The following is a 72,089-nucleotide window of genomic DNA, read 5'->3' as shown; positions in this document are numbered from 1 at the left end:
GTGGCAAGGCCCTGTCCCGACCTCTTTATGTCAGATACTCCAGTAGAGGCTTTTAGACAGTCATGGTTTAGCTAGATTTTGTATGGCCTCCTCGACCTATATTTTTGTTGTACTGTCATCTTTGGTAGCCTTGTGGGCTTGCTCAGTTTTGACCAATATAGTTGCATAGTGTGTATTCTTAGGCTCATCCTTTCTCAGTATATTTCTCATATGATTTAGTAAACTTTCATCTGGTGACCCCCGAGGTCCACTCATGATCATGATCATAATAAGAAAGTATGTTTAGCGGTGCTTGGCATGTAGGGCCCAAGTGCCCGGCATGGCCCCTTCAGTTTGGGTCGTGACACTATTTGTTTCATTCTGGAGCACCTGGGCATGACATTGAAGAATGTGAAGCCTTCAAGTTCGAGTTGGAGCATCTAGTTCATACTGGGGAAATTTGGGTAGTGCTTCCTCCTCGTTACTAAAAAGTAAGGCCATTGGCCAAATGTGTGGTTGTAAGGACGACAACCCGTAATGACTTCAGGGAGAGGTCATCTTTTCGGTAGATTTAGACGTCTCTTTTTCTTCAAATCAAAATGTTACCCCCCCCCCCCCCCATTTACATGTAAAAGAAACTACGTCCGACCTGATGTCCCAAGAAGGGATTCGTAGGAAGCCCTTGTCGGGCCTGGTCTGGGAACTCTTTTGGGTAGAACAAAATTAGGGGATATTTTATACATACCGAACTACGGAAGAGCCTAATTTCTTGTGGAGGGATACCTAAGCAGTCTATGTAAGACTCGGTCCCTATATTATATAAAGTATATATTCCCCACTCAAGAAGAGAGCATCAAGAGGGATCACTCAAGGGTCAATCCCGACGATATTACAAGAGCTAGTCAAACGTAGACTCTCAAATCGAAACCCACAAAATTCGAAATGCCCAAATACCAAAAAACCTTGGAATGGAGGATCAATCAAGTATTTGGGTCAAATATATGAATTTCTTTACTTTGTGTATTTATTTACAAATTATATGTGATATCTTGTATTGTTTATGTTACACCTCGAAAAAATTTTTGTTGACGCACAGTGGATAGACTAATGAAGAGCACGAAGTATACGATGTTTCAATAAGTAAGAAATAGCATTTTACGACCCTAATTGAGATTTCAAAGACATTTGAAGTAAGAGAAGAAAGTTTGCTAAGGAAGGAAAGGTCTACGTTATGTATCGGGAAAGATTTACGAGTAACACGTTAATGATGTCTTAGTGATGTTTTGTAGAAGGTTTATAACGTCCCTTAGATAGTTAATGAGGTGTTAAACAAGTGTTAAGAAGGTTCCATAAGGATTGGAGATCGAACGAAACGACGGAAACCATTTCAGGGAAGTGGAGTTATACGACCACTTATACGGTCCGTATAAGGGGTCCGTATAACTCCCTGCAGGGAGATGATTTTTCTGGTTGGTGAACCACAGCCACTTATACGGACCGTATAAGTGTCCATATAGTACCTGGCGGGCTGATTTTTAGTTTTTGTATAAATAGGTGCCTTGGGTTCTTTTACTTCATTTTTCATCTTCTACAAGTATTGAGAGCTCAAACCCCTTTTCTAAGCACATTCCACTCAAGTTCAAGAGAACACAAAGATCAAAAGATTAGAATCAAGTGTTTATGTGTTAGAAAGCTTCCAAGGGTTAGAGGACCACAAAAGATTCCATTGGAGGTAAACTAGGGTTTTGGTTCAAGTGAAGTATTTCCACTCAAGGTTCATTCCTATACCATCTAAGGTAAGTTTTATGGTATTTCCATGTTGTTTAAAGTATTGAGACATTGAAAGACATGGATTGTAGAAGAATATAGAAAATGGATCCTGAATGTGAGAATAGTGATATTTGTGAATAGTAGTTTGGATTGAGTTATGATTCTTGATATGTTGTGATTATGATTATTCCATAAATGACATTAAGAATATGGGATAAACGTTTCATATGAACGGGCGTAACAGTGTACTATGACCATGGATATGGATGACTTGAAGTGAATTGAGGAATATGGATAATGTAGGTGAATAAAGACTATTTTTATGACGTTATGAATGATATTATAGATGTTTGGGAGTTGATGTATGATATGGAGGAAGTTGTATAAACAAAGGAGATGCTGCCCAATTTTCTCTAGCTTTAGTCAAGTATGCTAAGCTATCGATTTTCTAATGTTAGTATAACTCTAATGAAGGTAGAAACGTGAGCACTGAAGGAGAACGTTCAAGCGATAGAATAGTTGAACGAAAAGGTATGTAAGGCTAACCCTTCTTTCATAAGGCATGGTTCTTTGGCCAAATATCTATTCTTCTATGACCCTATGATGTCCTCCAAATGATTCTATATTTAAAAGCTACTAAGCTCATGATTCTCGATATGTTTCGATTGTACTAAATTCCTTATATGGTGAGAAATCCTCTAAGGATAGATGTGATGAACAACGATAGTAATGATGCTAAAGATTCTTATGAGCTCTTTATATATATATATATGTTTATGTATGACTATTATGTAACCCCGAGCTTATAAGGCCGGGCATGATATGTATTGCGCGCGCACCACTGCAGTTGGGTACGGATAACCCTGAGCCGTAGTGGGGCCAGGTATGTATAATCACCGAGTTTGCCATGGCCGGGTATGTGAAACACCAAACCTTCACGGTTGGGTATGCTATGTATATGATATGAATATGAATACGAATATGCTATGAATATGATTATAGATATGAAATGTAAACGAGTAGGGATACGGATACGGATACGGATGTATGTACATAATCACGCATTAGAAATGGAAAGTCCCTATGAAAAGCAAGTAAGTGTTTATGACAATTATGCTTTCATAATGATGTCTTATGCTATTTCTCATGTTGTCTATTATGCTTTCATAATGATGTTGATCATGCTTTACATACTCAGTACATTCTTCGTACTGACGTTCTTTTATTTGTGGACGCTGCGTCATGCCCGCAGGTGGCCAGGGAGACAGGCTTGATCCATAGCTTTATTACTCAGGGACTACATAGCGGAGCTCCATTTCATTCGGAGCTACAGCTTTTGGTATTCATTCTTTTGTGTACATACTTATGGGCATGGGGGGTCCTGTCCCGCCTATATGATATGATATACTCTCCTTAGAGGCTCGTAGATATGTGTATATGGTTAGATGTATTTGGCCTTGTCGGCCTATATTTTGGGATATAATTTTGTTAGCCTCGTCGACTCATGTACATTGATATGGGCATTGTTATTGACGGTGATATATATATATATATATATATATATATACACAATACATACATACATATATATATATATATATATATATATATATATATATATATATATATATATATATATATATATATATATATATGTATGTATGTATGTATTGTTGCCCAATGGGATTAGTATGAATAATGGATGGAAAGTATGATTTAGCTATGTGGCTCACCTAGATGTAAATGTGAATGTATGATACGAGGTGCCCGGGTAGGTTAGCACCGGGTACCCGTCGCGGCCCTCCGGTTGGGTCGGGACAGTTTATTATTGCCTAACATACTAACATCATCTGTCTTTAAGTATTTCTCTTCTTATATAGGTGGTCGATCTATGTCGTGTCATGCTGGCATACTTCACCAGATCCAAAGCCGCGACAGCATCCCTTTCTGAAAAAGAGAAAGGCAAAGAAAAAATGACTAGTACATTGAAAATGAACGCGACAAGAATGAACTCGTCATAAGGGATGCAACATCCCCAGACCCGAAAGAGGCATTGCATTCTGAGGATGTGATCGCCATGTTGTTTCACAAAGTTTTTTTACCTTAAAAAAAAGGTAGCGAAAGCTGAATCGGCCAATGTGGCCAAGGAAACATCTGATGAGGCAAGGAGGCCTCCTCCGCCTTTTTTGAATCGGCTAATGTGGTCAATGTAAATGTTGCCTTCGAGATTATATATGTTCAGGTTGGGTATGATGATTAGTATAATGAGTGGTGCTCGGTAGTCAGCTCCGGGTACCCTTCATGGCCCTCTAGTCGGGTCGTGACAAATAGCCTCATGATCAGTGCTTGGTTAAGGAGGCCTCCTCTGCTACAAAAATGATATACAAAATATACACCGATATATCCATAAGACATCAACTACCTACGCATCCGTATCTACGAGCCTCTACTAAAGTACTGAGACATAGGGACGGGACAGGTCCCCTTCATACCGACATATATATATATATATATATATATATATATATATATATACAAAAGAATTTGACCATAAGTAGCACCTCCGGAGTAATGGAGTGCTCCTGTGAATCGGCTGATGAGCTCCTACAGGTCTGCATCGTCTCCTTGTCTACCTGTGGGCATGAACACAGCATGCAAAAGAAAAGGACGTCAGTACGAAAAGTGTACTGAGTATGTAAGGCATGAATAATACTAGCATAATAAAGAAATAATCAAATATAAGGCAAAGATATAACCTGCTTAACCTTTAAAAGAAAACACATGCTATGCTTATCAAATATACCATCATCGTTAACCCGCGTCCGGGTAATTATAGCACGTCGCCCACTAGTGGTGTCATGTCCAGCCATCTAGGCACGGTGTTATCGTAAGCCTCCCGCCTTAGCGGTGTCATGCCCGGCCATCTAGGCATGGTGTAATCATAAGCCACCGCCTTCGCGGTGTCATGCCCGGCCATCTAGGTACGGTGTAATCATAAGCCACCCGCCTTCGCGGTGTTATGCCCGGCCATCTAGGCACGGTGTTATCTCATCATTATATACTTATCATAAAACATGCATTAGAAATCAATTAGATACTATAATTCTATCGGGGTGACGTAAGGTCAAGAACCCCGGATTCCATTATGGAGTAGTCATCATTATCATGTCTCACCTTGAAGGAACTAGCATTTTAAGGTGAGTCTAATCCAGAATGAATAACATCAAGGAATCATTAGCTTCATAAGAATATCATATCATAAGCTTTGCGGGAATATCGTATCATGAGCTTTAGAATCTCTAGACTTAGGCTCCTCATCAACATCATCATATTAATAACATATCTCTTATCTTTATCTCATTAGTAACTCTTATTAATCATAGACTCTTAGTTTCGAAATATAAGATGGTCATGGAAAGATAAAGGAAGTCATGTTATAGGAATCATGCCTTAGAAAAAGAAGGGATTAGCCTCACATACCTGTACGTCTCTTCCACTTTATCAATTAAACGCTTTCCTCCCCTGTTCACGATTCTACATTCAAGAGAATTCGTACTAGAATTAGATAATCGATAATTTTTTTAAACTTAAGCTAAAGCTAACGAAAATTGGGTAGCATCTCCTTTGTTTCTACAACTTCCTCCATATCATATAACAACTCCCAAACGTCCATAACAACATTCATAATATCATAATCAATAACTTCTTCGAGTTCAACGTTATTAAATTCCTTACCAAAATGATTCATAACCATAACCATAATATAACCCCACATTAATCCTCGTATAATGTTTTTCCAATTTTCTTAATACCATTTATAACAAGATTATGCTCATATCATCTCAAAAAATATGATTTATGTCAAACTACTATTCAAGAATACCATTGTCACACCCTAATCTTACTAGGGTGTGATGGGCACCCGACCCTTACCTAGGGCCGAGCGAACCCGCTGACTCTTACTACACACATAACCGCTTTGGACTCTTTAAATCAAATAAGAATAAAATACATAATAAGGGCTTGCAGAATCATTTTTTCATCGTTCTCAAGGCAAGTAAATCTGTAATCATAAAGAATCTGTAACATAATACATAATGACACATCGGCTGGTGGAGCCGCTTACAAGACTGACATTCTATACCCACGACTCTGTCTGCAAAGTCTCTAACATCGACCAAGATACCATAGCATAAATACTCTGACTCGGTAACACTCCAGGAGCAAATGGAGCTTGCCAATTCCGCTGGAACATCTTCTATAATGGCTTCTACTCATCTGGGTGTACCTGCGCGGCATGAAACGCAGACCTCAGAGAAAGGGGGTCAGTACGGAATATGTACTGAGCATGTAAGGCATGATATACAGTAAAGAGGATCATAACTGATATAAGGAGTACAGAAACAAGTACAATGTTCAGAATACCAGAACTCTTGCCTTTAAAACATAAATTATGCATATCATTATCATATACCGTACCCGGCCCGTTATGGGACTCGGTGGATAAAATCATGTCATCACATTATCATATCATCATGCATGCATATATATAAATACATATATACCGTACCCGGCCCTCTAGTGAGGGACTCGGTGAATGAAGTCACACCGTACCCGGCCCATCTTGGGACTCGGTGCCACAATCATGTCATCACATACATAAACCGTACCCGTCCCATCATGGGACTCGGTGCCATAATCATATCATCATATACATATACCGTACCCGGCCCTCTAATGAGGGACTTGGTGAACAATGCAGTGGAATACGCACGATGACATATCCTGGCCCGGGACTCAGTGAAAGATGCATTGAGGCATGCACGAGCAGAGTAGTGAGAAACTATATGCACATAAATCAATTTTTAAGACTCGATGGATAAGTACACAAAACGACACTTGAAAGATCACAAACACGTTTCGGGTCAATCCGGGTTAGTATAAGAAAGTTATGAACATTTTAGAACAGAAACCTCTACGAACGTTTCAGAAGCTATCTTTGGAAAATCAAAGCAATAGTCATTTCAAGTACCATTCGAATATCGTTATGGATCAAATAAAAATAGAACTTTTGGAACCACACACATGTATCAAGACATAACAAAACAGTTTTCGGAAGTCAAGAACATTAGTCATCCTAGTGGCTCTAAGAATAGGAGTTTCTTTGAAATCATACATATACATTGTCTATTTGTTTCACAAGGATCATGCCAAAAGAAGGAAAGGGTAAGCCTTACATACCTGGAAGATGATTCTCGACTTTCAACTTACTTCCCGTCTTGCAACTCGCATAAGAATTATTCGTAGCCTCGTACTCTACATATGGAATCATTCATAATATCATTAGGATCATCGTCATACGTTCGTCTCGAAACTTTAATTAAAACCCCTTTAAATTCTGCCGAAATTGGGGCAGTATTTCCCCTGGTTATATGCCTAGCCCGAAATTCCAATTCAACAACCAACCACATCAACAACAATACCAATAGTATTAACATCATTTCCAATACCGACGTATGCCATAAAACAGCCCGCGCACTGTTTTCTAAATTTCTCAACCAACCAAATTTGCGATATAACTATTTAATAATTTTATTTCCGTAAAGAAGCTGAAATTAATACCAATCACATTAATAACAACATCCTCCACATTTTACAAGTTAAATACATTTATTACCATCCAAAAGTTTCTTCAAGTTTCATTCCATAATTCACAACACCAACAAACGAATTTATCAGGCTATTCTCTCCGTGCTAATCCGTCGAAACTCTAAATAAACTCGTTAACAATGAAGAGGAACCTTTTTCATACCTTAAGCATGCAGCCACCACGTTATCACTCTTCTCCTTGGTTTATTTTTAGCTCAAATTGAAGACAACGCAGCGTACAACACTTTTCCCTTCATGGGCTTTGGGATTCGGGGCTCAGATTTCAATCAAAATTGGTTTTTCTTCCCCAAGACTCTTTTTCTCTCTCTCTCCAGAATTTTCTGGGCGTTCCTGGTCTCAAAATGAGGAGGAAGGCCGAAATTTGCACTTATAAAGACATGGGTAATGGGCCTAACCCGGTTGGGCTCGGATTGGGCCTAGCCCACTGACCTTTCTGCCTTAAAACGTCCATATCTCCTTATGCCGACGTCACCTGTGGACCCACGACCTATGGTTGGAAAGCTAATTCAATTATCTACAACCTCTATTTCTTGGTAGGTTTCCAAATTCCAAACCTATAATACCGTGTTTGCCCCTCGAATTCAGATCACCCGAAAACGTTACTTAAAAATATTTGTTTGGAGGACTTCCACTTTGATTCGGCTCAAGGGTCCTTCTTGTGTTGTGTTAAACTTCACATATGTGCTTCATATAACTTGTCATGTCTCCTAAAAAAAACATCGACGCGTGGGCCCCACCTCAGCTTATGAATAATCTGACGTACAAAAGTACGGAATACAACATTATCAACGTGAGTTTAAATTATGTGGCAACAACATGATTGTCAATTTTGAGGAAGCGCGTGTCACGCTCATGCTCTGAAAATGCGGGGTATAACATCCTCCCCTCCTTTAAAAACATTCGTCCTCGAATGTTGAGGTAGAGTTCGCTCCGAGGTAGATATCGATGTTTTTACCTGTATTTGTCCGTATCTACTTTACTTACTTGCAGTCTTACTTGCTCGTTAAAACTGAACTTATCTGAATTATGCAATCTATTCTTCTTCCTTTGTGGCCAAAGTTTACGCCTGAACTCAAGGTCATCCCGTTTTCTTATTATTCGTTTGTCCACTAACTCTTTACACTTTATCGCTTTCATCGTCTCTTCAGTCTTCGTTGTTTACATTCTTGTATGCCCCTTTCATGCCGTGCTTACCACATACTTTTATCTAATTCGATCTCATTTTATTTTTGTTCAGAAATTCTTGTTCTCTTAGATCTCCACGTATCTTTCTTATGTTGCACAGATATCCCAAGCCTTTATCTCCTTGGAGTTTACTTATTCCTATTCTTACTTCCTTAAAGATAAATTCAAGACTGGTCATATCTAGCGTCCCCTACTTAACTAGTTTAACACTGAAATGTCCCGCTTAATTTCTCTTCCCTTCAATTAGACTCCCGGCACCTGGCTAGCTAACGGTAATTTTTGCACTTATGTCGAAAACATTTCAAACATCTTATTTATTGATTTATTTCCTTCAGTTTATTCTAAAAGTTTCTAATCCTTATTTTGGCTAATAACTTAGGGGTGAATTCAGAAGTTTGTCGAAAAATAACCAAGATTCTTGAATCATGCGGCGAATTCAGATCTTTTCATTCTTGCTTTTGTCTATATCCTCCATTTGTCCCTTTTCCAATAAGATCCATCATATTGCTTCTCCAGTGATACTTTATATTCATATCATTTCATCTTCTTTTTAATACTTTTGTTGTACTTCTTAATTCCTTACAATGTCATCATAATTCCGCCGATGGTAGCGCCCAGATGGCTTGCAATAGCACTTCCTTGCTAATGACGGATCATTCTCATTAACTACCTTACCTCAGGTTACTCATCCAATGCGTCGAAAATACCGTAGCTAAGGGATTTATAGTCAAATGAGACTCAATTCGACCCATACAACGATCCTCAACACCATTTCTTATACTCTTGTATATAATATTTTCTCATCATCATTGTTATCCCTCAGGACACAAGAGTATACTTACAACATACTATTCCACTATTCAAAATATTTTCAAATCCTTGTATGAATCTTTCCTCCAACCTCTTCTCCTCTGATCTGAACGTCATTACAAAATAACTCATAAGTAGGAGGCTAATAGAGATTTAACGAGATTCTGTTCTTCTTCAAATATTTATTGTCGTTTCCACACTATTTTACTAGTCATTTCGTCAGGACGATCATTTATGTGGTCCTATGACATATACTCCCACGATTTGATACATAAACGGTGACCTATGATTTCATGATGCAGGAGGTGTTTTCCAAATCTCAGGTTGTACTGTTGTCATGCTATCCATAGGCATATTGCCTTTTTTCCTTTTAACAAGCATTGAGATTCCTATAAATATTCCTCTTTTAAAACTTTCATTCCTTCCAACGTCGCGATTTTTCTTTAGTAATCCCGTCTGTCCTGATACTTATCCTTGGTTACTCGTAGGAGTTTCTCACTTCCTCTGTTACCTTTTTGGAGTATGCCTGCTATATATTTATTTGCAACAAAATTTCTCCGGTACAAGCGATTCGAATCATAGCCCGGGACACAACGTATTGCTTGACAAAACTTATTTCCTTGATTCTTCTAAACCTTTATTATCTTGTCATGCCTCCTTTCCCATGTCTGTTTCGTAATATTCCTGAATTTAGTCCAATTTCACTTCTTCTTTTTTTTGAGTTGACTTCTTCTTTCATCATGCTTGCTATCAGTCCTGACATTGCAAAACCTCTTAAGTCGTTTCCTTGCTGTACTTTACTTACTTTGTATTGTAGTTCTTGCTACGTTCTCATTATATCCCAATCATAATCAACTCTATAGAGTACCATTTCTTGATCTCATTCATAACACTGCTTATAAAACAGAATAAAGCTCGTGGAGTAAGCTTACTTAACCGGTAACTCTTTCTAATTGACCCTATTACACTTACCACATAAGTTGTCTTACCAAGTTATTCACATTAATTACAAACCTTAGTATTCTATGCCCCTGTCCCCGTCACGTTGTTACTTCGTTTTACTAATAGACTCGTCGCATTTCCCTTGTAGTTATCCATCCCAATCAATCCTTTATTTATCTTTTTGAAGCCACGGCCAAGTTTGTCTTCTCCTCCACGCACGTTTCTTACATTTCATTCTATTTCCTTTATAATCGAACCTCTCGGTCTTTACAGAAGTTCTTGCCTCATATCACTAATTTTCTAATCAATTGTGTCAACTCACCGTCCTAGTTCTTTCCTTGATGAGTAATCAGTCTCCTACCATCATTTAGTTAAAGTATCCTTCTTACTCCCATGGTTAGATATTTCCAGTTACTCCACTCCTAAATGCTCTCCTCTTTCTTCGACCAACCCATTAGTATACCTTTCCTACTTTCATCCTTAACCTTCCTTGGGTCTATTCCTCCTCGAGTACCTTTCTTCTCTTGTTATTTGTAACATCGGCTCTGAAGTTCGTGAAATATTCCTTTAGACGCGCAAATCCTTCCTATTCTTAAGTCATTCTTTCAGGAAAGCTCCTCCATGTCTGAGGCAACCACATTAATATAGCCGCACATTTATCCCTTTATATACCTTTCAAGGGCCGAAATCTCCTAACATCGACGCAAGGCTTAATCATTCCTTCTCTTACTTCATATTCCTCTTTTGTTCCATATTACCATACTCTATCCCCTTCATATGCCTACCTTCGAATTTTTACCCAAATAGTCTCGTGCTTTGCCCGTCGTTTCTTTTGGAGGCTTTGCTCAATCATGTTTCTTGCTTTTCACTTTTCCCGACATTTTGATCTCCTTGCCTTCTACTTACTCACTCTCTTTCTTTTCCAAATATCATTGTATTAGAACTTTCCAACCTTAACCTGTAGTGAAAATAGCATCAGCTTACCTTGTAACACTTGTACCGTTTATTTTTGTTGTCACTTGAACTTCGGTACCCTTACTTTATTGATGCCTTCCATACTGTAACACCGGTTGCTGGGATACACATGCCCATCGATACAGTCATAAATAGGATACCATATGCATACATATATATATATATATATATATATATATATATATATATATATATATATATATATATTTACTACCACCTCGCTTACAAAATATTTCCAAATGCTATTCAACCTCATCCTAGTTCTAGAGTCGTGGTGCACCTTCTTTCTCTTCACCGGTCTAGTCTACCTCGTCCTAAGCGACCTCTTAAGGTTTCCAGCCATTCCGTATACTCTGATTTCCCTTAGGCTACTCTAGCTTCTCATTTTTTTCTTTTATGTCTGCTTTTGCAGAACTTTTAGTGCACTTCCCAGGGGGTCACCCATCCTAAGATTTCTCTCACCCCAGCACGCTTAACCTTGAAACTCCGATGAAATCTGGTGCATTAGTGCTGATATAATCGCATCTACCTCTCCGCATGACCTTCATTACATGATTTGGAGCAAGTCGAAGGCTTACAGATTCCGAGACATTTTCATAACACGTCCTTCCCTTTACAATTACTATTTTACCCTTTTCAATCCTCAATATTCACCTTTCACTTATGTGTATAACTACCTTTCTTCCTAGATTCCTAGATTCCCGATGGTAGGGAACACACCTTCGTCGCCGTTACTTATAAGTACTCGGGTATCAGCCTATTCGGATTTCCACTCACCATTGTTATATAATAATCTACAGCAAAACTGATCGCCGACTTTCTCTAAATCCTCTAACAGACCTTGCTCCTACTAAACCTCGAATGTTGTCCATCTTAATCCTTCGACTGCTAATCGTCTTTCTTGCAATTATTCTTCATGCCATGCCAAATCCATAACTCCTCTAGAACAACGCACCTCACTTATTGTCTATTTACAATATTCCCTTTCCACGCTTCCTTCTGTTAGGTGTAGCTAACTAAATGACCTGATTTTGAACAATTCTGGCAGAATCTCCTTTACAATTCTTACTATTCAGAATCTGCACGCAGTAAATACCAACAATGCCTCACAGGGCATACATATGTATACGACACATTTCAGCCACCCAGAGCTCCCAATTTCAGGTAAAAGAATGAAAATATCAGAACTTACCCCTGTGACTTTCCATATCTTCATTCATCTTCTCCCGTCGATATTGTGCATTTTCTAAAATCAAGGGTTAGTGCCAGGAATCTCATTTCCTATGACTTGGCTATATCGCACGATCTAAGACAAAAAGAAGGTCAACAATCCCTAGATGCCCTGCAGCCTCCTGTTTATAAATGTGGCCGGCTTCACACCCATAAACAGGACTCTACTGGACACGACTTTGCAGACAACCCCTAGGACGACCTGCTCTGATACCACTTTGTCACACCCTAATCTTACTAGGGTGTGATGGGCACCCAACCGTTACCTAGGGCCGAGCGAACCCGTTGACTCTTACTACACACATAACCGCTTTGGACTCTTTAAATCAAATAAGAATAAAATACATAATAAGGGCTTGCAGAATCATTTTTTCATCGTTCTTAAGGCAAGTAAATCTGTAATCATAAAGAATCTGTAACATAATACATAATGACACATCGGCTGGTGGAGCCGCTTACAAAACTGACATTCTATACCCACGACTCTGTCTGCAAAGTCTCTAACATCGACCAAGATACCATAGCATGAATACTCTGACTCGACAACACTCCAGGAGCAAATGGAGCTTGCCAATTCCGCTGGAACATCTTCTATAATGGCTTCTACTCATCTGGGTGTACCTGCGCGGCATGAAACGCAGCCCTCGGAGAAAGGGGGTCAGTACGGAATATGTACTGAGCATGTAAGGCATGATATACAGTAAAGAGGATCATAACTGATATAAGGAGTACAGAAACAAGTACAATGTTCAGAATACCAGAACTCTTGCCTTTAAAACATAAATTATGCATATCATTATCATATACCGTACCCGGCCCGTTATGGGACTCGGTGGATAAAATCATGTCATCACATTATCATATCATCATGCATGCATATATATAAATACATATATACCGTACCCGGTCCATCTTGGGACTCAGTGCCATAATCATGTCATCACATACATATACCGTACCCGTCCCATCATGGGACTCGGTGCCATAATCATATCATCATATACATATACCGTACCCGACCCTCTAATGAGGGACTCGGTGAACAATGCAGTGGAATACGCACGATGACATATCCTGGCCCGGGACTCAGTGAAAGATGCATTCAGGCATGCACGAGCAGAGTAGTGAGAAACTATATGCACATAAATTATTTTTTAAGACTCGATGGATGAGTACACAAAACGACACTTGAAAGATCACAAACACGTTTTGGGTCAATCCGGGTTAGTATAAGAAAGTTATGAACATTTTAGTACATAAACCTCTACGAACATTTCAGAAGCTATCTTTGGAAAATCAAAGCAATAGTCATTTCAAGTACCATTCAAATATCGCTATGGATCAAATCAAAATAGAACTTTTGGAACCACACACATGTATCAAGACATAACAAAACAGTTTTCAGAAGTCAAGAACATTAGCCATCCTAGTGGCTCTAAGAATAGGAGTTTCTTTGAAATCATACATATACTTTGTCTATTTGTTTCACAAGGATCATGCCAAAAGAAGGAAAGGGTAAGCCTTACATACCTGGAAGATGATTCTCGACTTTCAACTTACTTCCCGTCTTGCAACTCGCGTAAGAATTATTCGTCGCCTCGTACTCTACATATGGAATCATTCATAATATCATTAGGATCATCGCCGTACGTTCGTCTCGAAACTTTAATTAATACCCCTTTAAATTCTGCCGAAATTCGGGCAGTATTTCCCTTGTTTATATGCCTAGCCCGAAATTCCAATTCAACAACCAACAACATCAACAACAATACCAATAGTATTAACATCATTTCAAATACCGACGTATGCCATAAAACAGCCCGCGCACTGTTTTCTAAATTTCTCAACCAACCAAATTTGCGATATAACTATTTAATAATTTTATTTCCGTAAAGAAGCTGAAATTAATACCAATCACATTAATAACAACATCCTCCACATTTTACAAGTTAAATACATTTATTACCATCCAAAATGTTCTTCAAGTTTCATTCCATAATTCACAACACCAACAAACAAATTTATCAGGCTATTCTCTCCATGCTAATCCGTCGAAACTCTAAATAAACTCGTTAACAATGAAAAGGAACCTTTTTCATACCTTAGGCATGCATCCACCTTGTTATCACTCTTCTCCTTGGTTGATTTGTATCTCAAATTGAAGACAACGCAGCGTACAACACTTTTCCCTTCACGGGCTTTGGGATTCGGGGCTCAGATTTCGATCAAAATTGGTTTTTCTTCTCCAAGACTCTTTTTCTCTCTCTCTCCAGAATTTTCTGGGCGTTCCTGGTCTCAAAATGAGGAGGAAGGCCGAAATTTGCACTTATAAAGACATGGGTAATGGGCCTAACCCGGTTGGGCTCGGATTGGGCCTAGCCCACTGACCTTTCTGCCTTAAAACGTCCATATCTCCTTATTCCGATGTCACCTGTGGACCCACGACCTATGGTTGGAAAGATAATTCAATTATCTACAGCCTCTATATCTTGGTATTTTTCCAAATTCTAAACTTATAATACCGTGTTTGCCCCTCGAATTCAGATCACCCGAAAACGTTACTTAAAAATATTTGTTTGGAGGACTTCCATTTTGATTTGGCTCAAGGGTCCTTCTTGAGTTGTGTTCAACTTCACGTATGTGCTTCATATAACTTGTCATGTGTCCTAAAAAAAATCTCGACGCGTGGGCCCCACCTCAGCTTATGAATAATCCGACGTACAAAAGTACGGATTACAACATTATCAACGTGAGTTTAAATTATGTGGCAACAACATGATTGTCAATTTTGAGGAAGCGCGTGTCACGCTCATGCTCTGAAAATGCGGGGTATAACAACCATTATTTCACAATTGAGCTCCATATTCTACCTTTTTCCATAATCTAAGTCTTTCAACCATTCAATATTCTTAGTAACATGAAATAATCATAAAATTCACCTTTGATTGTGTAGGAATGGGTTTTGGATGGAGATGCTTCACTTGAAGGAAACCCTAGCTCCACTTCCAACGAAATTTCTTGACTTCTAGCAATCCTAGAGAACTTCCTTGCACTTGATTTCCTTGGATTGATGAAGTTGATCTTTGATTTCCCTTGAATTCTTGTAAATGAAGTGTGTGGAATATTCTAGAGACTTAGAGAGAAGTGGACAAGTTGGAAGAATGAAATTTTAGAAGTGGGAACACATTTATATACTTGGAAAATACTCAGCCCGTCGGGTGTTATAAGGACACTTATACGGTCCGTATAACATTATACGGTCCGTATAAGTGACCGTATTTCACCATCAGGGAAATCATCTTTTCTTTTGTGTTATACGGACCCTTATATGGACCGTATAAGTGGTCGTATAACTCCACTTTTCTGAAATTATGTCCGTCGTTTCGTTTGATCTACAATCCTTATGGAACCTTCTTAGAACTTGTTTAGCACTTCATTAGCAACCTAAGGAGTGTTATAACTTTTCCTTAAGACATTATTAAATCAACATTAGCTCGGTACTTGCAAACCCTTCTTTCAAAACACGACTTATACTTGACAATCTTCAACGAACTTTTTCCTCTTGCCTCAAATGTCTTTGGAATCTTAATTAAAACCGTTAAGTACTACTTCTTACTTGTAGAAACATCATATACTTCGTACCCTGCGTTAGTCTATCTACCAAACGATGACATGAAATTTTCCAAGGTGTAACACTATTTAGCCGAAGCCTGATCGGAGAAGCCTCCGAATGTTTCACTGCGCAAGACACCGATAGACCTCATGGGAAGATATGGCGAAATCCTTCGTGGAGAGGTTTCAATTCAATGTAGAAACCGTGTTTGGCCGATATTACTTGGAAAAAAATCAAGCAAAATTCCACTGAAAACTACCGTGAATAAGAAAGTTGGTGAAGGGTCGAAGCCAGCTGAGTGCAACCGTCGATGAGCGGGGAAGAGCTGGTCTCTGTCTTTATCCGGTCACAAGAATCTAATTTCTATGACAGAATGTTGTTTATGGTTGGAAGGACATTTTCTAAATTAGTTAAAATGGGAGAGGCTATAGAGGATGGCCTCAAATCTGGAAGGATCATCAGGGTAGCCAACAAGGCTACCCAACAAAACACTGTGGGGCCCGCTAGGAAAAAGAAGGAAGTGGTGGCAAAGGTTTCCCATACTCCTGGCCCGAAACTCAAGAGACAAGAGGAGTCACACTCCCCCCAAAATATATCAATCACCACTCTTAGCAGTTACCTGCCAACACCATACAGTCCCGTGCATGTCTTCTATGCACAACCCAAATTTCAAACACCCGCACCTACCTACCATGCTCCAAAACAAATTTTCAAACACCCTCACCTACTTACCAAGCTCCACAGCCAAATTATCAAGCACCCGCACCTGTTTACCGAGCTCTACAAAATAAACAACCCAAACCAACCACCTTTAAACATATATAATCTACCACATCCTAACTTAAAAATAAGTCTCCTCGTGTGTTCACTCCGTTGATTGAAACATAAACTTGATTATTCGAGAGATTGTGAGCTGCTGGGCTGATTCAAACAGTCCCGCCAAAACCTGCCAATCCCAAAAATTTTTTTTTTTTAGCTGATCAGACATGTACCTATCATTCTGGTGGAAACGGACATAGTACTGAAGATTGCATCAACTTAAAACATAAGATACAAGATTTGATCGGTAAAAGAGAGATCACTCTACAGACAGCTGCACCGAATGTGTAGCATCCCCTTTGGGAGGATACTACTTACTAAACAAAAGCTAATTTAATACTTACAACATTTAGAAGAAATTTATGCCAAAAGATATTCACCAAAGTATTTAATAGTGGAAATAGGCCTATGTGAAAAAGGGTTGAAAGTGCGACATTTTGTTTTCCATTATACCCTCCGAAAATTTCTTAGATAAAATACAATATCAGGGTATCAATTCAAAATGGTAATGCCCTTCTCAAATAGTCAACACATTTAAGAAACTTCGTTTTGAAATTAATATTTTCAAATCAACACCACTGCGGGTCCATAAGATATACGAAACTCAAACTTGCGACTATCACAGAAACTAGTATCTTCCTTTGTACGTAATTACAAGGAAAAATGTAACCCAGTACATGGCATGACTTAGGTTGGAAGCACACCCTAAATAGCAAAACAGTCACCAAGTTCAAGTTACAAGCATATATTCTTGTGTCCAACAAGCCTCCAAAATTTCATACATAAGTGTTACATATGGATCATGTACAAGTCCCCAAAATTTTACAAGACCTAGATACATATGCAAATGTGATCTTCACTAAGGCTCCAAAAAAGTATACTCCAAATGGCCATCTTCAAATCTCTTCCCGTACATTACCTACGATAGAAACAACTATCGCTAAGCATAAAGCTTAGTGGTGTATAAACTTTAGGCTTGGAGCCATTAGATTCCCCAATTCCCTTATCCGTCGTAGATAGCTCAATAAGATAACAATAAATCAAGTAAACAAGTATATCAAAGCATGAAATATCAAAACCTTGAAGAGTTTCCAAATGTCAAAATCAATAGTCAAAGGTTCAAGTATCAAGAAAGCTTATACTTCAATTCAAGAGAGTTTGTGAATTAACCAATTTCGCCCAATATGTACGTCATGCCATCACACCAAGCACAATCAATATCAAGATGGACCGAAGCCCCAAATCAAAAAGGGTCGTCACCCAATAGTCAAGAGAATCAAGAGCCATGTTGTAAGTGGCTTTCCACTCGTACTCGAAAATGAACGAAAATCCATCATCAAGACGAAATGTAAATCCAAAGTCAAAATGGGCAAGATCCGAATCGAAAGGAATGCCGATATCGATGACAAAGTCACCGCAACAAAAAGGAAAACGTCCCAACAAGAATGCAAAATGATCAAGAAATTTGTACAAGTGAACGATTTAGCGAAAGTTTTGCAATACTTGAGATAATAACCATACAATGATATAAGATGAAGAGTAAGGAAAAAACCCATCAAGATGCTTCAAAAATTCCAGAAAATGAAAATATTCCAAGTTCAAGTTTATACACAAACCTTGGCGTTTTACCACACAACAAGTTCTACCACAACTTGAGGAGTTCAAATCGTCTACACCATAGACCAACCAAAGTCCACTTCGTCAAAAAATTACTCTTAGCTTGTACAAGAGCATATATACCTTAAATACACAATCAAATATCAACTTAAGTTCAATAGTTTCAGCACGTCGAAACTAAATATGAAATCAGTGGAAATCAGCCTAAACTATCAAAACAGGAATTCTGGACAGTACTACTGTCTTGTACTGTCGCTCAGTTTCAAAGGGGTAAACAGAAAAAATAAACTTTGTGGCCTTCAAAAAAAATATATGTCTTGGGTTTCAGAGAAATTCGAATCACTCCTATATCAGTTTTGTACAAAAAGTTATGCTCAAAATACTCACAGCAGTACATGTAGGGTTTGCAAAACATAAATTTGGGTAGCACCTGCCCTGTACTTCATCACCCCTTTTCGAGTAAATACAAGCAAAACAGGGTTTTGGAGCCTGAACAAAAGTTGTAGGGATATGAAATAGCTTTCTAGAACATCTTGAATCACTTAAAACTAATGTTTATACAAGGAATTATGCTAAAAACACTAACAGCAGTCCAGTCCAAAAACGGGTTTGTAACTTACCTCAATTGTGTGGAGTTGCTTGGGGCTCAACCAAAGCAAGTCTTGAGGATTGATTTAGAGGATGAATATTATGAGAGGAGAGAGGTTTTGGTGTCTTGTTTCCTTGGAAAAAACGAAATTGGAGGGGTGGTGGAGAGGATAAGAGACAAAAGGGTATATATCTTACTTAGTAGGATAAGGATGAAAAATAATAAAACAAATTAAAAAGGCGCTGCCCACTTTTATAAATATCTAATCCATTTAATAAATTTACTAAGATAATCATAGTAGGAGTAGTTTATATATCTACACCATGACACTTCAAACAAGTTTCAAATATCGACAAATTCATATTCAGGAAGTGCAAAGTAAAATATACCCTTACTATCAAGATATGATAAATCGAAAATTCAAGTATTCGCTAAAAAAAACTTTTGGGGTGTTACAGAATGTGACTGCCAATCCTTTTCCTAATCATGGTAATACCATTATTCACATGATCCAAAGAGAGGAGGATTGGGCCGTGTGCAAACCATTGGTCCAAGAACCTATTGAAACACTCGAGCAAATAGTGGCTTCGCTCACAGTCCAACAGCGCCCACAATTCAAGGTATTGATCCCTACACTAGTCATAGCACAAGTGTCCCAAGAGATAGTGTTGGCCCCAAGAAAGGAATTTGTTGTCAAAGTGGTAGTTTCCCATGGCATGACTAGTTCTGGGAGATGTTATACTCCCGAAGAATTGGCACAAGGAGCACCAAGTAAAGAAGGAAACCAAAAGGCCCATTACTAAAGGGGAAGGCGAAGACTTCTGGTGAAGAATACAACCCAAGTAATACTCCATTGTTGAATATCTGAAGAAGACGCCAGCCTAAATATCCTTGTTGGTAAGTTCTCCACAACACCGCCAAGTTCTGGTGAGGGTGTTAGACAAAGCCCATGTCCCTGCAGGCACAAGTAGCAAAATCTGGCCGATATAGTGGCCCATGTCATAGGAGAGTATCAAATCTCCTTCACTAAAGAAGAATTGTCAAAATAAGGAATGGCACGCCACAAAGAGCTATACATAACTGTCAAGTGCCGAGACAAGATCGTGGCACGAGTATTGGTCGACAATGGGGCTGGCCTCAATATCTACCCCACACCTATGCTCAGTCAATTGGGCTATGATGTTGGAAAGATTTGCCAAAGCCACACAAATGTAAGAATTTGATGGAGCCCAACGTGATCCTATTGGAGAAGTCAATCTCTGCATCCAAATGGGCTACTGAATTCCAAGTCATGGCAATCACTGCCAACTATAATCTGCTATTGGGAAGGCCCTGGTCCACATGGCTAAACCCGTTTCATTATCTCTCCACCAAGCTGTGAAATTTGCATGGGAAGACAATGAAGTCGTGATCCACGGAGAAGGTAGCATCCACAACTACCCAAATAATTATGTGCCAGTGATCGAAAAAGCTTCAAAAGGTACAAATTTCCACGTAGTGGAACTAGTGGGGGCCGCTAACAAAGAAGCTCCCCACATGCTCCCATTCCAGCTGTTTACAAGATGATTGCATCCACCATGCTCCAAAATGGGTTTGAACTCGGACGAGGTTTGGGAAGGGATTTAAATGGCATAGTGGAGCCAATCACAATTCCTCATGATAACTTTCGCTTCGGTCTGGGGTATGTTCCCAATGCTGATGAGGCCTTTAAAGCTAATAAAAACACAAGGAGTCACCCGAGCTTGCGCAAGACAATTCTGAACTTGTACCAGTCATTTTCGGTCCGAATGCCAATGCCTGATGATGGAGATGCTAAGGAAGGGTTGGGGTTGTTTTTCCCAGAGGAAGATTTCTTAGTGATATTGAAAGAATGCAACGAAGTGCCCACCATCCGCGATACTGCTCCGGGCAAGCAACTATTCAATTGGGCCTCTACCCCGCTATTAGCTCTTCAGTAGAGATGATGAATTTAAATCTTTATGAAATCAGTGGGAATCGGTCAAGGCCCTATTACTCACCATTTGCACTTTAAATACCTCGTGATGTTTAAAAAATGGAAATGACTTGATGTTGATCCGAGTCAGGACCACAGTTTGTACTTCTTGTAGTAAATTAATGAAGCCTCGATTTATGAGAAAAACAACTCTTTTCTTTTACATACGCATATGTTTTATTCTAACCATGCTTTGTCTTGCTTTTTTAGTAATAATAATAAAATAACCCTAAATATCATGACATGTCGCAAAACAAGTGAGCCAAGTGACATAGAAGAGGACTACGAACTGTACGATGAGAAAAACAATGTTACCTCAAGGTCTCGTCGAAGAGGTAGAACAATTTAAGAATGAGTAAAAATCCAATCTAGATGAAGCCAAAGTAACTAATCCAGGAGATGAGTAAGCATTTAAAGAAACCAGGATAAGCGCACATTTAGAAGCACCTCAAAAGGAGGAATTAATAGAATTATTGAGAGAGAGTGTGGACATGCCTGGGCTAAGCACAGGTTTTGCTCCGGTTAAACAGAAAACCAAACAGTTTAAACCAAATCTAAGCATCTGAATTAAGGACGAAGTTGGAAAACAGATCAAATTCGGAGTTGTGGATGTACTTCATACCCGACTTGGTTAGCCAAAATCGTGCCGGTACCAAAGAAGGACAGAAAGATTCAAATTTGTGTAGACTACCGTGATCTCAACAGAGCTAGTCCCAAGCATAATTTCCCACTCCCGAACATCCATAACTTATCGAGAATTGCGAGAAGCACGAGTCATAATCATTTGTGGATTGCTTCGTGGGATAGCATCAGATCTTGATAATTAGGAGGATGCAGAGAAAATAGCTTTCATCACTCCATGGGGAGTGTACCATTATCGGGTAATGTCATTTGGCCTCAAGAACGCCAACACCACTTACATGAGGGCTATGACTACTATCTTCCATGACATGATCTACAAGGAAATTGAAGCATACGTGGACGACATCATTATCAAGTAAATAGAAAGCTCAGAGCATACCACGCACTTACAGAAGTTCTTTGACAGACTCCGGAAGTTCAATCTGAAGCTAAACCCAGCTAAGTACGCATTTGGAGTGCCTGCCGAAAAACTGCTTGGGTTCAAGTTAGCCGAAGAGGCATAGAGCTGGACCCATCAAAAATCAAAGCTATAAAGGAGTTGCCTCCTCCAAAGAACATGAAGGAGGTCATGAGTTTTCTGGAAAGGTAAAATTAAATTGGTCGGTTCATAGCCCAGTCCACTGTAATTGTTGAACCCATACTCAAATTGTTGAAAAAGGACGCACCTACGGAATGGACTGAAGAGTGTCAAAAAGCATTCGACACCATCAAGAAGTACCTTTCCAACCCATCGGTCTTAGTACCTCCTAGAACGGGAAGCCCGTTACTGCTATACTTGTCGGTATCAAACAACTCTTTCGGATGCGTGGTAGGACAACACGACAAAACCGACAAAAAGGAGCGTGTAATTTACTATCTGAGCAAGAACACTGCCTGCGAGACGAGGTACACTCTGGTAGAAAAGTCATATTGTACTTTGACATGGGTAGCCCAAATGCTAAGGCACGACCTGTCATCATACACCACTTATCTCATCTCTAAGATGGATCCACTAAACTACATCTTCAGCCAACCCGTGCGTATAGGGAAATTGGCCAAGTGGCAAATGCTATTGAGAGAGTTTGACATTACATACGTGATACAAAAGGCCGTCAAAAGGAAACCATTGGCCGACCTACTGGCAGAAAGCCCAGTCGATAAGGATTTTGCACTATTTCGAACTTACTTTCCTGTCACACCCTAATCTTGATAGGGTGTGATGGGCACCCGACCCCATACTCGGAGCCGAGCAAACCCCTTTAGCTCTCGCCATGTTCCTAACCTTACTGGACCCTTAAGTTACAAAATGAAATGCATGGTAAGAACTTGTAAAAAACCATTCTTTTCATCATTCTCAATCAATTAAAATCTATAATCACATGAAACTTGTAACACGATGCATAATGACACATCGGCTGGTGGAGCCGCTTACAAGACTGACATCCTATACACGTGACTCTGTCTGCAAAGTCTCTAACATCAATCAGGAATCATAACATATATACTCTGACTCGGCAACACTCCGGAAGGAAATGGAGCTCGCCAATCCCGCTGGAACATCTTCTAGCAATGTCTTCTACTCATCTATGTGTACCTGCGTGGCATGAAACACAACCCCCGAAGAAAGGGGGTCAGTACGGAATATGTACTGAGTATGTAAGGCATGAAATACAGTAAAGGGGATCATAACTGAAATGAAGATTTTACCAGGAACAAGTATGATTGTTAAAAACATCAGTACCTTTGCCTTTTGAAATGAAAATCATGAATATCATCATCATATATCATATATATATACATATAATGTGTCTCGGCCCCCTAGTGAGGGACTCAGTGGATAAAGTCATGCATGTCATCATCATATATCATATACATATAACGTATCCCGGCCCTCTAGTGAGGGACTCGGTGAATGGAGTCATCATATGTCGTCCTAGCCACCATCCCCGTATCATCATATCATCATGGCATCATATCATCATATACATATACATATACATATACATATACATATAACGTATCCCGGCCCTCTAGTGAGGGACTCGGTGAACAATGCAGAGGAGTGCGCACGAGAACGTATCCTGGCCCGAGACTCAGTGAAAGACATATTGAGGCATGGACGAGCAGTGTTACACCCCGTAAGAGTTTGTGATATTTTAATTAAGACAAGAAAGAATGAGTTAAGAAAGTTCAAGGAAAGTTAATCGAGTTAGTAAGAATATCGTTATATATATATATGGTTGCCTTAAGTATCCCGAGGTGACATCGTAACCTAAAGGATTTGAAATCGCGTTATGAGCGTATATGAGGTAATGTGAGTGCCCTTTTAAAGTATTTGAGATTATTAGTAATGATATAGAAGATGGATAAAAGATATGAATATATTTTTGCGATTGGAGTTTCGTCGAAGCTTCGTAAGTTCTCCAGTTACGTTTAAGGTTATTGTGATTCTCCGGACCCTTCGAGATGTGTATAGATTGTTATGTATGTATATTAGTATGTATATGTATGTATAAGAGGTTACATGAGGGTCGGAAGAGGATTAGAAGTTAAACGAATCTGAACGAAATGAATCCGAACAACTTCAGAAAAATCTCGGACCATATTTTTAGCCCATATTGTTGGAGGCATATCTCCTAGTATATGAGGAGTTTTAAGGTGTTTCAAAAGCCTAAAATTAAGTTCATCGAGTCTAGTTTTCAACGCAACAAACCTCATGTCAAAATGATATCGGAATAAGGAGATATGGACGATGAAAGTTGGGCTGGCGGGGCAGAAACTTGAGACCCGATCCAAGCACTCATATTTTGGCCCATGAGTATGTTTCGGCCCATGAGGCCCATTAACGTTAAAATATATAGTAGATTCATTTGAGGGCTGATCATTTTCAGCTCATATCCTCCAAAACATTAGAGAGAGAGAGAGAGAGAGAGAGAGCTTCTAGGCTAAGGAAGTCATTTTGATTAAAATCCGAGCTCCGAATTCCGAAGCTCATGAAGAGAAAAACGTTGTACGTTGCGTTGCCTTCAATTTGAGATAAATATTGGTCTTGGGGGATGAAATTTTCGTGGTGGAGCTTCTGATAAGGTATTTATAAAATTCCTTTTATGTTATTAAAGTGTTTATTTAGAGTTTTAACGAATTAGAACGGAGAAAACAGCATTATAAACTCGTTTGTTGTTTTGTTGAAATTTATGGGTGAGGGGCTGTTTTAATTGAAATTGATGGAATGATTTGAATTAATATTTTGGTTGTTGTAATCATGGATTATGTGAGGAGAGTGAAGTTATTTAATGGTTAGAGTTGGAGTTAAATTGTTGTGGGTTGTTGTAAGGATTATAGAGATAATAATGTGGTTTAGTTGCATATGAATAGATGATGTGGTGTCGTGTGGCTGCTGTTGTATTTCTCAGAAATGTGCTGAAACGATTGCATGAAATAAGGTATAAGAAGTGCATATGGGCTACTTGGTGTATTGCAAGTGTTCGTTAGAATTTCGGGCATCGTTATATTATAGTTGGGGGCTGTTTTGGTATGTTGTTGTTCTTGTTGAAATAAAAGAATTAAAGATATGGTTGTGTCCATATGTTATTGTTGGTATTTCTGTGTCAACAGGAGGGCAATTGGAAATTCGGATAGGCGAGTTTATAGGGGAAATGCTGCCCAAATTTTTGTAAACAAGTAATGAATTAAATATTTGAATGCTAAAAGTCATACTATTGACAATTGGTAAACATGACCATTTGTAGATTTTGAGCGAAACGAGAATTGAACTTGGACGAGCGTAAGGCGCAATCAAGGTATGTAAAGTCTTTCCCTTCATTCTTTGGCATGTTCTAAACATAATAGGCTCGGCCACGAGCCTTTGATACGACCCTGTTCCTAGAAACCCGAGATTGAATTGGTTTCTTAACCTTTCGTCGGCAAAATGACCTATATGTATGCAACTTTCACAAATGAAGTCGGAATGCCCTAAAACTCTCACGGATGACTCCATAAGACCTATGATCCATAATTTACATACGCCACCTCATTTGATCCGAGGTGGGCCCACTATTCCCAGATTTTTCTGATTTGTTCCGTTTGACTTATTTTGAAGTGAAATTTAAAGGAAACTCTTGGCTACTTTTCTAACTACTATACGACAGTTGTTTTGAAGTATTTCGTAAGTCCCACAATGTATTTTGAAACATGAAAACTTATGACTAGTGCGTCAACTATTGTGAGATGGTCGTATAATTATTTCGTTGGGATTATAACATGTTTGACTGTTGTTCCAAGGTTGAACTAACAGTTCGTTCTGGATTATCCTGTTGGGTTGTGGTAAGAGATTTGCATGCTTACGGTTATTTACGATTCCACTCGTGCATTCTATTATTACTTCTTTCGCCCAGTCCCGGGCCGGTTTTATTATTGTGCGCACTGTGTGATGTTGACCGCTGGATTCTTGACCGCGGTGTGTGCGACATTGACCGCTGGATTCTTGACCGCGGTATGTCGCATTTGTGATATTGACCGCTGGATTCTTGACCGCGGTGTGTGCGACATTGACCGCTGGATTCCTGACCGCGGTATGTCGCATTTGTGATGTTGACCGCTGGATTCCTGACCGCGGTATGCCGCATTTGTGACGTTAACCGTTGGATACTTGGTCGCAGTATGTGTGATAGTGACCGCTGGACTTTTGGCCGCGTCATTTGTGTGTTTGATTTTCTATGTGTATGAGACGGAAATGTTTTTTTAAAAGAAAGCAAAGCAGTTTGGCATTCTGATTGTCGTATTTGTCTTTCGGGATCTGATATATATGCTACTTGTATCTGTATATGCTTATGACTCTGCATGCATGATTCTGTCTGTTACGCTTCTGTATGCCTGATCTGGATTATGACTCCGTCTGTTACACTTCCGGAAACCTGATTCAAACCGTGATTCAGTCTGTTACACTTCGGTACCTCTAACTCTGATTACGATTATGTCATTCATATTCTGTGCCCCGATCCGTATGGTGATTCTGTCCGCTATATCTCTGCACTTCTGGTTCGGACTATGATTATATTTGTTATATATCCGCTTTACATACTCAGTACATTTTTCGTACTGACCCCCTCTTCTTCGGGGGCTGCGTTTCATGCCGCGCAGGTACTCCCAGGTGAGTTGAAGACAGTATAGAAGATGTTCCAGTGCAGACGGCAAGCTCCATTTGTTCCCGGAGTGCTGCCGAGTCAGGGTTTGTATGTTATGCTTTCTGGATTACGTTAGAGACTTTGCGGACAGCATCGTGGGTATTGGTTATCAGTCTGTAAGCGGTTCCGTCAGCCGATATGTCAGTCTTTGTTATGTACCGAATCGTTTATGATCACAGATTTGTTCGGCTTGGAAGCTACGAGAGAGAACATTTCTGGAAAAAAAATTTACGATGTATTTTATCTTATTTGATTTAAAAAGTTTGACGTGATTTTATGTGCAGCAAAAGTCTGAGGGTTCGCTCGGCCCTAAGTAAGGGTCGGGTGCCCATCACACCCTAGGGATATTGGGGTGTGACAAAGTGGTATCATAGCAGGTCTGTCCTAGGGGTTTTCTGCAAAGTCGTGTCTAGTAGAGTCTTGTTTATCGGTGTCTTGTGCACCACATCGATAAACAGGAGGCTACAGGGCATTTAGGGTGTTACCTTTCTTTGGATCTTAGATCGTGCGATAGAGCCAACCATAAGAAATGAAATTGCTCTTACTAACCCTTAATTTCAGCTGGAGAACGGTATCGACGTAAGACAGTGACTGATGATATTGGAAGCTACACAGTACACAGGTAAGCAATGGCATGAAAGATGTATGCTGGGTAAGGTATCTTGAAGTACGATTGAAACATAAAGTTGAAAATTGAAAGGGAAAGTAAACAGGAAAGTGCCTCTGATGCCGTTTGAGTTAGGCATGTGAGGTAAGTCTCGACATTTCATACTTTTATTTCAAATTGTTAGCCCTGTGTGGTTACGATACGATGTGATATGATGTGTATATACGTATGTGTGTTGGCCCTGTGAGGCATGGTTGGTATTTCCTGCGTGCAGGTTTTGGGATAGTAAGAAATACAGAGGAACCTCTGCCCAAATTTTTCTAGAAATATGAATAGGGAAATGAGATATAAGTTCTTCGCATGTTTTGAAAGTCGATACCGATAGGGCAAATCTATTATGTTGGATTAAAGTCTAAGAGATACCCTCCATGTCATTCGTAAGAAGCATCATCCTTACTTGAGAAATTTTATTTTGGGAAAGCATATATGATCAGCAAATTTCTGGAGATCATTTCAGAAGGGATTGGAGACCCAGGTGAATCTGAGTAAAGGGGCGATAGAAGAGTTGAGTCAAAAAGAGAGAAACGACATGAGATAATATGCTTGAAGTGTTATAAGTGGGATTAAGGGAAATTGCGAAATGGTTTAAGTGAGATGGTCAGAACGAGCTAGTTACTAGAAGACAATGAATTTAAACAGAACGAGCAAGAAGAACTCGACTTAAGCTTCAAGTATAGATGGATATGGTAAGTTGCAGTCGATTACGGAGGTAGTTAAATCGTGTCTACTATATTTGGAAGATCAATATTAACAGATGTCAGGTGGAGAATGGCATTAGGCTAAGTAAAGAAAGGCACAGCATGATAGATGAGTTCAAGTTACAAGTGATTCGTTATAAGATCACCAGAAGCGGTATAATTATGTAGGACTAATTTGACATTCGGGGACGAATGTTCCTAAGGGGGGGAGGATGTTACACCCCGTAAGAGTTTGTGATATTTTAATTAAGACAAGAAAGAATGAGTTAAGAAAGTTCAAGGAAAGTTAATCGAGTTAGTAAGAATATCGTTATATATATATATATGGTTGCCTTAAGTATCCCGAGGTGACATCGTAACCTAAAGGATTTGAAATCGCGTTATGAGCGTATATGAGGTAATGTGAGTGCCCTTTTAAAGTATTTGAGATTATTAGTAATGATATAGAAGATGGATACCAGATATGAATATATTTTTGCGATTGGAGTTTCGTCGAAGCTTCGTAAGTTCTCCAGTTACGTTTAAGGTTATTGTGATTCTCCGGACCCTTCGAGATGTGTATGGATTGTTATGTATGTATATGAGTATGTATATGTATGCATAAGAGGTTACATGAGGGTCGGAAGAGGATTAGAAGTTAAACGAATCTGAACGAAATGAATCCGAACAACTTCAGAAAAATCTCGGACCAGATTTTTAGCCCATATTGTTGGAGGCATATCTCCTAGTATATGAGGAGTTTTAAGGTGTTTCAAAAGCCTAAAATTAATTTCATCGAGTCTAGTTTTCAACGCAACATACCGCACGTCAAAACGATATCGGAATAAGGAGATATGGACGATGAAAGTTGGGCTGGCGGGGCAGAAACTTGAGACCCGATCCAAGCACTCATATTTTGGCCCATGAGTATGTTTCGGCCCATGAGGCCCATTAACGTTAAAATATATAGTAGATTCATTTGAGGGCTGATCATTTTCAGCTCATATCCTCCAAAACATTAGAGAGAGAGAGAGAGAGAGAGAGAGAGAGAGAGAGAGAGAGAGAGAGAGCTTCTAGGCTAAGGAAGTCATTTTGATTAAAATCCGAGCTCCGAATCCCGAAGCTCATGAAGAGAAAAACGTTGTACGTTGCATTGCCTTCAATTTGAGATAAATATTGGTCTTGGGGGATGAAATTTTCGTGGTGGAGCTTCTGATAAGGTATTTATAAAATTCCTTTTATGTTATTAAAGTGTTTATTTAGAGTTTTAACGAATTAGAACGGAGAAAACAGCATTATAAACTCGTTTGTTGTTTTGTTGAAATTTATGGGTGAGGGGCTGTTTTAATTTAAATTGATGGACTGATTTGAATTAATATTTTGGTTGTTGTAATCATGGATTATGTGAGGAGAGTGAAGGAATTTAATGGTTAGAGTTGGAGTTAAATTGTTGTGGGTTGTTGTAAGGATTATAGAGACAATAATGTGGTTTAGTTGCATATGAATAGATGATGTGGTGTCGTGTGGCTGCTGTTGTATTTCTCAGAAATGTGCTGAAAAGATTGCATGAAATAAGGTATAAGAAGTGCATATGGGCTACTTGGTGTATTGCAAGTGTTCGTTAGAATTTCGGGCATCGTTATATTATAGTTGGGGGCTGTTTTGGTATGTTGTTGTTCTTGTTGAAATAAAAGAATTAAAGATATAGTTGTGTCCATATGTTATTGTTGGTATTTCTGTGTCAACAGGAGGGCAATTGGAAATTCGGATAGGCGAGTTTATAGGGGAAATGCTGCCCAAATTTTTGTAAACAAGTAATGAATTAAATATTTGAATGCTAAAAGTCATACTATTGACAATTGGTAAACATGACCATTTGTAGATTTTGAGCGAAACGAGAATTGAACTTGGACGAGCGTAAGGCGCAATCAAGGTATGTAAAGTCTTTCCCTTCATTCTTTGGCATGTTCTAAACATAATAGGCTCGGCCACGAGCCTTTGATACGACCCTGTTCCTAGAAACCCGAGATTGAATTGGTTTCTTAACCTTTCATCGGCAAAATGACCTATATGTATGCAACTTTCACAAATGAAGTCGGAATGCCCTAAAACTCTCACGGATGACTCCATAAGACCTATGATCCATAATTTACATACGCCACCTCATTTGATCCGAGGTGGGCCCACTATTCCCGGATTTTTCTGATTTGTTCCGTTTGACTTATTTTGAAGTGAAATTTAAAGGAAACTCTTGGCTACTTTTCTAACTACTATACGACAGTTGTTTTGAAGTATTTCGTAAGTCCCACAATGTATTTTGAAACATGAAAACTTATGACTAGTGCGTCAACTATTGTGAGATGGTCGTATAATTATTTCGTTGGGATTATAACATGTTTGACTGTTGTTCCAAGGTTGAACTAACAGTTCGTTCTGGATTATCCTGTTGGGTTGTGGTAAGAGATTTGCATGCTTACGGTTATTTATGATTCCACTCGTGCATTCTATTATTACTTCTTTCGCCCAGTCCCGGGCCGGTTTTATTATTGTGCGCACTGTGTGATGTTGACCGCTGGATTCTTGACCGCGGTGTGTGCGACATTGACCGCTGGATTCTTGACCGCGGTATGTCGCATTTGTGATGTTGACCGCTGGATTCTTGACCGCGGTGTGTGCGACATTGACCGCTGGATTCCTGACCGCGGTATGTCGCATTTGTGATGTTGACCGCTGGATTCCTGACCGCGGTATGCCGCATTTGTGACGTTAACCGTTGGATACTTGGTCGCAGTATGTGTGATAGTGACCGCTGGACTTTTGGCCGCGGCATTTGTGTGTTTGATTTTCTATGTGTATGAGACGGAAATGTTTTTTTAAAAGAAAGCAAAGCAGTTTGGCATTCTGATTGTCGTATTTGTCTTTCAGGATCTGATATATATGCTACTTGTATCTGTATATGCTTATGACTCTGCATGCATGATTCTGTCTGTTACGCTTCTGTATGCCTGATCTGGATTATGACTCCGTCTGTTACACTTCCGGCAACCTGATTCAGACCGTGATTCAGTCTGTTACACTTCGGTACCTCTAACTCTGATTACGATTATGTCATTCATATTCTGTGCCCCGATCCGTATGGTGATTCTGTCCTTTATATCTCTGCACTTCTGGTTCGGACTATGATTATATTTGTTATATATCCGCTTTACATACTCAGTACATTTTTCTTACTGACCCCCTCTTCTTCGGGGGCTGCGTTTCGTGCCGCGCAGGTACTCCCAGGTGAGTTGAAGACAGTATAGAAGATGTTCCAGTGCAGACGGCAAGCTCCATTTGTTCCCGGAGTGCTGCCGAGTCAGGGTTTGTATGTTATGCTTTCTGGATTACGTTAGAGACTTTGCAGACAGCATCGTGGGTATTCGTTATCAGTCTGTAAGCGGTTCCGTCAGCCGATATGTCGGTCTTTGTTATGTACCGAATCTTTTATGATCACAGATTTGTTCGGCTTGGAAGCTACGAGAGAGAACATTTCTGGAAAAAACAATTACGATGTATTTTATCTTATTTGATTTAAAAAGTTTGACGTGATTTTATGTGCAGCAAAAGTCTGAGGGTTCGCTCGGCCCTAAGTAAGGGTCGGGTGCCCATCACACCCTAGGGATATTGGGGTGTGACAAGCAGAGTAGTGAGAAACCATATGCAAATAAATCAATTTTTAAGACTCGATAGGTAAGTACAATAATCGACACTTGAAGGATCATAAACACGTTTCGAGTCAATCCGAGTTAGCATAAGAAAGTTATGGACGTTATTCATTACAGAAATCTCTATGAACATATCAAAGCGATCCGAGACCTCTTGTGAAAGTTAGGGACATTAATCCTTATAAAACCTTTTTAGGAACAGGAACTCTTTATGCTTTGCTCGTTATTCAATCATACAATAAGCTCGACTATATTAAGCATGCTTATGTCAAGAAGTGAATAAGAATCGTAAACAAGCTCGGAACTAAAGAATAGAGTTACCCCAAGATGCGTGTCATACCTTACTTAGCTCTAGGACATGCCAAAAGAAAGAAAGAGTAAGCCTTACATACCTGTTCCATCTCCTATTACCTACGCTTATTTGTCCAAGCTCGCTAGTCTACATTCAAGAGGATTTACACAATCATTAGACTCATCGTTATACGCTGGTCTTAGTCCTTCAAATAAATTCACTTATAATCTGCCGAAATTTCGGCAGCATTTCCCCTGTAAATTCAACCAACCCCGAGAATTCAACTCGGCCAAATCATCAACAACAATACCAACAACCACATTGACAACTTCAACAATCAATTCAAAATGCATTCTAACATTAGTAACTCCTTTTACATAATTCAACGACATTTCACTTATATTCAATTCAATCACATGTAATCAAGTCAACATCAATGCTCACACGTTCAAGTACTTGCCCAAGACCTTACAAACAAAACTCAAGAACACTTCAAATAATCCGCGCGATGATCAAAACGGCCCAACTATTATGCAACACCACACGAAACTCAACAACAACACATTCCTTTCTTCCAAATTCATGAACTACACCAACAATCTACACATTAACAACACCATTCATACAAATATAAGAATTCATGCTAGTGTCACCTTAACTTCTTCAACAATCCCACAACGATTACAAATTCATTTCAAGCCATCAAATCTTCATTTTTATTATGGAATCCACAACAACAGCAATCAAAATACTAAATAAAATCAATTCATCACATCTTATCAACATAACCCTTATTCGGCCATACCCTATACATACATATTTCATGAATTTCATCCATTTCTACATACCACAACATGCACAAATCATCCATAACACATGAAAGAAGGGGTTAAACCTTACTTTTATCCTTTGACTCCTCTATTCGGCTAGGGCTTTCATCTTGCACCATAAATACTTTGCTTGTTCCAACAACCACTCCACGTTAATAAGGACCTTCCAATTGGTTGAAATGCTAGAAGAAAATTATTTTTCTTGATCAATTTTTATGACATGATTTTTCCTAGCCATGGCCGAATGGCACTCCTATTTTTCTCCAAGTTTTCTTGAGTTGGAAGATGAATAATTTGTCTTGCTTTGTAAGCTCTCATATATATATATATATATATATATATATATGTATAGCCCATACAAGGGTGGCCACATGCCCCCACTCATGGCTTGAGTTAATTGGCCAAGCCTTGGGTGGGGCCCACTCATAAGCCACACGGCTAAGGATGGTCCCTTCATGAACCTTCTTGAACTTTTTTTGTGAATTTTCCTTTTTCCCCTAGCCTTCCTCAATATTACCATGAACCACCTTGTGGGTTTCCATTTTTACCCTTAGCCTTTCTCAATATTTCCATACTAATAAACAACTTGTGTATTAAAATAATTCCGGAAAATAGTCTTGCCCTTAACTTACCACGACTATCTTGAAATATCTGAATGTACAAAATATGGGATATAACATTTCCGAACGAAAAGGTATTGACGGTGGACAAAGACATAGCTGAGCCCTATCTGGGCTCGAGAATTTTTTTCGATGGTGCGGTCGACTACAGGGGTTCAAGAATCGGAGCAGTCTTAGTATCACAAACAGGAAAACATTATCCAATGGCTGCGAAGCTCAAGTTCTGATGCACCAACACTATGGCGGAATACGAGGCCTGCACCTTAGGCCTCCGAATGGCACTCGACATGGACGTCCACGAGTTATTGGTAATATGCAATTTAGATCTGCTAATTCACCAAGTGCAAGGGCAATGGGCCACAAAGAACGCCAAAATCTCACCATATGTAAACCTCGCATAAAGATTGCGCAAGAGGTTCAAGAAAATTAAGTTCAAGCATACGCCAAGGGCTCAAAATGAATTTGCCGATGCTCTTGCTACCATAGCATCATGGTACAGCATCCCGAAAGCAGCCACATTGACCCGTTTGAAATAAGCTTGAGAGAATAACACGCTTATTGTTCCCATGCGGAGGCAGAACCCAATGGCAAGCCTTGAAACACCGATACAAAGATGTACTTGGAAAAAAGAGAATATCCTGAAAATACCACGAGCAATCAAAAGAAAACCATCCAAAGAATGGCTAACAGATTCTTTCTAAACAAGGAGATACTCAAAAAAGGAACGCCAGATCTTGGATTACTCATACGCGTGGATACCACAGAGGCCACAAAATGACTAGAAGAAGTACATGCTGGGACTTGTGGGCCTTACATGAATGGGCTCGTTCTAGCTAAGAAGAGCTTGGCTACTACTGGATGATAATGGAAATCGACTGCAGTAAGTTCGTGCAAAGATGTAATCAGTGCCAAATCCACGGAGACCTGATCAGAGTCCAACCAAGTGAACTTAATTTCATGAGCTCACCTTGGCCATTCATCGCCTGGGGCATGGACGTCATTGGACTCATCAAACTGGCCACATCTAACGGACACCGATTCATATTGGTCTCCATAGATTACTTTACCAAGTGGGTGAAAGCGACATCACACAAATCAATGACAAAGAAAGTGGTAGTTGATTTCATGCGAAACAATATCACATGTTGATTCGGCATTCCAGAGTCTATCATAACGGACAATAGAGAAAATTTGAACAGTCATCTCTGTGAACAATTCCAAATAACCCATGGAAACTTCATCGCCTACCGGCCACAAATGAATGGAGCCGTAGAGGCAGCCAAAAAAAATATCAAGAGGATATTGAGAAAAATGACATACAATTACAAGTGCTGGTTCGAACAGTTTCCTTATATATTACTGGGATACCGAACTACAGTTCGGACTTCCACAGAGGCAACTCCGTACTTGCTTGTCTATGGAACCAAAGCAGTAATACCCACTAAAGTGGAAATACCGTCACTCATAATCATACAAGAAGCAGAGTTGGACAACACACAATGGGTCTGAAATTGATACGAGCAACTAGCTTTGATAGATTAGAAAAGAATGATCGTCATATGACACGACCAATTATACCAGCAAAGAATGGCTCGTGCCTTCAACAAGCGAGTCAAAGCTCGACTTTTTCTAATAGGACAACTAGTACTCAAGCGAGTGTTCCCACACCAAGACGAGTACAAAGGAAAGTTTCCACCCAACTGGCAAGGCCCGTACCTGGTCCGCATGGTGATCTCTGGAGGAGCAGTGATCTTAGCTGAAATGGACAGCCAAGAATGGCTCAAAGCAATAAATTCAGACGCAAACAAGAGATACTACGCATGAAGACACGCTTTACAAGTTATAATCGTACTTTTTCTTGTAATCACTGCAATAAGACCTATCTCTTATGGAAAGGATACAGAAAATCCATAACAGATTTGGTCTTCCTTTTGTAATAGATAAAACAACCGAATGATTTTTTTGTAATATGAACTACGCAATGACCTGATTTTCTAAGGTGGATTACGTACGCAGTCCATATATGACTCGGTCACATTATTAGAAAAAAAATCAATTATTTTATTTCGAACTATGTTAGACCTAATTCTTGTTGCGACAGGATACATAGGCGCTCCTCGAGCTCGGTCGTACCAATCAAAAAACCCAAGAAACCCCTAGGAATCCACAAGGCTAGAATTTTTTAGATAGCCCTAAAAATAATCTGAATTCAGAGTTAGCACGAGATTTCGCCAAAACATCTTCAACTGGGGCAGAATTTTTTAGAGGACCTCAAAAATTCCTTCACAACAATTCGGCACAAAAGTTAGCCGAACCAAACCTTCAACTGGGGCAGAAGTTTTAAGAGGATCTCAAAAATTCCTTCACTACAAGTCGGTATGAGAGCTCGCCGACATAAACCTCAAACTGGGGTAGATTTTTTGAAAGGGTCTCAAAAATTCCATCGGATAAAGCCAGAGTTCAGCCATAAGATACCGCGGACAGATAAAGATTCTCGCTTAAATGCACATATCATGATGACAACATAAATACTTTTCAAAAATTATATTTCGTTTTACAATCAAACGTTTTGAAAAGCTTATGATCAACGTTTTGAAATTTTGTTTACTTCATTTTATAATTCATCTCTTGTACTACCAAATCTAAGAGGGTTGGAGCCGAGAACATGACCAAAGAGGAGAAAGAATGACGCAAGAGGAGTCGACGACACGGATCAACCTTGTATAAAACTAACACTCTTTCTATGAATGAAGGTTCCCTAGTGTCATCAGGAGGATGACCGTTTATTTTGCTAACCTTGTTTGCGCATGATGATAAAAGAGCTAAGAAGCGGCTCGCCGGAGGAAATCCCGGTCCACACTAAGTACCCAATCAAGCTAAGAGGGCTACCAAAGAACAAAGCACCACAAGAGTGGCACAATCTAGCCAAGAGGGCTACCAAAGAAAAAAGTGCCACAAGGGTGGAACAATCTGGCCAAGAGGGCTACCAAAGAACAAAGCGCCGCAAGGGTGGCAAAAATCTAGCCAAGAGAGCTACCAAAGGACATAAGCGCTACAAGGGCTGCACAATCTAGCCAAAAGGCCTACAAAGGACAAAGCGCCACAAGGGTGGCCCAATCAAGCCAAGAAGGCTATAATAAGCCAAATGTCATAAGGACGGTATCATCAGGTCAAAAGGACCACACAGCGAATGAAACAGCATATCATGGCCAAAAGTTTCACAACCGACATAAAGGATGAAAGAAAGACAACCTAGCCAAGAGGGCCATCTGTCATTCATTTAAAAACATTTGCATGCCAAAAAGGCCATTCATACAAACATTGCCGACAACGACATTCATATCAAACACTGCCGAGAGGGCCATTTAAATCAAACACTGCCTAGAGGGCCATTTATTCATATCAAACAATGCCAAGAGGGCCATTCATATCAAACACGGCCGAGAGAGCCATTCATTCATAGCAAACTGCCGAGAGGGCCATTCATTCATACAAACATTCCTGAGAGTGCCATTCATACAAACAGTGCCGAGAGGGCCATTTATACAAATATTGTCCAGAGAGCCGTTCACACAAATATTATCGAGAGGGTCGTTCATACAAATATTTCCGAGAGGGCCATTCATACAAACATTATCGAGAGGGCAACTCATTCAAACAAAGTCCAAGAAGGCCATTCATATCAAACGCCAAAAGGGTCATTCATTCAAACAAGCGCCGAAAGGGCCATTCGTTAAAATAAAATGCCAAGAGGGCCATTTTATGCAAGCAATGACCAAAAGGGTTAAACAAATCAAACGGTACCAAGAAGGTCACCCATTTTTAAAGAGTCGTCCGAGATGGCCATGTCATCAAAGCCACGTATGGGTGGTAAGACAAAATACACAAAACTAATAAGGTCATTCAAACCAAACGGTGCTAAGAAGGTCACCCACATAAAATCAAATGCTGCCAAAAGGGTCACCCACAGCAAACCAAATGGTGCTAAGAAGGTCACCCACAAGAAATCAAACCAAGAGGGTTACAGTGACGAAGCCACGCAAAGGAGGTGAGACAACTACACAAGACCAAGAAGGATATTCAAATCAAACGGTGCCAAGAAGGTCACCCACGTGAAATGAAACCAAAGGGCACAGCTACAAAGCCACGCAAGGGTGATAAAAGAAGAAAACAAGGACCAAGAAGGTCAACACAATGCTACCCAGAAGATAGGAAGCAGGTTCATAGTCGCCAAAGAGACGAGCAGGCTGATCAAACCAGATCCAGACGTATGCGGAGCAAACATGGAACTTTTTCTTACCCAGCTGGTCGAGATATGGTGCCAATGAGAGTCAAGCTCTTAGGCCAGGAATTGGAAGATCACTCCACACTGTGCTCAGCCCCACAAAATAGGTGTTTGAAAAGTTTTGCTTTATTTTTCAAAAATCCCACAACCAGTCGGACACATACCGAGAAGTAATAAGGCATTCCCACATATTGGATACCTTTTTCCACCGATTGAGTCGAACTACAAGTGACCTGATTCCCGAAATCAGGGACATTTAGGCGGACTCAATACAAGAGAGTCGGTCACATTCCAATAGAACATTCCGGGACTTCTCAGTTTTTCCATTGGAAGATTCGGGATTTGTTTTATAAAATTTGCATTAGAGTTTAGTTGAGTCGAACTACAAGTGGCCTGAATTCTCATAATGTGTGAGACATGTAGGAAACCAAGAGACCCGGGTCCAGCCATAATTTTGAAAATTCATAAAAGGAGAGAGGTATTTTGAATTGGTCAGCCAAAAGTCAGGTTAGTCAAATTTCGATGATCAGTGATGGCTTTACCATCCCTGAACAACGAATGGGTAATTTTGACACCTAATTGTTTCCCTCCAATAATTTGTTTTAATTATTCGGAGTTCTTTAGTCACAAACTAAGTGAAATATACATTTTACAAATCAAAAATGATTTTTACAAAATTGTTCTGGTGACATTTTGCCATTTCATTTGACAAAATATCATCAAGTATACTATTGTATATCATCTTGTATATTTAGTATATTTCTAAGGATTTTTGAAATATTTATCAAAGTTTTAATTCAAAATAATGGAAACAATTATTAAATTAATTTTTTAAAACTGTTTAATAGTCGATTGATAAATATTTTACTATGCTAAGTCAAGAAAGTTGAACAATTGAATAAATTATTCAATTACGTCTCAAATTTATCAATTTGTTTAACTTCAATTGCAATTCCTTTTAAAATGGTTAAAATTGAAATTAGCAAATCAATTTATGTGATAACCGTGGTTAAAATGGAAAAAGCCAAAAAAATTTCTATACTTTAATTACAGTTAAAATTGAAATTGTTGATTTTATTTTAGTTATGTGATTAATTGAGGTCATAATTAAAATGATTAATTAGCTGCTGCATTCTCAATTATATTCAATTTTTAAATAAGTATTTAATGGTTACATTTTAATTATGGCTATAGTTGAAATGCTTGATTTAAATTGGGATTTTAATTAATGGCCACCTTTGCAAAGAATTGGCCTTCATTATATACATATACATACACACACACACACACACACACACACACACATATATATATATATATATATATATATATATATATATATATATATATATATATATATATATATATATATATATATATATATATATATATATATACATATATACATTCAAATATAAATTTGGGCTAGAGACCCTTTAAACTCGGCCAGGCCTAGTCCAAGAAGGACAAGAGCCGGCCCAAGCCTCACCCATTCTACGAACAAGTATACCAAACGACCCTTATAATGTTTCATTTGGTAGAAAAAAAGGGTTCCAAGCGAAACCCTAACGCCGCCACCCAATGCCATCTCTTTCTTCGATCATCAGCACCAGAAATGGCAAATTCTTCAAACACTTTTGCTTTATGCAGTGCGTGGTCCGCATGTTTGTTTCAAGTAAAGCAATTAATGTTTTACCCTCTCTCCACCGCAGTGTAACCAAACACAGTAAAATCCTATACTCTCTCTTCTACTTTTCTGTATTCTATGGCTAACAAGGACAAATTCCTTAATTAATTTTGTCATTTTGCTCTGGGTTTTCAATGATTTCTATTGGTTTTCAACAAACCACAAAGATTTAAGATGAATTCCTCAAAAACCTACAAGTCCCACGTCAGTTGATACACTGAAACTTGGGATTTTTGGAGCCTATATAAAGGACCTCTTACTCTACACACACACACAGAGAGAAAAGTCTCAGAAATTCGAGAAAAATTGATACAAGTCTTTTTTCTTAATAAAGCAAATAGTCCCCAATTTAATTAGGGTTTTAGCTTTAGCTAAAACTTTTAGCTAATTGGGATTTTTAGTTTAAAAAATTATTTCTTTTTGTGGTTGAGTCTCAGGGTTGAAGAGTGCAAGGATCTCCAATTTCAATTCTCGACAAGGTTGCACGAAGAAAAGGTAAACCTCTTTCCTTTTATTTATTTTAGTATTTTGTATGTTTTTACTTGTTATATGTTTGTGTGATTAGTGTATGCTTGTTAATATATGTGTTTAGTTTAGTTTAGCATTAATTGTTTAGATAGTTTTAGCTTAATAGTTATATGTGTTAATTTAGTCAATATTTAATCATGTGATATGTTCACTAACATGTTTAAGATTGGTTTGACTACTGTTTATGTCACAACCCAATCGGAGGGCCATGACGCTAACTCATAAATATCATAAGCTGAGAGGGACACAAGCCCAAACGATATATACACACACACACACACGTCATCAAGCTGAACCCAAGTATACATGCCGACAAGGCTATCAAAATAATAATACAACCAAATGTAGACCGAGAAGGCCATAGGACATCTAACTGTGCATATCTGTTTACGAGCCTCTTGTGTACATACGTGTATGGCGGGGTCCTGTACCATCACCACAACTTCAAGTAGAAGCAAGAACAACCGTCTTCCATGAACTAGTTGCGGATTTAGAACTTGATCTTCTCTTGTATTGGTTTGGAATGATTTGGGGAGTTTGAGAGAGCTTAGAGGGTGAACAGGGATCTGTTTTTGTGAAAATAATGAGCGATAGGTCATGCTACTTAATTTACAACAAAAGGGAAAATTTCCACCGCCTCAGTTCCACGGTTCACTTTCACGGACCGTGAATTATTTCACGGGCCGTGAAAGTGGCTCCACCCACTGCCACCAATTCATGGTGGTTTCTACCTCCTTTTTACGGCTATGGAATATTCCACGGATCGTGAAACCAATCGTGGAATTTCCCTCTTTCGATTTTCCGACGAAACGTATTCTTTCTGATTCGTTTAACGTCTAACCTTCGTCTCTTTTCCAAAAATGTTTAACAGTTTATATATCTCTGATATGCACCCATAGTCCTCATACACAACTCCCCATTTAATTCTTAATACGAACCTACGGCAACCGACTTAAAATGAAACTTTAACGTACGCGAAAACGAGGTGTAACATTCTTCCCCCTTTAAGAACATTCGTCCTCGAATGTTAAATTCCTAGGGGTCTTAAAAAAATATTTTGGCAGAGTTTTCCCTGTAACTGTACCACTACCAATCTGACACAACAACCTAAAGTATACAACGCCACATAGGGCCATTACAGGCAATAACAATAATTGCCTCACACGACCAGTAATTATAAGAAATGAAACATTACGCACCTGAAGGCAATGGTGTCTCTGTCTGGACCTCCTCTGGGAGTGGAAACAAATGCGGATACCTGGATCTCATATCTTCCTCATCTTCCCAAGTCATCTCCTCGACAATTCGATTCCTCCAAAGGACTTTCACTGAAGCTACATCTTTAGTCCTCAATCTCTGAACCTGTCTATCTAGAATAGCAATGGGAACCTCTTCGTATGACAATAGCCCGGTAACCAGAACATCATTAACAGGTACGACTCTGGAAGGGTCTTCAATACACTTACGAAGTACCAATACATGAAAAATCTGATGAACTGACTTTAAATCTGGTGGCAGATCTAATTCATTGGCCACTTGTACCACTCTACGTACAATCTTGTAAGGCCCAATATACCGAGGACTAAGCTTACCCTTCTTACTAAATCTCATAACGCCTTTCATAGGCGATACTTTCAGGAATACCCAATCATCAACCTGGAATTCCAAGTCTCGTCAGCAATTTATCTGCATAAGACTTTTGATGACTCTGAGCTGCTAATAATCGAACCTGAAAAAGCTTGACCTTCTCCACCGTTTACTAGACCAAATCTGGCCCTACTAACTTAGATTCCCCCACTTCGAACCATCAGATAGGTGACCTACACTTTCGCCCATACAAAGCTTCATACGGGGCCATCTGGATACTCGAATGATAGCTATTATTATACGCAAATTTGATAAGTGTAAAATGGTCATCCCAGCTGCCTCTGAAGTCTATCACATATGCCTGTAGCATATCCTCGAGGGTTTGAATACTACACTCAGCATGCCCATCTGTTTGGGGATGAAATGATGTGGTAAGACTCACCTGAGTTCCTGAACCCTTCTGGAAGGATCTCCAGAAGTTAGCTGTAAACTGCGCACCCCTGTCGAAGATGATGGATACCGAAACACCATGAAGTTGTACTATTTTCTTAATATAAAGCTTCGCATAATCTCGGCTGAGTAAGTAGTCGTGACAGGCAGAAAATGAGCTGATTTTGTAAGTCTATCATCAATCACCCATATAGAATAAACTTACACCGAGAACGGGGAAAGCCTGTAAAGAAATTTATATTAATCACTTCCTATTTCCAAGTCGGAATCTCAATAGCCTACAATAATCCACCGGCCTTCTGATGATCAATCTTCACATGTTGACAGTTAGGACACTGGGCTACAAACTCTGCTATGTCTTTCTTCATTCCATCCCACCAATAAACTTCCCTGATATCATGATACATCTTAGTCGTTCTCGGGTGAATAGAATATCGACAATAATGGGCCTCTCCCATAATCTGAAAACGTAACCCTGGAACATCAGGATCATATAATCTGCCTCAATATCTAAGAACTCCATCCACAGAAATCTAAAAGGGTGACTTCTTCTTCTGAGAGGTTGTGTATCTATAATGAACTAACATAGGATCCTCGTACTGGCTCTCCTTAACCTCAACTACTAAATATAAGACTGTTGAATCTTGGACGGTAACCCCTGTATCGCCTGAGTCTAATAATCGAACTCCTAGGCTAGCTAACTGTTGAAGCTCACAAACTAGTTCCCTGTTCTCTGGCTGAACATAAGACAAGCTACCCATAGATCTGCGGCTAAGGGCATCCAACTCCTTCTGCTTGAAGATTTACTTAAGGCTCTTATGGTCTGTAGAAATATCAACATGAACGCTATACAAGTAATGCCTCCATATCTTCAATGCATGAATCACCGCAGCTAACTCTAGATTATGTGTTGGATAGTTCTTTTCGTGCTTCCGTAATTGCCTTGAGGCATAAGCTATAACCTTACTGTGTTGCATCAACACACAACCTAACCCAACGCCGGAAGCATCACAATAAATAACATAGCCTTCCGATCCTTCTTGAAGTGTCAGAACTGGTGCTGAGGTCAATCTGTTCTTCAAATCCTGAAAACTATGCTTACAAGCATCGGTCCACTAGAACTTAGCTGATTTCTAGGTCAGCTTTGTCAGTGGTGCAGAAATGAAAGAAAAGCCTTCTACAAATCTCCCGTGATAACCTGTCAAATCCAGAAAACTATGAACTTTTGTGGGTGTTGTGGGTCTCGGCCAAGTCTTCATAGCTTCAATCTTCTGCGTATCTACCCTGATACCTTCATCTGAAATAATATTCCCTAGAAAAGTCACAGAGTTCAACCAGAACTCACATTTAAAGAACTTTGCATACAGCTTATGAGTCTAAAGAACTTTAAGGATGACACGTAAATGATCTGCATGCTCTGGCTTTGATCGAGAATACACCCGAATATCATCAATAAACATAATCATGAACAGATCTAAGAAAGGCTTGAATACACTGTTCATCAAAGCCATAAATACCGCCAGTGCATTTGTCAAGCCAAACGACATTACAGGAAATTTGAAGTGACCATATCTGGTTCTGAAAGCTGTATTCGGCATGTATCTAACCCTCACTTGGTGATACCCTAATCTCAAATCTATCTTCGAGAACCATTAAGCACCCTATAACTGATCAAATAGATCATCAATCCTTGAAAGTGGATACTTATTCTTTATTGTCACCTTATTTAACTACCTGTAATCAATACACATTCGCAGGGAGCCGTATTTCTTTCTCACAAATAACACTGGTGCTCCCTACGGTGACGTACTAGGCCTGATAAAGCCTTTTGTCAAGTAAGTCCTTCAACTACTCCTTTAATTCTCTCAACTCAGCAGGCGCCATCCTATAAGGAGGAATAGATATTAGCTGAGTATCCGGTAATACGTCAATGGAAAAATCAATCTCCTGCTCTGGTGGAATACCTGGAAGCTCATCTGAAAATACATCTAGAAACTCATTAACCACTAGGACAGACTGGAGAGTCGGTGGCTTTGCTTCTACATCCCAAACCTGGACTATATGATATATACAACCTTGGCAATCATCTTCCTTGCCTTGAGATAGGAAATAAACCTACCCCTCAGCGATGCTTTATTACCCTTCCACTCTAGAATTGGCTCTCCTAGAAACTAAAATCCAACCATCTTCGTTCTACAATCAATATTAGCATAACAAGAGGCTAACCAATCTATACCCATAAGGACATCAAAGTCTACCATGTCTAATTAAATCAAATCTGCTATAGTATGATGATCACAGACTATAACTACTCATTCTTTGTATACCTGTCTAGCTATCACTGGATCACTGTCACGAACCAACCCCGTGGGCCGCGACCAGTGCCCGAGCTGGGCACCTATACGTACCCGATACCCAAATTAGCATATTAACAGAATAATAATATAATAATAATATCAGTGGACGCTACAGAATTTAACAGAAAAGCAGACTTGGCACACATAGGGCGATAAGGCCATCATAGAACAAAATATCTCAAACATATGTACAGAACCCACACAAATATATCCACAGACCTCTACAGAACATATCATAATCATAAGACGGGACAGGGCCCCGTCATACCCAGAATAATGTACATATCCAGATAGCAGTGACAGACTGTACCAAAAGATGGGCTCTGAAGAAGAGAGCGCCCCAAAATAGCAGAGATGGGATCCTAAACAGATGGATCAGCGAACCTGTCGTCTGTACCTGCGCGGCATGAAAACGCAGCCCCCGAAGAAAGGGGGTCAGTACGAAATATGTACTGAATATGTAAAGCGGAATCACAGAAGTCAAATCATAATGATTACAGAAAATGAGTACAAAATCCAGAGTGTCAAATGCATATTTCCAAAACAGACAGAATGTGTACAGAAACATATGTCATATCATATCCGGTCCCTGCCACGGGACTCGGCAGACAGAACGTGGCCACCCTCCCGACACTGGTGCCACCATACAGAGGAATCAGAAAAAGGGGCGTGGCCCCGCATCATAAAATGTCATATCAAAATGGCCATAACAGATCAGATCAGAATAGGCGGACATGGCACATCATACTCCACAGACCCATGTACGCGTATACCTGCCCCCTCACATCGGGACGCGGCGAACAATGCAGAGAATCACGCTTGACAACATATCCTGGCCCGGGCTCAGTGTGGGAAACATTGGGACATCCACGAATGGAGTAGTGAGAGACTAATGCAATTTAAAAATATAACTTTCCTGAAGTCATTCCGAGTGTCAAAATAATTTATAATATTTTGTAGAATATTTAAAATAATATTCGTTAAGCGATTAGTAGGGTAATCGAAGCATTTCTTTCAAAAATCGCTTAAAAAGGAAGCTTTAACACATTAAGGGCAAAACCGGAAATAGTGGGCCCGCCTCGGGACAAACAAGGCGGCGGGCTCAAATTATGCCCTCTAAGCTTATGGTATCACCTAAAAAGGTTCTACAGATATTCCATGAATTTTTAAGTGATTGAGAGCAAAATTGCATAATTCCAAGAAATAGCGTATCAAAATGGTTCAATTCTACTGAAGGAAAAACTGAAATTTTCTCTTGCGGATTCCGAGGGCCATCAAGAGGTCCTTCGAGGCCCGGATCCGACCCTAACACACTAAGGGCATGCCAAGGGAAGAATTGGGGTTGCTTTACATACCTTTCACGCTCCTTACGCCTTTCCAAACTCACTTCCCGTTTCGTCGAAAAACTGCAATTGGTCAAGTTTACCAATTGTAAGTTATAAATACCATAATTTCAACTTAATGCATATTTGTCTACCGAAATTTCGGCAGCACTTCCCCTATACATATAGCACCCCGAGAATTCAACTCGGCTATAGATTATCAACAACAACCCAAACGACAACATCAATATCAACAATGAACATTAAAAACACAAATATCCTTCAACTAGTCATTTTTCTCACAAGTTGACATAATCTTCAATTCAACCCAAACTTTCAACTAATATCAATAATTTCACATTCATCAACAATCAAGATCATCACCATATAGTTCTAGAAACATTTCATATCGTTTTCCTCAAGTTATACACTCGATATACATGATATACAATTTTCCGCCAAAGTCATAACTTATGCAAAACATCAAATCTTTGGCATACAATTTCATAACAAGTTTCCAACTTCCAAATTCAAATCCCAAACTCTCCAAATTCTACAAATGGTCACAATTACCAAATATTAATTATACGCTCTTAGGAATTGAATCTTAAGTTAACATCTTTCTACAGAAATTTGGGCAGCATCTCCCCTGTTTATATGCCTAGCCCGAATTCTCAATTCAACAACCAGCACAACAATAACAATACCAGAATCAATAGTATTATTTCCCACATCAAATTATTCCATAAAACATCCCATAGGGTGTTTGTACCATATTTCCACCAACCAAATTAATTTACAGCAGTTAAACAACTCTTTTTCCGTAAATCAACCAAGATTAATGTTAACAATGAAAGATTCATACCTATATCGCGATAATGTTTCTGTATCTTCACTTCTTCACCCTGACCTTGAGCCACAACACATTACTACACAATTTTGTAGTTGCAACTGTGCGCTGTCTGGACCGGAATTTGAAAATTATATTTTGATTTGCGTGAAAATTGATGGGTGGAAGTTGGTGGAAGTTTTCAGAGATTTTGGGGAGGCTTAGAGGGTGTTTTGTTGTTGATTGGGGGCTAAAGCCCCGTTATATAACCTTTTAGAATCTGCCAGAACTGTCTAGAAAAGTGTTCAGCGCGATCGCGCCACCTTCTGGCGCGTTCGCGCTGTGTTACAGATTTTCTTCTGCGCGTTCGCGCCCTTCCCAGGCGCGATCGCGCAGACCTTTTTTTCTGCCTGGACCTTCGTTCAGTAAAACGGTCATAACGTTTGATCCCGATATCGTATGAGGGCCCACGACCTATGGATGGAAAGCTAATTCAATTATCTACAACTTTTATTTCTGGGCGTTTTCCCAAATTCCAAATTTATAATACCGTTTTTGCCCCTAGAAGTCAGATCATCCGAAAATGCTTCCTTAAATTGTCCCTTTTGGAGGGCTTCCACTTTGATTTGGCCCAAGGGTCCTTCTTGACTTGTGTTTAACTTCACATATGTGATTCATATAATTTGTCACATGTCCCAAAAAAAATCTTGACGTGTGGGCCCCACCTCAACTTACAATTAATCCGACGTTCAAAAAAATACGGGATGTAACATCCTCCCCCCCTTTAGAACATTCGTCCTCGAATGTTCAACTAGCCTTATGGGGTATTATAATACGTCGAAGAGGTCTCTTTCTTTCCTTCAAAATTTCCCAATCGTTACTATTACTATCCTCCTTTTACGTACTCGTTTTCTTTCTATTTCCGAACATCGTTGTGCTAGAACGTCCCGGCCTTAGCTAGCGACGGAATTGGTGTCAGTTTACTTGAAATATCTGTACCATGTCTTTCGCTTTGTCTCTCAAATTCTGTTCAGTTAATATCTTTCATACCTCGCGACACTGGCTGCTGAGGTCCACCTGTCGGTCGGTACAGTCATGAATGGGGTGTCATATGCACACATACACATTTACTATCATTTCTCTCACAAAACAGTTCCCAAACGCCTATTCAAACTTACTCTCGGTCCCAAGCTGCATTGCGCTATCTTCTTCCTCACCAGCTTATCTTGTCTTAGTCTACCCGATTTCTTGAGGGTTTCTAATCACTCCGCATATCCTAATCTCCTTTAGGTTATCCCAAATTTTCCATTCGTCCCTTATTCCTATACTTGTGAAAATTTTGTTTACTTCTCAGGGGGTCACCCATCCCAGAATTGCTCTGGCCCTAGCACGCTTAACCTCGAAACTTTAGTTCACTTAGACACGTTAACGCTGATATAATAGCACCCACTTCCTCACACGACCCTTTTTACGCAATCTAGGGCAAACTGGGGTCTTAACAATTTCCGAACAATTTTCGTAGCGGGTCCCACTCCGCTCTAGAGAGGGTCTTTCATTTTTCTAATTATGCATTTATTATATTAGCCCTCTAAATCTTCAAGACTCACCTTTTATTATATGCACGGCTACCCCAACGGTTTTTGTCAATTCGGGTGTTTCCTCAATCCTATTAGTAACTAGGACGGGCAAATGTACCACAAAATAGAGCCTAGACCGATCATTACACATATATTTCGAGAAAGGAATAATAATATACCTATATCCGCATTTGGTGGCGTCTCCGAATCCTGTCGACTAGTCAGGGAATAGATGCGGTTCGAAGGACCGCCAGAACTGGAAGCTCCGCCACGGCCTCTACCGCGGCCTGCTGGTGCTGATGTACCTTGTCCCGGGGGGTGCATAGCTACAGATGAAGATGATGAACCAACAGCTAATCCGGTAGGCTGCGCTGCACCACCCAAATTACCCTTATACGGGCAATCTCTCACAGAATGGCCCTGACGGCCACAAGAAAAACATGCACCGGTGACTCTGTAGCATTCTCCAGGATGATATCTGCCACAATAAGAACACAGAGGCCTGGGTGGCCTCATCTGACCGGAACCCCCATCTGTCCGCGGACCTGAAGCCCTGGAGCTCTGGCCTGCTTCTGAATACCCTGGGCTATCGAATCTTCGACCTGTAAACTGCGGAGGTGTGCTCTGTGCCGGCTGGGAAGGATGTCTGCTAGACTGCTGCTGTTCCTGAGGCTGCCTACTCCAAGACTCCCCAGAATACCCAGCTGATCTGGCCCTCTTGGGTTGTCTCCGATCCTGGCTCCTGTCGGGCTGATGTCCTCTACGCCGGTCCTCCATACCCTGGGCATGTGCCTGTATACGGGCAATATCCATACTGGGCTGAGCAGCCAACACCAAACAACTGTCGACCAAATAATCGTCCAGCCCCATAATGTACCTGTGCATCCTGTCAGTCATAGTAGCTACCACAGCAGGTGCATATCGGGCCAACGAATCAAACTCCAGACTGTAATCTCGAACGCTGCGACCCCTCTGTCTCAGCAATAAAAATCTGTCGGCCCTAGCCCGTCGTAGCTCCGGAGGTAGGAAGTGTCCAAGAAAAGCCTCAGAAAACTCATCCCAGACTGCTGGGGGAGCACCAACGCCTCTGGCTAACTCCCAAGACTCGTACCAATTAGCCGCTACATCATACAACCGGTACGAAGCCAACGCGACTGACTCTGTCTCGGAAGCATTAATCAAATGTAAGGTGCGCCGCATCTTCCTGATAAACTCCTCGGGATCCTCCTCGGGCTTTGTCCCGAAGAACTCTGGAGGACTACAAGTCAAAAACTCACGGGCTCTCGAACTATCACGCCTGACTGCCCGGTCACCTCCCAGTCCATGCCCCTGAACCTGCCCTGCCACAAGTCTCGTCAGCAACTGGACTGCCTTTCTCATAGACTGATCCTCAGTGCCTGGTCGTGGAGCTGGAGGCTCAGGTACTGGAACTGCGGGAGCTGGCGGTGGAGCCGCCCCCCGATCTGCGGCTGCGACCGCCCCAATCTCCTCCACGAGTGGCGGTGTAGAAGAACCCTCTGTCTGGGGCAAAGTCTCCGGAGCAATATATGCCTGGGCCCTGGTAGTCCTCTGGACCCGGCTAGTCTCTCCTACGGCCACTGACTTGGCCTTTTGGGCCGCTGTCGCCTTTTTTGGAGGCATATCTGCAAATGTAACCATTCGTTAGGGAGGAGCCATCCTGATAACACAGCTCTAACGCACGATCTAAGACAGAAAGAAGGGTAGTATCCTAAATGCCCTGTAGCCTCCTGTTTATAGGCGTGGTGCACAACACACCGATAAACAAGACTCTACTAGACACGGTCTGTGGACATTCCGAGGACGAACCGCTCTGATACCACTTTTGTCACGACCCAACCCCGTGGGCCGCGACCAGTGCCCGAGCTGGGCACCTATACGTACCCGATACCCAAATTAGCATATTAACAGAATAATAATATAATAATAATATCAGTGGACGCTACAGAATTTAACAGAAAAGCAGACTTGGCACACATAGGGCGATAAGGCCATCATAGAACAAAATATCCCAAACATATGTACAGAACCCACACAAATATATCCACAGACCTCTACAGAACATATCATAATCATAAGACGGGACAGGGCCCCGTCATACCCAGAATAATGTACATATCCAGATAGCAGTGACAGACTGTACCAAAAGATGGGCTCTGAAGAAGAGAGCGCCCCAAAATAGCAGAGATGGGATCCTAAACAGATGGATCAGCGAACCTGTCGTCTGTACCTGCGCGGCATGAAAACGCAGCCCCCGAAGAAAGGGGGTCAGTACGAAATATGTACTGAATATGTAAAGCGGAATCACAGAAGTCAAATCATAATAATTACAGAAAATGAGTACAAAATCCAGAGTGTCAAATGCATATTTCCAAAACAGACAGAATGTGTACAGAAACATATGTCATATCATATCCGGTCCCTGCCACGGGACTCGGCAGACAGAACGTGGCCACCCTCCCGACACTGGTGCCACCATACAGAGGAATCAGAAAAAGGGGCGTGGCCCCGCATCATAAAATGTCATATCAAAATGGCCATAACAGATCAGATCAGAATAGGCGGACATGGCACATCATACTCCACAGACCCATGTACGCGTATACCTGCCCCCTCACATCGGGACGCGGCGAACAATGCAGAGAATCACGCTTGACAACATATCCTGGCCCGGGCTCAGTGTGGGAAACATTGGGACATCCACGAATGGAGTAGTGAGAGACTAATGCAATTTAAAAATATAACTTTCCTGAAGTCATTCCGAGTGTCAAAATAATTTATAATATTTTGTAGAATATTTAAAATAATATTCGTTAAGCGATTAGTAGGGTAATCGAAGCATTTCTTTCAAAAATCGCTTAAAAAGGAAGCTTTAACACATTAAGGGCAAAACCGGAAATAGTGGGCCCGCCTCGGGACAAACAAGGCGGCGGGCTCAAATTATGCCCTCTAAGCTTATGGTATCACCTAAAAAGGTTCTACAGATATTCCATGAATTTTTAAGTGATTGAGAGCAAAATTGCATAATTCCAAGAAATAGCGTATCAAAATGGTTCAATTCTACTGAAGGAAAAACTGAAATTTTCTCTTGCGGATTCCGAGGGCCATCAAGAGGTCCTTCGAGGCCCGGATCCGACCCTAACACACTAAGGGCATGCCAAGGGAAGAATTGGGGTTGCTTTACATACCTTTCACGCTCCTTACGCCTTTCCAAACTCACTTTCCGTTTCGTCGAAAAACTGCAATTGGTCAAGTTTACCAATTGTAAGTTATAAATACCATAATTTCAACTTAATGCATATTTGTCTACCGAAATTTCGGCAGCACTTCCCCTATACATATAGCACCCCGAGAATTCAACTCGGCTATAGATTATCAACAACAACCCAAACGACAACATCAATATCAACAATGAACATTAAAAACACAAATATCCTTCAACTAGTCATTTTTATCACAAGTTGACATAATCTTCAATTCAACCCAAACTTTCAACTAATATCAATAATTTCACATTCATCAACAATCAAGATCATCACCATATAGTTCTAGAAACATTTCATATCGTTTTCCTCAAGTTATACACTCGATATACATGATATACAATTTTCCGCCAAAGTCATAACTTATGCAAAACATCAAATCTTTGGCATACAATTTCATAACAAGTTTCCAACTTCCAAATTCAAATCCCAAACTCTCCAAATTCTACAAATGGTCACAATTACCAAATATTAATTATACGCTCTTAGGAATTGAATCTTAAGTTAACATCTTTCTACAGAAATTTGGGCAGCATCTCCCCTGTTTATATGCCTAGCCCGAATTCTCAATTCAACAACCAGCACAACAATAACAATACCAGAATCAATAGTATTATTTCCCACATCAAATTATTCCATAAAACATCCCATAGGGTGTTTGTACCATATTTCCACCAACCAAATTAATTTACAGCAGTTAAACAACTCTTTTTCCGTAAATCAACCAAGATTAATGTTAACAATGAAAGATTCATACCTATATCGCGATAATGTTTCTGTATCTTCACTTCTTCACCCTGACCTTGAGCCACAACACATTACTACACAATTTTGTAGTTGCAACTGTGCGCTGTCTGGACCGGAATTTGAAAATTATATTTTGATTTGCGTGAAAATTGATGGGTGGAAGTTGGTGGAAGTTTTCAGAGATTTTGGGGAGGCTTAGAGGGTGTTTTGTTGTTGATTGGGGGCTAAAGCCCCGTTATATAACCTTTTAGAATCTGCCAGAACTGTCTAGAAAAGTGTTCAGCGCGATCGCGCCACCTTCTGGCGCGTTCGCGCTGTGTTACAGATTTTCTTCTGCGCGTTCGCGCCCCTCCCAGGCGCGATCGCGCAGACCTTTTTTTCTGCCTGGACCTTCGTTCAGTAAAACGGTCATAACGTTTGATCCCGATATCGTATGAGGGCCCACGACCTATGGATGGAAAGCTAATTCAATTATCTACAACTTTTATTTCTGGGCGTTTTCCCAAATTCCAAATTTATAATACCGTTTTTGCCCCTAGAAGTCAGATCATCCGAAAATGCTTCCTTAAATTGTCCCTTTTGGAGGGCTTCCACTTTGATTTTGCCCAAGGGTCCTTCTTGACTTGTGTTTAACTTCACATATGTGATTCATATAATTTGTCACATGTCCCAAAAAAAAATCTTGACGTGTGGGCCCCACCTCAACTTACAATTAATCCGACGTTCAAAAAAATACGGGATGTAACAATCACCAACGGGTGTAGACACCTCAAAAGTTTTAATCAACTCGGGCTTCACCCTAAACTAACTAGTTATAAAAGGAGTAACATACGATCACATAGAACCTGGATCTATAATACTGTACCCGGCCATAATAAAGCTCGGTATCACCTTACCCGGCCATAATAGGCTCGGTGTTACCGTACCCAACTATAGTGGTGTGCAAAATAGGTGCCATACCCGGCCGACTATAACGCGGCTTGGTGTCATAAAATAGACAAATATATATAAATCATGCATGAGAGCTCAAAGAAACGTTATGACTCTATCGGAGTGAAGTAAGGTCGGTAAACCTCTTATTACCATTATGGAACTATCATCGTCAACATATCTCACCTTGAAGGATCAATAACCATAAAATGAGATCAACAACAATAAGACAAGATTAATGACCATAAGAAGAGATCAATAATAATGATACAAAAATCAATAATATCATAAGAGGATCAAGAACATAAGCTCCTAACATTTCTAAGAGTGGAGTCACTATGAATATCATTTGTGTAAGCTTGTATCAATATGATCATGCCATAAAAAAGAAAGGGACGGCCTTAACATACCTCATCATCTACTTAACCCCTCAACTTCTACCCTCCCGAGCTTGCAAATCTACATTCAAGATGATTCACACTAAGGTTAAGTCGTTGAAACACTCATAAGATCAAATCAATTTAGTAGGTGAGTTAACGAAATTTGGGCAGCATTTCCCCTATGTCACCTACTTCCACCAAACTCCAAAACAACTCTCAAACATCATTATCAACATCAACAATGCCATAGATTATCAACATCAACAACACCATAGTCAAGAGATATTGTTCAAACTAGACTCAAATAAATCCAAAACTCCATTTCAAAATCAGTCCATAGCCATCAACTTCAACTTAATACCTTATGACCTTTCTGCCATAATTCTCTTCACTTTTAAGACTTGTTAAACTCTCAAATCAACTCAACATAAAAAATAAGATGAAGAACATACCTGATACTTGAAGAACTTTAGCTACACAATACTTTCTTCAAGACTTAGTCACCACAACTTCAAGTAAAAGCAAGAACAACCATCTTCCATGAACTAGTTGCGGATTTAGAACTTGATCTTCTCTTGTATTGGTTTGGAATAATTTGGGATGTTTGAGAGATCTTAGAGGGTCAATAGGGATCTGATTTTTTGAAAATAATGAGCCCCAAGTCATGCTACTTAATTTATAACAAAAGGAAAAATTCCCACCGCCTCAATTCCACGGTTCACTTTCACGGATAGTGAATTATTTCACGGGCCATGAAAGTGGTTGTGAAACTGTTCCTGTGGATCCACCCCACTGCCACCAATTGACGGTGCTTGCTTCCTCCTTTTTACGGCCGTGGAATTGCCCTCTTTCGATTTTCCGACGAAACGTATTCTTTCTAATTCGTTTAACATCTAACCTTCGTACTCTTTCCAAACATGTTTAAGCTTATATATCTTCGATATGCACCCATAGTCCTCATACATAACTCCCCAATTAATTCTCAATACGAACCTATGACAACAGACTTAAAATGAAACTTTAACGTACGCAAAAATGAGGTGTAACAGTTTAATTGCATATTTGTTAGGTTAACCTAACTACTATTAGGTCTTATATGCCTTGAGTGTTTCATTTGTGATTAGTTTGGTTTAGCTAGTAATTATTGGCATGCCTACTTAGTTTAGTTTAGTTTGATTTAAATATTGTTTAACTAGATATGTGTTATATTAATCATCAACACGTTTATAGTTTAGCTTAATCCCTGTTCAGTATGTAACTAGCCCAATCATTAGTATATTGTGCAACTTTGATGTGGTTTAGGTTGTGGTTAATGATATGTCTGCTTAAAGTGATTACAAGAATGTTAAGTTGAGTTCCCATTACTGCTTTAACTATGTGTTTGTTCAACCTAGTCCTAGACTATCAGCATGTTCATAAGTGTTTTTGTATGCCTTATTGGATTTAACTGTTGTCTGATAAGTTGTTTACCATGTGTATGCTTATGTACTTAACTATGTATGTGCTGGACTGGTGTATTTTCTTAGCCTGTTTTAACTTAGAACTGATTTATATCCATGCTTAATAACCATCATGTAAATCCTTTAGTCAACTTAGCATGTGAGTTAGTTTACTTGATTCATGATTTTGTGCTAGCTTTGTTTAGTTAGTTTAGCTCTGATATATTAATTCATGTGTCAGTTCATTCTGATTTGAGGAACCATGCCTATATATGGTTTGTTGATGATGAGCATTGTGTTAGTAGATTAGTTCAAATATATGCAAGTGTTCATCTCTGTTTGATTCAAGCATGTCTTCAATTCATGTGTAATCCTTGTATATTAAGTGTTTAAATGGGCTTCAGTGTTTAAAATTGGTGTTTTTTTTTATCCTAATCACCATATGGAATAAACTACCTTTTTCTCCCATAAGTTAATCTTTATATGAAGTAACGTGGCCAGCCTATTAGTGTGTGTCCAAGGCTTTGGTAGTTTTCTTATACTATGGGGATAATACATAGAGTATATGTTTTACCTTTCTCTCTTTCTGAAGTTGTTTGATAGTAGCAAAGTGTGATTGAAACTGTAACTAAGTAGTTAAGTTCAAAAGACACAAACCTTATTTCAAATGACCTTCTCTGATAACTAAAAATGATTGCATTGTTTTCCTGGATACTGTGATGCTTATTTGCTGGTCAATATGGAAATGTTCATTGCTTATGGTAAAGAATTTGGTTTAAAATGGCCCATGATTGGTACTGCCCTGTTTGTCTGAGTGAAAGTTTTTATTTTAACAGTTAGGAGTTTAAGAGGTTAAATGTGTGCCTTGTCATGATAAACTAAAGTAGTGTGGTTCATTCAAGGGTAAATAATGAAACTTCTTAGGATCACCTAAGTAAATGGAACTTATGAGGCTGTTACTTGATTTGTAAAAAGGTAGGGAGTGATTATCCTAGGGCTACGAAGGGTATAGGAAAGGCTTTAAGTTCCACTCAGCCTAGTACTGCCTATCCTAGGATGCTGAGGTTCCTCCTTATTGAATTTCAACTCTATGGGACCCCTCTAAGGTCTCAGTGAGCCCTAAACAAGAGGACTATGTGATTTGCATGATAAAAATGGGGTCTTGAGGTCTGTATACAAGACAATAAATGTATTTGTGTAGTTTATCTTGCCGCCATCTAATGCTTGTTCCTTTGCCTAAAATATGTTCAGATAACTTATGTTCTATTGTGCCTATCTTTAAAAAGAACAAGTATGTGATCAACATCTAGGATTTTAGACTGTCAGTGTGATCTAATATATGATATGGATTTTGAATGCCTAAAAAGATTTGCATGATGTTGAGTAAGCAATACCTTTGCTATGAATCTGCATAATCCTTTTTTACTTTTCTCTCCTTTGCTTATGGAAGTCATTAAGTAATAACTGATGTCACCCCATAGAATTGATTACCATACTATTATGCTTGTGCATGAATCTCAACCTATGCTAGGACCTGTATTTGTTTTCTTTAGCTCTCTTTGGAATGCTTCTACTTCATAAGACTACTCTTTGTCTGAATCACTTCAGTTTGTGTCTGCAAAGCCTTTCACCATTTAGCATGTCATGTGTGTGCTTGACTGTGGGTTGACCTGTGCAAAGATCTGCACCTGTTTTCCGTTAGGCCTTAAAATGCATGTTGTACTAGTCTACCCTTAATTTGAATTCTTTAAGAAGGCTTAATCTCATTGAGTCCCTTTTTTAATGTGAGTTTGCAAAACTATGTGTGCTTCTTTTCACCACCTGAGTAGGGAAAACTTGAGTTTCAATGTTTAAGAAAGATCAAAAGGACTAAATATTCTAAGTATATTAGTGTGTACTCTTTGTATATGTGTGTATTGTGTATTGTGTATTGATATTGATTTGAGATGAATGCCAGATCCTGCTTATTTTAAACTTCCTTTCCTTCTCCTTTTCTCTTCTCATCATGTACTGTTGTGATAGAATATACACTAGGTATACAAAATACATACTCTATGTATACCTTAATATATATTGGACTGTATATTGTGTATACTGATGGTATATCACAAAGATTGATTAACTTGAATGTTGGTATTGAGTGACAATTTGGGCCTGCTCTTCATTTGTTCCACGTAAAGAATAATTTGGGCCTTTTCTTGCTATTATTTGTACACGACATCATATTAGGCATGTTGTTTCTCTTTTGAATATATTTGGGTTTGTCTTCTTTTGTCTGTTTTGGTTCTTACTGTATCATTTCAGTGAATATAACGGACTATACTTGATATATGTTTACATATGAGATTGTGTTTGAGTGTTTTAAATTCTTGTTAAATTAGTTATTAAGTATAGATGCCCTATAACCTCCATTTTCCTTTTTCCCTCTCCTTTACATGAAACTCGGTGACGTGGGCCATTTGGGATGAGCCTGCATGACTTCAGTTTGTTGGGCAAGAGTCCCAACATGTAAAACCTCGTACCTTTAACCTAAGCTTTGACCATGAACCTAGACTTAGAAAATAAGATAAAGAATGTGGGAATTTGAAATTTCCTCTTCAGTTGTAAGATGGAGGTTTACGCCCATGAACAGTGACCGTATTTCAGTATACGGCCCGTATTTCAAGTCGTAAACTGGTACCAAAGATTTCTGAGCATTTTGGAATTTGACACTTAGAGGTTACATCGTTAAATACGGCCCGTATTTCAAAACGTATTTGGAATTTGGGACAACTTCCTTACTGAAATTTGTAGAGCTTTGAAATACCATTCCAACGGTATATTATGGGGGTCAAACGGACATCTGTGCAAAGCGTTATGGCCATTTTACTGAAGAGACGCAGTGCAGTCCATACGGAATACAGACCCATATTTCAAAATACGGCCCGTCTTTCAAAATACGGCCAGTATTTTGCTGGACGTAAAGTTCAATTTTCCAGAACAGTATATATTCGTCCATATCAGTTCAAATCATTATTTTTCATTCCTTCAAACCCTAGAACGACCTCCTACCCTCCTCCATCATCAAGAACACCAATGTAAGCCTACTCTAATTAGTCCAACTGAATTCTAACATATACTCTAATAATCTAAACAAGAAATCATCATTCCTAAACTAGGGTTTTTCAAGAAAACCCATCTCAAGGTTCAAGATTCAAGATTTTGGAAATCTTATTCAAAGTTCAACTCTTTAATTCAAGTTTTGGAGCATTACCAGGTATGTAGAGTTACTATCTACGTGTGGGAACATCATTGTTCTTCCCCACGCCTCCTAATCCAATAAAGTATGAAACTTTACAAAACTAGGATTTCTATTCTATACTATGCTCATGATAACCCTAGGTCCATGTCTATGACTATATTATGTTTGAATTGCTATTATTCTATCATTGTGTTCTTGATACTCATTATGATTATTGAGAATCTGTCTGTAATCCATGAAAACCCATATTTTGTATTCCATGGGTTCTTGCATGCATGTTTTTGACTAAGAATGATTATTTCATGAATATCCTATATGTCTACAAGTTTTCATGCAATTAAATCATATAATTACTTTCATGCCATGATACAAGAAATATACATGCTAAATACAAGTTATTTCACGAAAATCATGGGCTTCTTAGCCAACTATATTATGTTCATGTTTTTGGGAGTTTCACGAATTACTGAGAAGGCTCAGATAGCCTGAAACTACGTAACCGCCGTAGGACAAGGATCGCTCCGCCCAGATAGGACGATACCTTAATTTTACACTGAATGGATCCATCAGGCACGACACCACGTCATACCCTGGCAAGGTATGAGGGCTCTGCTGGTCCGGCGAGGTACTAGACTCCACGTACCCACGTGGTGATATTATATTGTCGGTTATGAAATGCTCTCCCTACCTACCATTTTTTACTCATGCTTTATAGTATATATGTATTCATGATCATACTCATAACCAGGTTTCAGTTTCACGTTCAGTTCTTATCTTTATTACTTTATGTCTCATGTTATTTCATTCAGTTGCCTTACATACCAGTACATTCAATGTGCTGACGTCCCCTTTTATTGCCCGGGGGCCTGCATTTCACGATGCAGGTACTGATATACAGGACGACACATTTGCTCAGTAGGATGGCATTCGTATCAGCTTTGTCACGACCCAAATCGATGGGCCACAACAAGTGCCCGACCATTGCTGGTCAAGCACTCTTATGCCTGCATTTACCTCTCACTGACTATCCTGGGCCCATACACAATCTGTAACTGAGCTATACTGTCTCCCGGACATTCAACATAAGAGACACCGTACCGGGAACTCACGGCCAATGCATACATATAAACATAAACACTGAGAATAACAGCGTGAGCCGATTTGGCCGCCACACATATATACTGTACAACAAAATAAGTGCTGACGGGGCTGCATAACAACACGAATACATATCACTGTCTACAGACCTCTATGGAGTACAAATTGTAGAAAGGACAGGACAAGGTCCTGCCGTACCCATATATATAAGTAACAAGATGGCATACCAAACGGACTGAAGCTCCGGATCAATGGAGCGTACCGACTGCTGCTGAGGGGAGGTCCTACTGCTGCGAATCATTCGACTGGCTACCTGCTCCTGCGGGCATGAACGCAGCGTCCACAAGAAGGGACGTCAGTACGAGTAATGTACCCAGTATGTGAGGCACGAATAATAACATATGAGGGATACATAGCATGAATAATAACATAAAGGAAATATAGAGCATATCGTAACATAAAAGAGTAACCTGTACATATGAGTGCCTTTTAGGCGAGTACCATGCATGCTTAGTGCTGCGGAACTTGCAGCCCGATCCACATATACATATATACATATATCCATAGTAATGCATTCTTTGAAAAACATTTCTTGTTCATGTATACAGAAAATAGAATATATCATATTGCCGAGGCATCGGCTCCCATCCATTTAGCCACATATGTCCCGCGTCCAGGCATCCCGCGTCCGGGATGATATCATGTCATATAATACCAACTGATCAGGTGGATACGCATCTATAGCGCTCTGGCCCTCTTTCCCATATTCCCCATATACATATACATATATTATATACATATATCATATAAGCAGCATGCAGGAGAGCCCAATATAAGCTATAACTCTATCGGAGTGCGTAAGGTCGGTAACCTCCGATTATATTATGGAATAATCATCATCGCTTTATCTCACCTTGAAGGAACAATTATTATAAGGTGAGACTATCAATGAAGAATAGCATCAAGAGAAAACATAGAATAAGATCATAAATCTCATAAGGCATCAATTCATATACTTTGAAGTCTTTAGAAAATAGAGTCATAATCAAGGAATAAAATTGAGGATCAAGAAATAGCTCAATATTCTCATATTCATATTGAATCCACAACTTGAGACTTTCAAACATGAAACCATTCTCATCATAATCATCATAGACATATTCTCATCTTTGACATCTTCATTGTCATTACAAAAACATGTCCGTCGTTGTAGTCATAAAAGCTTACAAAATCATAAACCTTTGTTTTGGAAAAATACAGACATTTTGGAAAACATTTACGGGTTATCGTGAAAGGAATCATGCCTTGGAATCATAGATTTTTAACTTTTGAAAACAAAGAAGTTATGGAAACATTTATGAAATCATAACATAGGAATCATGCCTTTGAAAGAAAGGGACGAGCCTTAACATACCTGTTCAGTCTCCTATTTTCTACGCTTATCCGTTCGTACTCGTATATCTACATTTGAGAGAATTCACACTATCGTTAGACTCATCGTTGCATACGTGTACTAAGATTTCAATTTAAACTACTTTATATTCTGCCGAAAATCGGGCAGCATCTCCCCTAATTATATGCCTAGCCCGAAATCATAATCCAACAACCAACAACACAACAACAATACCAACATCACCAACATCATTTCCAACACCAATATGTACCATAAAATAGCCCACACGCTGTTTTCCAACTTCCATAACTAATAAACTTACTACACGATTGTTTAGCGACTTTATCTCCGTAAATAAACCTAAATTAACATTAATAATAGGAGATTCATACCTTATTCTTGTTAAAACAGAGATATCTTCAATATCTACCTTGACTCCACCGCAAAACCAAACTAGAATCACATCTATGCGTTTATCCGAGCTTCGATTAATACTCTGTCACTTGAAAATTGCTTACTTTTTGTTTTCCCCTCTCTATCTCTTGAATTTCTAGAATTTTCTGGGCAAAATCTGGGCTAAAATATGGTGAAAAAGAGGGTTCTTACCCTTTTTATAAGGGTCAAATCCGTGTCGGGACTGTAGCAGCACTGTTGCAAGTCGGTTACTGTAGCAGTACTATAGCACGCGTTTCTACTCTGTCAGCTGAACTTATAATGCCCAAAATTCTCTACTCTGATGTCATATCGACAAGTGGTTTCTTGCGTTGAAAACTAGACTCGACGAACTTCATCTTAGGCTTTTGTTTCACCTTAAAACACTTCATATGCTAAGAGATATGCGTCCCCCAAGTTGGACCAAAATTTTCACACAAAACATTACCCATCCTTTCTCCGAAGTCGTACTACTTCATTTCTTCCAGTCATTTTGTTATACCCCGTGTATTTATACGTCGAATTATTCGCAAACAAATCGACTCAAGTTAAAGGCGGAATTACTCTCGGACAAGAAATAGAAACTTTTAATTTTCAATTTTAATTATTACATAAATTGTTTATAAATTTTATTTAGTATATAAATATTATTGGAGATTAGGGATTAATTAATTATGATTAGATTATTAAGTAAGGATTAATGATTAATTAAAAATTTATTTATTTAATTATTATTGTGGGCCCCACCCGATTTGTCAATTTAAAAAAAAAAGGATGGTGATGCATATTAGGGGAGCACGTGTCCTAGAATGGGCAGCACATATAATTATATTTGATGACTAATGAAAGTCTTACTTTCATTTGCAAATTCAACAAAAATTTAGAAAGGGAGATAGCAACATATTGCCATAGCATTCACGGCCATGGCAGCTTGAAAAGAGCTTACGGCCAGCTGCTATTTTTAAAAAAAAAAATTGGCTTGCTTAAATTAATTCCAAGATGATTTGCAAGTTCAAGGAGGTGATAGCAACATTGGATATTGAATTGAGGAAGAAGAAATGGTGAAATTGGAGCAATTAAGCGTAGAAATTCCTCCAAGAAAATTGTGGTAAGATTTTCTTATTTTATGGTGTAATGGTGTTAATAGTATTGTAATGGAATTATTAAAATTGGATTGGATGAAATTGGAAATAAGAAAATACATGAAATCGTTGTTATACGGAATTGTGGGTTGAAAAGGGTTCAGAATGATTGTTGGATTGTTGGAATTATTATGGGCTGAAATGTGAGAATTTTATATGTATATCGTTTTTATTGGTATTTCTGTGTTAACAGGAGGGCAATTGGAAATTCGGGATAGGCGAATATATAGGGGAAGTGCTACTCGATTTTCGTTAAGTCCCTAACTAATAGAAAACCCTAAATGAGAATATATAAGCTGAAATATAGGTTCTATAGGAAATGGACTATAGGTTTGCGAACTAGAAATATAGTTACTAACGATAACGTTATTCTTACATTAAATAGGCTAAAAGAGCGACGAGACGAACGGGTTACGAATAATCGCCGACAGGTATGTAAAGCCCTTCCTTTCTTTCTTTTGGCATGTCCTAGATGTAAGTAAGATATGATATGAGCTTTGGGGAAATTCTATTCACAAGTTCCGAGTATGAATTATGGTTCTTATTCAATTCTTGATGTTAAGACTTCCAGGATAGTCGAGCTATTGCCTTCGAGTATTTTATATGATTGAATAGTAAATAATGCATGAAAGTTCCTACTCCTAAAAGATTCTGTAATGAATAGTGTCCTTAACTTTCATAAGCTACCTCGTATTGGTTTGATACATGTTTATGATTCCTGAGACTTTATTTGATATAGTTCCTTATGATATTTAAAGAGCAGTAAATATGACTATCATCCTGACACTCGAGCATTGATTAGCTTACTTATCTATTGAGTCACAAATGATGATTTATATGCATATGGTTACTCATTACTCTGCTCGTGCGTACTGTTGTTACATCTTTCACTGAGTCCCAGGTCAGGACATGTTTTCGTGCACAGATCCACTGCATTATTCACCGAGTCCCTCACTAGAGGGCCGGGACACGTTATATGTATATGTATATGATGATATGATGACATGATGATATGATGATACAGGGATGGCGGCTAGGATGGCACATGATGATCTTATTCACCGAGTCCGTCACTAGAGGGCCGGGACACGTTATACATATGCATATGAACAGGATGATTATCTAACTATGACATTAAGTTTCATAACGAGTTAATTCTGATATTGACACCATGATTTATGATTCAAAGGTAAGCCTTGTGGTTTCTGGTTTTTGTACTGGTTTTTTCTGTACTCCTTACTTCAGTATGATCCTGTTTATTGTATTTATGCTTTACATGCTCAGTACATATTCCGTACTGACCCCCTTTCCTCGGGGGGCTGCGTTCATGCCCGCAGGTACAGATGCTCACGTTGGTAACCCGCCAGCTTAGGAGTCCTATTCAGCTATCTTGGAGAGCTCCCTTGTTCTGAAGCCTAGATTTGGTACAGAATCTCTTGTGGTGTATATGTATTTTATCTAGGGGTACGGCGGGGCCCTGTCCCGTCATAAGATACTGTTGTTACTCTTAGAGGTCTGTAGACATATGTGTGGGTTGTGTATCGATGTTGTTCAGTTGTGTCTATATGGCTTATGTTTTGGGACGTTCCCATTCGTAGTGGCAGCCTTGTCGGCTTGCGTAGACATATATATATATATATATATATATATATATATATATATATATATATATATATATGTGTGTGTGTGTGTGTGTGTGTGTGTGTGTGTGTGTTTGTGTGTTTTGAGAAGTAATGTGTTATGATAGCCTTGTCGGCTCGTGTATGGCGGGGATGTTCCCTTATATATTATGAAAGCCTTGTCGGCTTATGTACTATAATATCTGTTAAAAGTTGTAACTCCCAGGAGACAGGTTGTTGTGATACGTCTAAATAATGCGACAGTTTTGAGACGACGTCTGGCCTTGGTATTGATAAGTCTGTATTATGCTAGTTGTGGATGATTATAGTTAACAGGTACATACGAGTGTCCAGCTCGAGCACTAGTCACGGCCTACGGGGTTGGGTCATGACAAAAGGGGTATCAGAGCAGTTCGTCCTCGGAGTGTCTACAGACCGTGTCTAGTAGAGTCTTGTTTATCGGTGTGTTGTGCACCACATCTATAAACAGGAAGCTACAGGACATTTAGGATGTTACCTTTCTTTCATATCTAAGATCGTGCGATAGAGCCCAGTCATAGGAAATGAAATTCCTTATACTAACCTTTGTTTTCAGCTGAGGAACGACATCGTCAGAAGAAAACGACCGACGATATTGGCAGTTACAAAGTACACAGGTAAGTAACGGTGCGAAAGAGGCATGTAATATAAGGTAAGAATATTGCAACATGATTTGAACGTTAAGTTGATGGATGAAAGAGAAGGTAGATACGAAGATATAACAGGACAGTTCGTTAAAGGATCAGGTATGTCCTGAGGTGCGATATTACAGGTAAGTCCCGACACCTTTGTAACTTTTATTTGGAATTCGGAGCCCCTGTGTAGCTATGATACGATATGATATGTGTGTATATATGTTGGCCTGTGAGACATTGTTGGTATTTCCTGCGTGCATGTTCTGGGATAGTAAGTTCCTAATATGTTTTGAAGACTGATACCAACAAGGTAAATTTATTATGTTGGACTAAAGCCTTAAGAAATACTCCCACGTCGTCCATAAGAGGCATCGTTCTTATTTGGAAGACCTTGTTTTGAAGAAGCGTATATAAGTAGTTAATTCGCAGTTCATTTGAACGGACCAGAATACGTCCCAACCACATTCTTCCTTGGAGAAAGCTCATGTTGTAAGGCAAAAATGTCAAGCAATTAAGTTTCACCTTATTATAAAAGTACAGGCGTACAACAAGTAGTTTGTGAACTGAATGGTTCGCTCACGACCCAAGAACAAATATGGGGGTAAACTCTAAGAATCAGGAACTAAGAAGTCCTGTGGTGCTTGTCTGATTCTAGTTTTCTTCTGCTGATGGTTGGAGAATGTTTCGCAGTAACATTTTATTAGTTCTTAGTCAACTAATTGGAGATGAACTTCGTGGAAGGAAAACTCAACTTATGAGCTGCTATGAACCATGTGTTCCACGTGTTGTTGATGAAATGCTAGGACGACTCGGAAGAGCTTGTGACCCTAGGGGATAACTTACGATGAGTCTATAGTTAAAGGAAGTAATGGTATGATTGAGGTAGAAGTACAAGGAGAGAAGAATTATAACAAGTTATGAAGGTAGTAGTCAGACAGCTTGTGCGATACTAAGGGTAAGATCGATCAGAAAGGATGAAAGGTTAAGTACGCCTAGTCCGCAAAGTGTGATTAAAATATAGTAAGAATTGCGAATAAGATTAAGAAGTGTTACGTTATAAGATGGATTACGAACAGGATGTAATGTGACTACCATAGGGATTGCTATAAAAATGGGTGAAGCCTAGCAAGGGAAAGGATACGACATGATTACTGTGAGACAGAAAAGCAAATGTAGAGCGAATAAGAAATACTTACCAAGTTCTGTAGGGAAAGTTCGGAGTCAAAGTCAAATGGTAAGGGAAGCGAAACCACGCACAGAAAGAAGAGGACTTAAAAGAAAGAGGGAGATAAGAAGAAAGCGAGTAGCATTACAGTATAGCAGTACGCTATGACATGTATAGCTTGGAAAACAAGTAATACAAGTGACAGAATTGTGAAAGACCAATCTAAAGAAAGATGAGCAACGAGACAAGAATGAATGCCATAAATGACTGGTATGGTAAGGACAAATAGCAATAAACGGAATATGTTTTGGAAACGAAAGAGGGATTATGTAAAAGTAGTGTTTTCGGAAGAATACAGAGGTAGCATGACATTCTTCATGCACAGAATATAAGATGGGCACAGATTGGAGAAATGAAAGGAATACTAAAGGAAGCACTCAAGACAGACGCAACCAATTGAGTATGAGTATGGGACAAGAGGGAAATATATAGCTATGAACTTAAGATGTAGCACAACGAAAAGGGTGGTAAGACAAGACCACTATTAAGACAAATTCGACATGATTTTGAGCAAGTTAGAAGTTAGCGTTGGGTATACGACAAGGATGAAAGAGCATGGGGCATAAAGAAGTACCACGTATATGTGACTTCACCTCGGAAACAGAGAAATCCTTAAAGGACAAGGATTTTGGATTTGCAAAATAACGGGTGTATTTTAAATTTATTAGAAGAAATAGACGATATCCGTCGGGATAAAGGTAGTGTTATGAGAAAGCTTGAGATACTTATCATTAGAATATAAGTGCTACAGAATGGAGAATTTGAAACGATGATAAGCACTACCCAATTACTGATTGGGATGAAGGGAATGTGGCTTCGGACAAATTGCTATCTTAATTACATTACTCGAATACCAATCATCAAATGATATTTTGTACTATATATCGAGAGTTCTCATCACCTCGTGATTATGTTAAGGGTTCGTACATGGGCAATCTAAGTTATAGATGGTTTAAAGGAAGACATGGATATGGCACAGTATACCAAAGGTATGAAAAAAGAATTGTAGGAATTTAGAAGTTGGAAATGAGGGCATAGAGCGGAATATAAATAGATAATGGTGTAGGTACACCCTAAAGGGGGGGAAGCGAAGGAGAAAAATGCAAGTGTAAGATGAAATCAATTGGTACTGCAACACGTTTAATGTGAATTCCTAAACTATAAATGAGATCCCTTGCTGAAACAAATTAGTGAGATGTGAAGGCCAGCAATAAATAGATAGAAGTCAAGTCGGTAATTGAGACAGTGCTGAGAATTATGGATAAGGACCTTGGATAATTGACATCAGAAGGTGGAGGGTTACAAAGATGAGGAATGTGACAAGAGAATGGTGACGAGTAACTTAAAACAATGTTATAAAGAATAGCAAGGCTATACGAGATTAAAGGTCAAGATGTTGACAACGGAGTTATTGGCTAACGATGTTACGACACATAAATAGCAAAGGAAGAAGAATAGGGATTCTCTCCTATATTATGGTATGAGAAAACCCAATGGAAAATAGAAGGAGGGGAAAAATCATGATGAAATAGACAACAAGTAAGTAATAGTACAATAAGATAAGCAGAGCAGAATAAACCAGGGAAAAGACTTTAACTGAGAATAGATATACCTTGTACGAATCGTACAAGAATAGTTATGCGACCTACGACTATTTGTATACTACAGATGCAACCAAGTAAGAACTTGACAAGAAGGGTAAGAACTCGGTAACAACAATGCGATTGCAACAGTTTGAGTACATCAAAGAAAAGTGTAATAAGGTTTGAAGAAAAACTACAGAGATGAAATTAGTACTGAGAATAAAAGCCATAGTTAAGCCTTGACATCAACTGCAAAAGATAAGGGGAGCATGTAGGGTCTGTATAAAGACTAACGCAGCAACGCTAAAGTATTTCCTGGGATTGGGCACCCACACATACTTGCGTAAAAGTTGCAATAAGATATGTAATAGAAGGGCTATGAGAAAATTTGAGTAAGGAGGCAATGGAAGAATTTGAGTAAAAAAAAAATAGAGAAACGACACGAGGGATGTGCCTCAGGTATGGCCAGTTAAAGTAAAGGAAATTATGAAGTGATTCAACCGAAACAATCGGAACAAGCAGGTTACTGATTACGAGGTGACATAAGATTATAGTATAAGGAGACCCTAGCGTTATGTGATAGCCAACCTTAAAGATTGAGATCAAGAAGTAAAGGCAAGTAATGGTGCGAGGACATTTAATGGGAAGTCAGAAAGTGACACATGATGTTGAAAATTCCAGAATACGGACTATAACAACAGAGTAAAGTAAAGGTAATGGAGCACAAAATGTTACCCTCTGGGAATTTTCATCTTACTCATAGGACCTGCGAAGGATCCACAGGATACCAGAGACATGCGATACTCCAGGGATATTAAAGTGTAAAGAGCTGATGAGGGACGTCTGCGCATTACAAGATCTTGTTTAAAGATAAGAAGGTGGAGTGAAGTGAACGATACATCATCTTAAGAGAATAACTATAGAAAAAGAAAAAGACGAGTCATGACTATATGCACCATTAGTACAGGCCCGAATCAATCTATGACGGTACAACTGAGCAGCATACAGATCAGAAAGACAATAACACTTCAGCAGAGCAGCTCGAAATACAACTGATAATCAACTACAAAATAACTGGAAAAGTAAAAACAATGACATAGAATTATTACCTAGGGAAGCAACAGAAAGAAGAGATATTACAGGAATAACTATGTAGAGAACCGGGATGCATTATAGTAGATTATAGCGAATCGACAAACGGAAAAGGTATGTGAAGGGCATAATTAAATATGAGGACGCTTGAGAAAGTGTTGGGAGTTCGGGGCTAGTTTAACATTCGAGGACGAATGTTCTAAAGGGGGGAAGGATGTTATACCCCGTGTATTTATACGTCGAATTATTCACAAACAAATCGACTCAAGTTAAAGGCGGAATTACTCTCGGACAAGAAATAGAAACTTTTAATTTTTCAATTTTAATTATTACATAAATTGTTTATAAATTTTATTTAGTATATAAATATTATTGGAGATTAGGGATTAATTGATTATGATTATATTATTAAGTAAGGATTAATGATTAATTAAAAATTTATTTATTTAATTATTATTGTGGGCCCCACCCGATTTGTTAATTTAAAAAAAAAGATGGTGATGCATATTAGGGGAGCACGTGTCCTAGAATGGGCAGCACATATAATTATATTTGATGACTAATGAAAGTCTTACTTTCATTTGCAAATTCAACAAAAATTTAGAAAGGGAGATAGCAACATATTGCCATGGCATTCACGGCCATGGCAGCTTGAAAAGATCTTACGGCCAGCTGCTATTTAAAAAAAAATGTTTTGGCTTGCTTAAATTAATTCCAAGATGATTTGCAAGTTCAAGGAGGTGATAGCAACATTGGATATTGAATTGAGGAAGAAGAAATGGTGAAATTGGAGCAATTAAGCGTAGAAATTCCTCCAAGAAAATTGTGGTAAGATTTTCTTATTTTATGGTGTAATGGTGTTAATAGTATTGTAATGGAATTATTAAAATTGGATTGGATGAAATTGGAAATAAGAAAATACATGAAATCGTTGTTATACGGAATTGTGGGTTGAAAAGGGTTCAGAATGATTGTTGGATTGTTGGAATTATTATGGGCTGAAATGTGAGAATTTTATATGTATATCGTTGTTATTGGTATTTCTGTGTTAACAGGAGGGCAATTGGAAATTCGGGATAGGCGAATATATAGGGGAAGTGCTACTCGATTTTCGTTAAGTCCCTAACTAATAGAAAACCCTAAATGAGAATATATAAGCTGAAATATAGGTTCTATAGGAAATGGACTATAGGTTTGCGAACTAGAAATATAGTTACTAACGATAACGCTATTCTTACATTAAATAGGCTAAAAGAGCGACGAGACCAACGGGTTACGAATAATCGCCGACAGGTATGTAAAGCCCTTCCTTTCTTTCTTTTGGCATGTCCTAGATGTAAGTAAGATATGATATGAGCTTTGGGGAAATTCTATTCACAAGTTCCGAGTATGAATTATGGTTCTTATTCACTTCTTGATGTTAAGACTTCCATGAGAGTCGAGTTATTGCCTTCGAGTCTTTTATATGATTGAATAGTAAATAATGCATGAAAGTTCCTACTCCTAAAGGATTCTGTAATGAATAGTGTCCTTAACTTTCATAAGCTACCTCGTATTGGTTTGATACATGTTTATGATTCCTGAGACTTTATTTGATATACTTCCTTATGATATTTAAATAGCACTAAATATGACTATCATCCTGACACTCGAGCGTTGATTAGCTTACTTATCTATTGAGTCACAAATGATGATTTATATGTATATGGTTACTCATTACTCTGCTCGTGCGTACTGTTGTTACATCTTTCACTGAGTCGCGGGCCAGGACATGTTTTTGTGCACAGATCCACTGCATTATTCACCGAGTCCCTCACTAGAGGGCCGGGACACGTTATATGTATATGTATATGATGATATGATGACATAATGATATGATGATACGGGGATGGCGGCTAGGATGGCACATGATGATCTTATTCACCGAGTCCCTCACTAGAGGGCCGGGACACGTTATATATATATATATACATGATGATGATATGATTTTACTTACCGAGTCCCTCACTAGAGGGCCGGGACACGTTATACATATGCATATGAACAAGATGATTATCTAACTATGACATTAAGTTTCATAACGAGTTAATTCTGATATTGACACCATGATTTATGATTCAAAGGTAAGCCTTGTGGTTTCTGGTTTTTGTACTGGTTTTTTCTGTACTCCTTACTTCAGTATGATCCTGTTTATTATATTTATGCTTTACATGCTCAGTACATATTCCGTACTGACCCCCTTTCCTCGGGGGGCTGCGTTCATGCCCGCAAGTACAGATGCTCACGTTGGTAACCCGCCAGCTTAGGAGTCCTATTCAGCTATCTTGGAGAGCTCCCTTGTTCTGAAGCCTAGATTTGGTACAGAATCTCTTGTGGTGTATATGTATTTTATCCAGGGGTACGGCGGGGCCCTGTCCCGTCATAAGATACTGTTGTTACTCTTAGAGGTCTGTAGACATATGTGTGGGTTGTGTATCGATGTTGTTCAGTTGTGTCTATATGGCTTATGTTTTGGGACGTTCCCATTCGTAGTGGCAGCCTTGTCGGCTTGCGTAGACATATATATATATATATATATATGTTTTGAGAAGTAATGTGTTATGATAGCCTTGTCGGCTCATGTATGGCGGGGATGTTCCTTTATATATTATGAAAGCCTTGTCGGCTTATGTACTATAATATCTGTTAAAAGTTGTAACTCCCAGGAGACAGGTTGTTGTGATACGTCTAAATAATGCGACAGTTTTGAGACGACGTCTTGCCTTGGTATTGATAAGTCTGTATTATGCTAGTTGTGGATGATTATAGTTAACAGGTACATACGAGTGTCCAGCTCGAGCACTAGTCACGGCCTACGGGGTCGGGTCGTGACACATTTCCTTATAAAACCTTCCGGTATACCTTATATACATCCTTCACTCATTAAATATATTTAATAATGCTTGCTTCGAATATTCCAAAGTGGTTTTACTTAACCCTAACTCAACGTACTTATGTTTCAAATTTGATATGTGTTCTTCGAAGATACGGGGTGTAACATCCTTCCCCCCTTAGAAACATTCGTCCTCGAATGTTGCAGTATTGCTAACCCACGACACCATCTTTGATTTGTTAGAACAAATATTGTTTTTTCCTTTAGGGTCCGATTACCATTTTCTTAAACTATAACTTGGGTCAGTCTCTTCTCATTCTTTCTTAACTCTTTTATTGCCTTCAGTCATCTTCTTTCACTTCTTTGTCCTCATGTACATGATCGGAAATTAACTAGCATCTCGCTCTTGTTCTTTCTCCATTATGGTAGTCTAAACTTGCCATGCCATAGCTATTCCTCGTCCTGTAAGTACTCTTTTTTTTTTCTCGCTCCTTTTTTCCTTGTTAGTGGGCAGCTACCTTTCTCCCTTTACG

At 39.2% G+C, this 72,089-nt stretch overlaps 1 long non-coding RNA gene across 1 annotated transcript; it reads left to right on the top strand.

Moving 5' to 3' along the window:
• Nucleotides 1-39,629: 39,629 nt before the first annotated feature.
• LOC132638450 (uncharacterized) lies at nucleotides 39,630-64,375 on the top strand. Its single transcript, XR_009581738.1, has 4 exons — nucleotides 39,630-39,797; nucleotides 40,196-40,253; nucleotides 63,516-63,680; nucleotides 63,829-64,375. It is a non-coding gene; the product is annotated as an uncharacterized LOC132638450 (long non-coding RNA).
• The last annotated feature ends 7,714 nt before the right edge of the window (nucleotides 64,376-72,089 follow it).

This window comes from Lycium barbarum, chromosome 4, assembly GCF_019175385.1.
Source record: "Lycium barbarum isolate Lr01 chromosome 4, ASM1917538v2, whole genome shotgun sequence".
NCBI lineage: Eukaryota > Viridiplantae > Streptophyta > Magnoliopsida > Solanales > Solanaceae > Lycium > Lycium barbarum.
The sequence above is the reverse complement of the archived record's forward strand: the minus strand, read 5'-3'. Positions and strand labels throughout refer to the sequence as shown.